This window comes from Cupressus sempervirens, chromosome 5 (genome assembly GCF_028749045.1).
Source record: "Cupressus sempervirens isolate cs-2001-9-10 chromosome 5, ASM2874904v1, whole genome shotgun sequence".
Lineage (NCBI taxonomy): Eukaryota > Viridiplantae > Streptophyta > Pinopsida > Cupressales > Cupressaceae > Cupressus > Cupressus sempervirens.
This window is the reverse complement of record NC_143122.1, coordinates 637,130,050-637,202,138: the sequence shown is the minus strand read 5'-3', so window position 1 is coordinate 637,202,138 and position 72,089 is coordinate 637,130,050. Positions and strand designations below refer to the sequence as shown.

Below are 72,089 nucleotides of genomic sequence, written 5' to 3'. Positions count from 1 at the left end.
ACCAAATGAAATTGCTACAAAACTTGACTGACTCTATCTTGGAAGGAATTAACACCTAGAGGATCTGGAGGAGTTTGCAGGATGATAATATCATGTTTCATTAACTTGTGTAGTGATTATTGCATGTTCCTGTATTCTTGTCTGTTGATTAAGAGTTCAAACATGACTGAGACACCTGTTAGTTAGTTGAGGTCTTTTAGTTTCATAAAGGAATAAGTCACCCTCAATATTAGGGAGGTGCGATGTGTCTCCCTAGTAGAATTTAAGATGTAACTAAGCCCACTCTCTCAGACTGTGTATAAAGTCAAGTTTTGCCAACATTTGGTGGATCAACCAATGCACATGTGATATACTTAAATTCAGCCTTCATTTTTTATTTGCTAAGTTGTTACTACAACTGTCTACTATGTGTTAGTTTGTGGTGATTGATTAGGGAAGTACTGTACATACTTCATAAATTCTTTGGGGTTCGAGGCATCACCCTGAAAAAAAAATTTGGACAATCACTGACGTTGTGGTCGACATATGGCCGACACATGTTGTAACCCTCAAGTGGCATAAAATTACTTGTATAAAAGAGCTTAGGGTTAGGCATTTTCATAAAGAGTGATGCAAAAATTAGTTCTTATAGCGGTATTGAGCTGTAAGGGATTACAAATTGTAATTAGGTTGTAATCATTGGATCGTAATAATATTGGACTTGTTGTTTAGTGGACGTAGCCCAGGGATTGGGTGAACCACGTTAAATCTTGGTGTCTCGTGTTCCTTTCTGTGTGATCTATTATTTTTTGATATTGGTTATATTTGCATGTAATTGTTATTTTTGTCTAAGCTTTAATCCTAACAAGTGGTATCAGAGCAAGGTTGTTTTCTCAGTTACCCTCTGCAAAAAAGTCTCACAATTGAGTGGGAGTCTCACAGTTGAGTGGGAGCGATGTAGACGAGGGTAAGTTGAGGGTTGACAAGTTTAATGGGCAAAATTTTCAATTATGGAAGATGCAAATGGAAGACTATCTTTATTAGAAGCATTTATGGAAGCCGTTGGAAAGAAAAACCAAGAATTAAGGATCTATGTCAAATGACAACTGTGATCTTTTAGATAGAAAGGCACTTGGAAGTATTTGATTATGCTTGGTACCATCGGTGGCATTTAATATTACAAAAGCAAAGATGACAGAAGAGTTGATGTAAACCCTAACGAAACTATATGAAAAGACCTCCACTTCAAACAAGGTATTTCTCATGAAGTGTTTGTTTAATATGAAAAAGGCAGAAGGTGGATCTATTGCAGATCATTTAAATGAGTTTAATACTATTGCTAGTTAGTTATCTTCTGTGGGTATCAATTTTGATGAAGAAATTAGGGCTCTCTTGATTTTGTGTTCTTTGCCTGAAAGCTAGAATGGCTTGGTAGTGGTTGTGAGTAATTTTGTTCCTAGATCTAGTACTCTAAAATATGATGATGTGATCAGTGTTATTTTGAGTGAGGAAACTCATAGGAAATTCTCAAGTGGGTTTACATCAAGAAGTGGTTTGAATGTACAAAGCAAAGGTAGAATGACTAAGAGAGGAAATAATTTTCAAAATCGTGGGAAATCAAGAGGAAAGTCAAAGGGGAGGTCTCAATCGAGAGGATCGAACAATTGCTAGTACTGTGGGAAACTAGAGCATAAAAAGAAAGATTATTGGACTCGAAAGAAAAATTAAGGAGATAAATCAGATGGAGACAAGGAGAAAAATGTGGGAAGTAACAAATCCGAAGAGGATGCTTTGCTTCTATCTTTAGAAAGTGTTGATGATTCATGGGTTTTAGATTTTGGTGCTTCATTTCATGCTACACCTCATAGAGGTTATTTCATTAATTATGTCCAAGGAGATTTTGGGCTTGTTTATTTGGGGGATAATGAACCCTGTTAGATTGTTGGAAAGGGAAAATTTAAAATTAAGTTGTAGAATGAGAATTATTGGCTACTACATGAGGTAAGACATGTTCCAAGGCTGAGTCAAAATTTAATTTCAGGAGGGCAACTCGATGATGAGGGTTGTATAGTTACTTTTAATGATAAAAATTGGAAGGTTTCAAAAGGTTCCCTTATAGTAGCAAGAGGTGTGAAAGTAGGCATCTTATATCTTTGTACAGGTCATATTGTTCCTTCTACTTTAATCATTTCAGAGAAACATGAATATTTAGGAATAGTTGTTGCAGTTGAGCAGGGAGAACAAATAGTTGTTGTAGATTCTGATACAACAATGTGGTACTAGAGACTTGGGCACATGAGTGAGAAATGTATGAAAGTACTTCATTCAAAGAAAGTTTTACTAGGTCTGAAATGTGTTAATATGGATTTCTGTGAAAGTTGTGTGTATGGAAAACAAAAGAGAGTGAGTTTTGTGAAGACTGGGAAGGAAAATAAAAAAGAGAAATTAGAGCTTATGCATACAGATGTATGGGGACCAGCTCAGGTATCTTCCCTTAGTGGCTCTCATTATTATGTTACATTTATTGATGATGCAACTAGAAAAGTATGGATTTATTTCCTTAGACATAAATCTAATGTATTTCAAACGTTTAACAAATGAAAATGCTTGATTGAAGATAAGACTGGTAAGAAATTAAAATGTCTCAGATATGATAATGGTGGTGAGTATTGTAGTCATGAATTTGAAGATTATTGCTCCATTAATGGTATTCGTAGACAGAAAAGTGTTCCAAGGACTCCACAGGAAAATGGAGTGGTTAAACGCATGAATAGGACTATAATGGAGCATGCAAGGAGAATGAGGTTGCATGTTGGGTTTCCCATACACATGTGGGTGGAGGCTATCAATATTGTTGTATATTTGATTAATAGAGGTCCCTCTACTCCTTTGGGTTGTGGTATTCCAAAGGAAGCATGGACTGGTAAGAAGGCGAGTTATTCTTTTCTCAAGACCTTTGGTTGTGAAGCTTTTGCTCATATAGATTTTAAAAATAGAACCAAGCTGGAAGCTAAGTCAAAGAAATGTGTATTTTTTTTGATATGGCATTAATGAATTTGGTTATAGGCTTTGGGATTTTGAAAATCATAAAATTGTAAGAAGCAGGGATGTCATATTCAATGAGAAAGTGTTGTACAAAGATCTATTGCAACAACATGAGAAGAAAGAAGATGATTATGTAGTGCTGGATGATACTTCAAAAGATGATAGTCCAGCAATTCCTCATGATGTGCAACAACCGCAATAGCAAATACCACACAACCCCATGAATGTTAGAAGGTTAATAAGGCTATGTAGACCTCCAGAAAGATTTTCCCCTTCCTTGTATTATGTTTTACTTACTGATGCTGGTGAACCTGAATGTTATGATGAAGCTGTGTAGGTGGATACTAAGATTCAATGGGAGTCTACCATGAATGATGAAATGGACTATTTGCTAAAAAATAAGACATGGGATTTATGCAAGTTGTCTGCAAGTAAAAGGGTTTTACAGAATAAATGGTTTTATAGGTTAAAAGAAGAGGATGGAGGTAAGAAAATATTTAAAGCCCAGTTAGTTGAAAAAGGATTCGCGTAAAAAAAGGGCATTGATTTTGATGAGATATTTTCTCCTATTGTTAAGATGACTTCTATTCGCACTATTTTAAGTATTGTGGCTATTGAAGATTTGCATTTAGAGTAGCTTGATGTTAAAATAGTCTTCCTTCATGGTGATTTAGATGAAAAGATATATATGGCTTAGCCATAGGGATTTGAGGTCAAAGGTAAGGAGAACTTAGTGTGCAAATTGAAGAAAAGTTTATATGACTTGAAGCAAGCACCTTGGCAATGGTATCTGAAATTTGACAATTTTATGCATGAGCATGGATATAGTAGGTGTCATTCATATCATTGTGTTTATTTTAAGAGGTTGGATGATTATAGCTACATTATTTTATGTTTATATGTTGATGATATGCTTGTAGCTAGGTCTAACATGGATCACATTAAGGGGCTGAAATGCCAGTTAGCACATGCATTTTCTATGAAGGATTTGGGGGCAGCAAAACAAATCCTTGGTATGAAGATTTGTAGAGATAGGAAGCACAAGAAATTGACACTATCTCATGCTGATTATGTTGAGAACGTGTTGCAACGTTTCTCTATGGAGAATGCTACAGTTGTCCACACACCTTCACCTGGTCATTTGAAGTTGACTAAGAAGATGTGTTCCAAGACACAAGAAGAGGAGGATAAGATGTCCAAAGTACCCTATGATTTAGTTGTAGGAAGCCTTATGTACATTATGGTATGTACAAGGCCAGATATTGCACATGCAGTGCTAGTTGTTAGCAAGTATATGAGTCATCCAAGAATTGAGCATTGGAATGTAGTAAAATGGATCTAAGATATTTGAGAGGAACATCCAGTAAGTGTTTACATTTTGGGGGCTCTACTACTTATTCATAGGGCTATACTGACTCAGATTTGGCAGGGGATATTGATACCAAGTGGAGTACTATAGGTTATGTATTTACTGTTGGTGGGGCAGTCATGAGCTAGGTTTCTAGGTTATAGAAGGTTAATACTTTATCCACTACAAAGGCAGAGTATGTTACTGCTATAGAGGCAGCCAAGGAGATGATATGGCTTTAATTCTTCTTGGAAGAATTGGGACACCCTCAGAGGGATAATTATTTGTTTATAGATAGCCAAAGTGCCATTCATCTTACAAAGAATTCAGCTCTGCATTCAAAGACAAAACACATTCAATTGCAGTACCATTTCATTTGGTCAATTTTGGATGATGGACAGTTAAAGTTGGACAAGATACATATAGATGACAATCCAGTGGATATGTTTACAAAGGTAGTGACAAGGGAGAAGTTGAATTCCTCTTCAACTTCAGTTGGTCTTCTAGACTGAACATGAATTAAAGAACAATAGTGTCCAGGGTGGTTTGATCCAATGAGAGCCCCATGCGGTAGTGATATTGCTAAAGGATCAGTCTCCAAGTGGGAGATTCTTGTCTAGTGTGGAGTCTAATCAGTCCCCAAGTGGGAGATTGTTAGTTTGTGCTGACTGATCAGGGAAGTATTGTACATACTTCATAAATTCTTTGGGGTTCGGGGCATCGCCCCAAAAAAACATTTGGACCGTGGCCGACATATGGCTAACATATGGCTAACATGTTGTAACCCTAAAGTGGCATAAAATTACTTGTTTAAAAGGGCTTAGGGTTGGGCATTTTCATAAGGTGTGATGCAAAAATTGGTTCTTGCAGTGGTATTGAGTTGTAAGGGATTACAAATTGTAATCAAGTTGTAATCACTAGATCATAATAATAGTGGACTTGTTGTTTGGTGGATGTAGCCCAAGGATTGGGTGAACCATGTTAAATCTTGGTGTCTTTTGTTCTTTTTTGTGTGATCTATTATTTTCTGATATTGGTTATATTTGCATGTAATTGTTATTTCTGTCTGAGGTTTATTCATAACACTATGTACTTTTTTTAGAGGAATAAAGTGAATGATTTGATGATGTGTTAAGGTTACTCATGAGTCTGAGGTTACATCTCAAGAAATGACTACTTGAGGCAATGCAATTCTCTTGTAGTTAGATTCATTTAATTAAGCGATAACATATATTCTCTCCCTCTCCATGTTCTAGATGTAGGGAATGGGACACCCTGATAGATGGGAACTTCATACATCTATAGCCACTTGTAGTGCCATCAATATAGGTATGTGAAATCTCATTTCAAGGTGGTGGTAGACCCACTAAAGACCTAAAGATAAATATCCAAACTAATCATTGACTAGGTTGTCGTTAGTGATTACTTTGGATATTTATCTTCTAGTAAATTATTTTTAAACAAAACATGTTGGTCGAGATTTCCACCAAAGATTTGTCAAAATTCTCATTGTGGGTTTGGCATCTTGGTCGATCAAGGGCTAGCATTGGTCGAACTTTTGACCAATCTTTGGTGGAAATTTTGACCAAAGCATCGACCAGGATGTCGTCATGGGTTTGGTATCCTGGTCAAAGTTTTGACGAAACATGGTTAAAATTTTGACCAATAGTCTCATTAACAAGGGAGGCCATTTTTTACCAAATGCATCGTCAAAATTCTGACACTGACAAGAATTGGTCAAAGTTTTGACGACAAAAATAGCCACAAAGCATTTGGTAGAAAAGTCGACCAAAATGAGTCAAAATGTACTAATGTAAGTGTTTAAATTTAATGCAATTTTATATTATTATACATTGTGTATAATGTACCACACCATCACTATGCATTTTATCCATTGGTTCTAGTACGATGTGAGACAGAGTCATAGTCGCTTGCAAGATCTACATGGTGTCATGTTCTCCTTCACTATGATTATCTATGTTTAATGTGCTTCATCTATTTATAGATTAAGCATCTAGACTTCATGTTTTCTTGTAACTATATAGGTAGCAGGTACATTCATCCCAAGTTACAAGAATTGAGTGTGTGTGACTATATCCCTAGCAATGGCACCAGGAGATAGTGACTTGTATCCATGTATGGGCAATGTATCCATATTATGGTTATATTATTATCCCTTTGATACATGGTAAACATGGACTCCATAATGCATTATGTCATTAGATCAATAAGTGTATTTGTGCTTTTAGAGCTTTGTTGTTATCATGGAAGTCTTAACATAAAAGACTTTTTTTTAAATAATCTAGGTTTTCAAATTATTTAATTAATTTTACCAGCTAATTTCCCATAGTTAGATGCCATATACCTTGGATTGATTAATTTAATCAGACAAAGGGACCAATAGATTATTAAGTGGGTTAATAATCTATTTTATAAGCCACTTCTATAAAAGTGCTTATATTAAGAAAAAAGTAAGTTTTCAATCTTTCTTTTTATGTTTTATTTTGAAGAGTTGAGTTTTACTCAAACCCTCTTGCAGAAATTTGGACTGTTGCTTATGGGTGAGATTGGATTGCCATATTTTTGTGAGGAGAAACTCATTAGATTCATAGCGAGACTCCTCACCTTTGTCATGATTTTCATCACTTTTGGTGCTTCCATTGTTTCTTCTCTTCATTCTAATTTTTGAAAACTTCATATTAAGGTAGGGCTCTCAAGAATTAGTTATCGACTCTGTATTTTTTATTTCCTTTGCTTTCCTTAGGATTGTGAGGTGAGAACTAGTGTTCTCCCATAACTTCCTATATTTCTATGAATTAGTTGGATTAGTGTGAGCACTAATTTATTTCTTGTATGGGAAATTAATTTTTCCTCTTGTTATGCTCCCATATTTTGTATGTGTAGCTAAAACTTGATTTTTAAAATTTTTTTTTGACAGATTGGGAATGATTTTCAAATGGTTTTTTGATTTGATTGAATTCCAAGATAGTTCAATTTTGGATATTTTTATGTTGTCTCATTTTGCGTGCCTCCCATTTTTGAGCTAGCATTTCCTTCTCAAATTTGGATATTGGAAATGGATTATCCTCTATGTTCCCAATCATCTTATGGTTTTACTTTGTGGCTTCTTGGATTCCTATTTGAATCTATACCCCTGACAAAGTGCTTGGTTGAGTGTATTTGTCATTTTCTTGTGGTGTTACACTATTGGATAATATATCCCCTTGCATGGTTTTGTGTTGCATTGAAAAATGTGTTGATGATTTTGCCCACCTGTGAGCATGCTTTAACGAGGTATTGTGAGACATGATCTCTTGGATTGAGGTCAATTGAGTACCTTGAACATTGGGGTTGGGTTTGCATTTCCATGTGACACTTATTATATAATAAGAATGATATGCACAGTGTTGTTATGTGGAGCCTAGTTAGACTTAGAGATTATTTTTCCCCACTTTATTCTGTGTGGTTTCCCTCCAATATTTTCTATGAGGGTTTGGGGGCAACACCCCCATGCTAGGGGTCAAGGGGCAATGCCCCTTGCAGTGTCTTAGGACAACACCCTAGGCAAGGTCAAGGGGCAGTGTCCCTTGCAAGGTCTTGGGGTCACGGTCCCATGCATGCAAGACGAGGTCGAGGGGCAATGTCCTCGAAGCCAAAAATGAATTTACTATTGTAAAAGGTGCTAGGAATTAATTTTCTATTGGTCAGAATATTCTAGCCCTAATTTTGTAAGCGACAAAAAGCTTGTATAAAATGGCTTAGGGTTAGGGATTTTATGATGTATGATAACTTGATTTCCAAGCTTTGGGATCTTATTCTCATGACTCTCGGAAAGATTATAAGTCCTCCTAGGATGATGTTAAGCATCCTACTACTAATGTGGCCTCCTAAGAACCCATGAGTCCTTCTTTATGCGTAGCTCCCATTCAACTCCAACCTTTAGTGGATGATATTTCACCTTATTGGTGCTCTACCCCTTTTACTAACAAACCCTCTAAGGGCATCTCACCTCTTTCTTTGCCTTGTAATGATTTTCTCAAATATTATATTATCTAGAAATATTGTTCTTCCTCCACTTGCCATTCTCTTCCCCAAGTGGTCAATGATGCCCCTAAAACATCTCAATGTGGGTTTCGTGTATAACTTGTAAGACATATTGGTATTTTTTGGCTTTTTTTGATGTTAGTCATCAATTATTGGCATGTTAGTGTAGTCTTATATGGCCTTTCCCTTGGGGTTTTTTACTTTGTTGGGTCAACACCATTGATTGGATGATATATTTATTTTTTTGTTCTTCCTTATTGGGATTAGAGTCCATCCCATCTTAATTAATAAAAAATAACATATCATTTCCTCAATGGAACCATGATGATATTGTAAAAATATTCTCTACTTAATTGCACTGATATTTTGCAGGGGAAGTAAAAATGCTAGCCTATTGATCCCATGTGAACCAACCTAGTTGTCAAGATAGCTTAAGATTAATGGGCATAATATCTAGTTTAGAGGTCACTACTACATGCATTATGGTTTTGTCTAAGTGAGTATCAAACCATTGGAATATTATTCTTTTACCAAGTATATTATTACCATGATTGTTATAAATGGCCATGAAAGCTCACATCAAATCATGCTCCCACTCAAGCTAAGTTTGTGTACTTTGCCTTCATCAAGTATCCTACCAATATTTGCATAACCCCACTTCATTTTCCTCCAAATTTAATAAAATTAAACCAAAGTAAAAGTCATTCATGCACATTAAATGGAACATGCATTTTCCATTGATCACCTTGTTTGCTAAGGAGTCTATAGATTTATTGACCTCTTTGAATATGTAATTTATCATTATTTCTTGACACCATTCTAACAACTCATTGACCACCACATACATTATTTCTAGTCTGCAAGAGTATTTGGTCAAATTTTATTATTACCAATTTCTTGTCCTATGAATTTTTAATTTGGAAATAACCATATGTATATCCTAGTATGAGACCTAAGTGTTATGCATTAAATTTGGCCTAATTATTTATCCATTTCAATAGAGCTTTGGATATTTCTCCTTTGATTTTACTCTTTTAGGGGAGAACGGTGAAGAAGGGTTTCTTGGATCTATTGTCCAATCCAACCACAACAAAAATATAATGATCTTACAATACTTGTTGACACCAACTCATTGTAAACATGAATCCCCACTTTCAAAATTTGAAAGCACCAACCTACCAGGGAGGTTAATCCCTATTAGCTCCAAATCAGAAAAAGACATCAATTTATTATTTAGGAGACACTAAATTTTGTAAAATTCAAATTCTAGATGTTGCTTCTTTGATGGACGATGAACATTCTTCTACAGTTTCACACTTTATAGACTTTTTTTTAATTTTGTATTCAAATGATAAAACATTTTCTCCCTCACATTAATTACAAGGATGTTCCACCTTTTGAAACCGCAATGGGCATCAAAATTAATTACATAAAATATGTGGGTTGGCCCAATAAAATGAAAGCATAATAACATAATTTTGCAAGTCAACCTCTAATCAAAGAAATTATAGAAAATGATCTCTCGAACTTTGACATCAGTTATAATATTTCCAAGAATCTCATTTTGACATCAATGACAATGTTTCCAACAAACTCACTTTAACATCAATCACATCAATGACAACCTTTAAAAAAATGATCACCTAGGAACACAACAAGAACATGATACTCTATCTTTCTACAATGCTCCTCTTTTGGTAACTCTCCCCTTTCAACATCAATGAAAAAGGGATGCCCACTACTCTCACAAATAACTAGCCTTTTTTAACTTCTTCTTTTTGACACCAATGGCTTTAACACAATCTCCTATAATTTTGTTTATGAAATCTTTTATATTATCATTCTCTTGGCATATCACTAAAGAAACTATAGAGTTGAAAGATAATACAATAATTAACTCCCCATATAGTTGTGTTTCTCCAAGCTTCTGCTAAAGATTCAATGTATGCTTCATCCATACAATTCTGACATTACTATTGTGCTTTGTCTCTATTGTATATTTTCATCTACAGCATGAACTTGTGTGCAACAATCAACACTAGTGCTATCATGAAACACTATGTGCCCAAACTACATTTATATATGCTCCTAGAGTGAAATCTTCACATTTAAGATACCACAAACCAAAGTTCAAAGTTCTCTTTAGCTATCTAAATATTATTCCAACTACTTTCACATGACTCTCTTTTGGGGATACTTAAAAACATGGCACCATGCCAACTTGCATAATGTATAGCCTTGACATTGTCATAAATAGTAGGCTACCAATTGTTGACTTATACATCTATGATAACAAAAAATTCCATATGGCTCATTCTTTTGTATCATAACCAAATTTCATATGTCATTATATAACATCTTATTTCCTTGATCTCATTAAGGATGCACAAGGTATTTGATGTTCTAATTGCCTCTATAACTACCTCTCTTGTTCTTTTCTTGTTGACCTAAAAACAATGACTATGAAATGTGAATTTGAATCCTTAATCACACATTTGGTTGACATTAAGAAGATTGTGCTACAAACCTCCAACATATAAGATATTTTGTATTTTATCTTCTCATTATCAAGATTAAGAACTTACTTTTTCTAGTAATCCCTGTATCATTATTTCCAAATTTTATCATGCCTTAGTTTAATTCCATTTCCATGAGAATGTCAATGTACTATTAATTTCCTTCATTTTGAGCATTAAAAGTAGTTTACATGAGCATATAATTAACTTTCTTTTGTTTTAATTTCTCTTTCTTCCTCTTCTAAACAATTATAGATTTTTCATTTTGCTTGCCAAGTTATCCACCTTCTTGTTTGATCTGAGAAGTTCCACAAAACCACTTATACAAATCATGTTATATGGCTGAAGTTGTTGTACTTATAGCTTGACATTGTAATCAAACAATGGAGAAAATGAATTTAATTTCGATCAAAGAATCTAAAAGAACTTATATTTTTGTTCTTCATGTAATTTTTTATTGCAATTTACGTACAATTTGTTACTTTCTAACCAAGATGATTACATAAAAAGTAATAATCAAAGGAGGAACCTAGTCATATGAGGTTGTCTTGGAGGAAATGATCTTCTAAAACACTTGTTATCAAATTTTTGTGGCCCCTTTAAGTGCATTTGTATGAATTATATGACTTTCTATATTTATCCTCCTTGGTGGTTCAATAGCCTTTGGAGTCTGGTATTCTTAGTATTCTTTGGTTATTTTTTCGTAACTAAGACCAATCTAAATAAATAGTGACCTTTGATGATTGACCTGGTGTCATTCATAATTTTAATATGCTTCTCAAACTTTAAGCTATTATCTAGCTCAATAGTGGTTTTCTCCAATTCCTTCATGAAGGAAGCAATTTTAGACTTTAGCTTCTCACAATCTTCTTCCTCTGTTTTTTTAGTTTAGTTCTCACCATCTCTTCTATCCTCTTTGTGTCTTCTAATTGAATCTTGAACTAATGATAATGTTTTATGATTCCTCAAGGCTTTCCAACATTATTTTTCTTTTGAATCACAATCCTCTTTTACAATAGTTTTTAATACACTTCTCAAAGTTTAAGCTTTTATTCAACTAAGTAGTAGTTTTCTCCAATTCCTTCCTGAAGGAAATAATTTTACACTAACTTCTCACAATCTTCTTCCTCTATTTTCAGTTTAGTGCTCACCATCTCTTATATCCTCTTCGTATCTTTTGATTGAATCTTTAACTAATAATAATGTTTAAAATTCCTCAAGGTTTCCTAACATTTTTTTCCTTTTGAATCACAATCCACTTCTTTATATTTCTCCAACTCCAATTTTTGTTTCCATTTTTTTCCGTAAGATTTTAAATCTCACTTGGGGCACAAATGAGTTTTCCTTCAAAATCTACTTCTACAACAATTTCAATCACAATCATCTTCTATATATTTCTCCAACTACAAATTTTGTTTGATGTTTTTTCCTTAAGATTCTAAATCTCACTTGGGGAACAATTAAGTTTTTGTTCAAAACCTACTTCTTTGTCAATTTCAATCACAGTCCTCTTCTATATATTTCTCCAACTACAATTTTTGTTTCAATTTTTTTCCTTAACATTCTAAACCTTACTAGGGCACAAATAAGTTTTTCTTTGTAATCCACTTCTTCATCAATTTCCATGTTTTCTTCACCTATATTTTGTTTCCTTCTCTTAACATAGTTTTTGTTGCCATGAAAAGAGTTTCTTCTTTGTCACTATCTAAAAGATTCTTTACACTCTCCTGAGATGAGCTACTGTCTACTTTGGAATAGATATTTTTATTGTGTTTATGGAGGCTCTTCCTTTTGTATTGTGTCATGCCCAAACTAAGAGGGCAAAACACACACAAAATTGTTTTTTATAAATAATATTAAACATGCTCTACGTTTGATATGACTAAGATAGAAGTTTTAGTACAGGTTCCCTACATTGCATCCTAAGATTTTAAACAAGAGGACGATAACATCGTTAAAATTTTGCAACTTTCGTTATTAGATTAATAGTGATAAATTTATGATGTTGCATTAATTTATAATGATATGCAATCAAAATTACTTAAATAACAATGTACCTGAATTCGGAATTAAAATTACTTGCAATATCGAATCAATCAAACCTACATTAAAACTTATTTTAATAGCCAATTTAATCAATAAATTTAATCTACTTAATGGTTAAAACAATTAGAGTACATTTGAATCAAAACTAACTAAATTGGTATTTACAAAATCAAGCATAACTAAATAACTAAAATTATTAACAATTACGACAAATGTCCTGAATCAAAACATGACATAACCTTAAACTTTATTAAATCAACTAACTATACTTTAATCAATTTAAAGTTTCTTCTTAAACATAAAATACTAACTTAATTTAAAATTTTAACTATATTACATTTAATAATAAACTAACTTTAAACCAAATACTTTAAAATGATACAACTATTCTAACATGATCTTTTACTAATTTTATTAACAATTTAAACAAACAAAAATAAATAACATATACCTAAACTAACATACTAATTCAATACTAAATCTAAAACTCAATAAATTAATAAAATCTAACTATAAAGAATATACATTAACCACTAACTTATTTAAACATTTAACTAAAACCCAAAGTAAATAATAAACTAACTAACATATTTTAACATTAAACTTAACACTTAAAACAATTTAAATCTATTTAAACACTAAAACTAACCTCAATTTAATCTACCCTATCCTAAACTCCCTACACCCCCCCCCCCTACAAAACTACACATCCTACTACCTAGGCCTAGTCCCCCCCCTCTCCCCTGCGCACGCGCTGCCCGAGGTCTGCACTTGGCAGGTCAGGCCTCCCTATATCCCGCGTGAGCGGCGGCGGCACAATCCAGAGGGGGACACATGAGGTGGCGTCCAACGTAGGGATAGCAACCAGGACCCAATGCGTCGACAGCGACCAGGACCCAAGCCGACGCATTGATGACCCTCCCAAGGTGGTTGAGCATCCAACACAAACAGGGGAAGAGGATGGGACGTACGCTGACAGGGGGAAATTTTTCAAAAACAAAGTGCATAAGCCTTAACAAAGTCTCAAACCCATGATGCGCAAAACAAGAAAAAGGGATTTTGGGGATGGGAGGTGGAGACAGGTGACGTCACCCTCCCATCCAGTCTTCTTTGAAATGCTATATATATTTGTTACAAACTATTTTTTTTAATAGGCCTTCCAAATCTGACGCCCAAGGAAGGTGGTTAGAGAATTTAAGAGGTAAAGTTTTATAGGTGAAAATAAGACCTTTATTATATTAGTTTAAAACTATATTTACACCATTTCTAACTATCATTATTATTCTAATTTAATTTTACAAGCTTTAACATATGTTTTAAAAGAGGATATTTAAAAGAATATTCTCTGTTCCAAAACAAGAATTATTACATTCTCTCATACAAACTCCAGCATCCTGTAGGTGGATTATTTGATAATTTGTCTTCTCTCTCTCTCTCTTGAAACTCATTGTATCCCTTCTTTTTTTTTGCAACTATATTACAACAATAGGTGTATGCATTCTCTTATGAATTTCTAATTTATTATTTCCATGAACCTCAAATGGCCATGTATTTCAATGAAACCATATTACATGTAATAACCATCTACATATTCATTTAACCATCTATTAGTATTGATGGATCAACATTGGAACAAAATAATGACTAAACTAGTCTTAAGGCAATTGAGAAAATAGAGAGAGATCAGAATGATAATGCTCTATTCATGTTGATGGGAGTATCAAGACACACCAAGTTCTGTCCTCTATCATATTTTTAAATTTAAGTTTGGATAACTTAACATAATTCTTTCCTACATGTTCTTGCAAATTCACTTTCAACACAACCATCCATAAACTAAATCATACCAAACTCAAAGGAGACACCATACATTTACAATTTGAATCTTGCATAATTGCACATCATTGTTTCATCTCATCTTTGATACACATTCATATAACAACATAGAATACAAAAATTTTAAGAGAAGCAAAGTTTACTCAATCACTTATTTTATTACCAACCTGATTCAAAGGCTCAGCCGGGAAAGAACCAAGAAGAAAACCTGGCTTCGTGGTCATTACAACTAAGTTTAAAATACCATTTACAATAGGATCTCGATCCCAATTTTCAACAATTTAATCAAATTTTCTTCATGATCAAAATCAAGGGATTTATAATGTTTTTCTGCAACTCACTTCTAGAACCATGGAGGAAGCAAAAATCTGATCGGGTGACAACCAAGCAGAACCAAAAGAACATCAAGCATGCATAATCATACATGGTTTACACAATAGGATTCACAATGAATCAAGACTAGGGAGAGGTGGATTCTTCCAACTGGAGAAGTCAAGCACAACACCAATTCAGATGCCCAATCGGGGCCAATAACCAAAAAACTTCTGTTCTTCCATTTAAACTTGCCATACTCATACCAAGTTTGTGCTGACGGGTAGGGGCCCATAACACCCTACCCTTTATCCCTCTTCTCATCCTGAGAAGAGACTCTACACAGGTTGGAGTCCAACTAAACAGACCTCTCCCAAAATTGGTCACTTCTGCCCTCTCCTAGGGTGAGTAATACCAAAACACCCATGCAAGGAAAACTCAAAATTTCAAACATAAACAAGAAAGGAAAACAACCAGAATGACATGGTTTACAAATCTTCCCAACATACCCACAACCATACAACAATGAAACAACAACAAAGTAACATGAACATGAAACAAAACATAAAAACTGAATAAGGGGGATGAGAATTTCCTACCTTCACAAGGAGGTAATGGCAATGAACCAGTTTGAGTAGAGTATCCCTCCTTCCTTCAAGCTTCAAGAAATCTTCTCTAAATGTAGAGATTGGGTAACCCCACAACTAGTCCAAGGAAGGCCTCTAAATAAGCCTCCAACACAACCACCCAAAAGGAGCAATAACTATCTCCACCCACTAGCCACTCTAGAAACTCCTAACTCAACCTACACCATGGTTAAACCCTAAAAGGAGGTGGGGTAAGACAACTCATGACAACCACTTGCAATTTTCGCACAAAGGCAAAAAGGGGACTTTTGAGTGACCTCAAAAGTCAAAAAAAGGGGCTTAGGGGTTGGAAAAGACTCCTAACCCATACCCATACCCTTTGGTTGGAAAAAAAACATGTTAAAAGCCTAAGGAAAGAGGTTTAGAGACAAATAAAATCTAGGAATGAGATAGGTCCATCTAACAACTCTAACTTGCAAAAATAAGCACTAATCTGAATTAGGGATGACTAACCCTAATTAAGAACCTAATAGAAAATTGACACTAACTTGAATCCAAGGGTTAAACAATTAACCCTAAACAACACACCGAGGCACATAACATTTTACGAGTGTCAAGCGACACTGAAAGAACATAATTATGAACATTAACATTTACTGAGCAACGAAGATGCATACATACATCACACAATACAATTACGTGATTTACGAACAACAGGGTTTCCAAAATTAGCACATGGAGATCAATTATGTTCCTCCGTAGGGTTTCTCGGCTAAATATCTGCACACTCATTGCACACATCAGTAGTCTCGTAAAATCACATGTACATAAATGTATACGTATTCAGAATTCACATAAATTAAAACATACATCAATAAAGTTTCTTCATCCTACATAATTCTTAACCATTTGAAATATCTTAAATCAAATCTCAATCCTACATTTACTGATTTCGTCAACATATATATACATGAACATTAAATGACAATCATCAAATATATCTGCAAATGACATCACACAACAGGAAATAATAAAATATGTTCTAAGCATCAGATACTGTCTCGACATCTCGAGTCGTGAATAACAAAATAAGAGTAATGTATCCACTTCTTCATCAATTTCCATGTTTTCTTCACCTATCTTTTGTTTCCTTCTCTTAACATAGTTTTTGTTGCCATGAAAAGAGTTTCTTCTTTGTCACTATCTAAAAGATTCTTTACACTCTCCTGAGATGAGCTACTGTCTACTTTGGAATAGATATTTTTATTGTGTTTATGGAGGCTCTTCCTTTTGTATTGATAATGTTCGCTTTCTTTCTTCTTATTATGATCTCCGTCATTGATATCATAATTTTCCACATGTAGTCACTTAAAAACAAAATTTCGTATTTTACCATAATGAAACATTTAAATGGTAGATTACATCTGTGTTTGCTAGATCCTAAATGGGTTCCTCTATATTTGATTCATTTCTTGATTTGGGATCTTCATTTTTCACTTTCTTTCTTTGAAGGTTAATTCTTGCTTTAATGGCTTCTCATTTTCAATTCTCAATTTATCTGCAGTGGAGATCCAATTTAATTTATCCTTTGTTTCTTAAATAGCGATAAAATTTGAATCCAAACTTAAAGGGAGAGATATTAGCACCTTTAGCACAATAATTGACTCTTCAACTTTTTCACCAAGCCTTCAATGTTGTTGACAATTTCATCCACAAGGAGGCAAATTGTAATATTTTCTTCATCTTTCATTTTTAGGTTCTCGAATAATCTATTGTGATTTTAGAGCTAAGCCTAGTTGAACTTGTCATCAACTTCATTAATGTGACAAAGTTTGTCACATGTCGCTTTTGTTGATCCATATGCATCACTTTGACAAGTTCAGACATAACATTCATGGCTTTCGCATTTTTTCCTAGTAGCCCTATCCCCAACTTGATCTAGTTTGGGGAGTGTTGGAGCTTGATGGCTAGCCTCAATTGATTGCCAAATATCAAACCCTACAACCATCAAATAAATTCAAAACCTTAAAATCTATAATGTATAGCTTGATTCATTGAAGAATGGAGCTCTATTTTGTCGAAACCTCCTCAACTACTCATGTGTGCTCTCTAGATCTACATATCAATAATTGCACTATTTTTTAGGTAACTCTCTCATTTACAAATTGACATCCACACACTTGTATTAGGAGGTTATTTATATAAAAATTAACAAACACAATAATAGTGAGCACACAAGATCTACACAATTAAAAACACAGAAATTCTGAAAATTCTACCATCAAACTTATGAATGCTTATACTAGTTATAGGTATGATAGTTGACCTTGAAAAGGTTCTCCTATCCCTTGGTTTTTTTTAAGGCTTGAATTCAACTTGGTGGTTTTGTAGGGACTTACTCTTGATAACAATTCCTTCTAAAACATGTCTAAATAAAGGATTTTACAAATAGGTTATGTAATTTATGTTTTAAAAAATGTATTGTTGTTTCATGTTCTTTTGGAATACTTCTCAATTTTAGGTGGCGAAAAATAAAATGTATTTCTAGATTTTGTGTAGAAAAATCTCCTATTCCTAAAGATGGCATCTTTAATTTGTTTCTAATTGAAAGATTTATTAAGGTAGCTAAGTATTTGAAGAGAGAATTTTAATGTTTTTGTTGAGACCAAACTTTAACTAAATTGCTAAATATATTTTGTCTAATGATAAATTTCAAAGAACTAGCCTTATCTAAATTTTTCTAATATTTCTGGACATACACTTTAAATAAAATTTTCGAAAATAATAGTATATAGAGAAAATTAATGAAAAATATAAAATCTCAATAATTTTTCTAAATTTTTTTGAGAGCTTATTAAAACCTAAAGAAAAACAATCAAAATTGACTCTAGTTTGTAAGTTTAGTAAAAATAAAAATATTGATTTAAATTGTAACTCCCACATTATTATTTGTTTTGATATATATTAGAAATAAAAACAAAAATTAAAAATAGCAAACATTACTAAATTGTAACTTCCATACTCTTTGTTTGTAAGCTTAACTATATAGTAACATTCTCATTTCATCCTAATTGAGAAGGATATATTATTTACTAATTTTTGTGTTAAGATAAAGCATATCACAAATATGTACTTAGGAATTATCATATTAGGCTCATACAACATACACAGCTTTAATTTACATTATAGTAAGCAATTTAAACTAGACGAGTATCCTAGACTAGATAGCTTAGAACGGAAAGCTAAAGAAATCTACTGAACTTCACATGGCGAGAATCTACAAACGTGTTGTATGGGTCATCAAACTAATGAACACTCGAATCTGCTCCAAATCACATCGCAATTTTATTAATCAATAATAGAAGTTACAATGTTTCGGAATACACTAAATAAACTTTTTAAGGCAAAGCCTTCTTTTATAGATGAAGAAGAGACCACGGGATCCGTCAACCCTTTTCTAATTTTATCCAAGTAATCTGCACCCTAAAATAGACTATAGCAAACTGTTGTATAAATATCTGTTATTCTAAAAAAAAATTAAAAAACATTAAATTTAGACAACCATGAACAGATTTGTCAAGGATATGGCAACCAAGAATAGTATGAACTCTGCAAAAGAGTCCCACGTACCACACGAGTGCCCTTCTGCTAGAAAATGCATTTTGAGGTATCACTATCTAACAGTTAAAAGATGAGCTATCATCAACTATCTGAAACTTGAGAGTTAAGCAAAAAGGAATTTGCCTTTGATATGCATATAAGCACAGGCATCAAATTAAACTCCTCTTTGCATAGTATCTAATATAATTACCCCAGAACAGCTAGGTACGTTAGCACCATTGCCATATGCTACAAGAACAAATGCCTTGGTCCACATAAAAGATTTATTCCTAGAGGACACTTCAACCAAATTCATATGTAAGCCTTCTTTCAGGACTTGTCTCTACATATACAATGTATTCGAACAGTTTAAACATTACACAGAACTTATCATACAGATATTATGTGTTCGAACATTTTAAACATCACACACTAAGGCTTGATTCCTAAACTAAAAGTGTTAAATAATCAAAATTGATTTTTTTGTTTTTAGTTTAATTTTTTCCTTAGTGTGTGATGTTTAAGGGTAGCCCTTTTTGTTTACCAACTTGTCTATATTTTTAAACAATTGGATTTATCCAGCTCAAACTCTATTAAGTGTGTTTTTTTTCCTTGTGTACATTGAAATCCCATTTCACTGCTAATATGCTCTTTTTCAATCTAAAACCCATTGGCCTACATTATTCATTCATGCACACTAATATTTATTTACGTTCTCTGTTCTTATTTACATAGTGCCTAACATGAATAGAGTTCTCCCGGATACTGCAAAGGAAGTGGTTAATCATTTTAAAACGGTTAAAGAGTCAAAAGCACTGCATCTTCAAAATTTGTTCACCGTGTATTCATTAAGTTCATAACAACGCTTGATTCATGCTAATAAGTTAGAGATCGCTATTTCGATTTTGTGACCATTTCAAACCTTTCAGCCTTAGAAAATTAGAAATCAACCAGATGAATAGTTTTATTGAATGACTCTCCTGTATTATTATGATTACATCGAAAATGTTCTGTGATTTCTAAAGCCTTAGGTTCTGTACATGGAATGAGAAATCCACCCAATGAAAATAAGGGAGAAAAAAACAGACTGTTGCTAAAGAGTTGGGTGTAACCCCTACAACGATAAACCTACACAAACTGATGGATTTTGATGAATTCATTAGGGGTTGTTCCCCATTTTATGAAACAAAATCACTAAGGTTGATGAATTTTAACATCCCTAACTGATTTGGTGTAGAACTTCCCAATACTAATCATTATAATATGAATTCTAATTTATTTTTAACTTCATTGCACAATATACCACTCAAGCCCGTATCAACACATTTAGATTTATTCCCTCCAGGGAAAAAGAACTATTCACCATATAACCCTCCTTCAAAAGGCACTTGCTCTTCCTTACAAAGTCGAAATTCAAGCATGCCACCAAGAGTTTACAAAAATGATCTGTTGGTAGCTGTTATTTTGTCACAGAATAGGATATTGAACTATATATGTTGCATATCCTTCTCGTTTTTCACAAGAAAAAGAAAACACTCACAAATGAAAAGAAAGGATTGATGGAACCCTTTTCTAACAATTTGATAAGCATCTCCTTCTCATACAATTTAGCTTGAATTAAAAAGGCAAAAATGCACATCATCTCCATAAATTTCATGACCTGCAAGTCATTTCACATGCTTATCAAGCACTTACCATGACGATGACCTGGGTACAAACCCTCTCGGGCTTGCCTCTTGTGTTAAAATATGTTACACTAATACAAGTCAAGGGAAAAATTTTGTACACCAGAACAAAGAGAAAGGAAGATCCAAATAGGTTAAAAAAACAAATGCAATTGAGTATCACAAGCCTTGAAGCACCTAACACAAAATATGGGGCCTCTAATATTCCTTTCAACGAGATTTTCACCATTGAGAATCTTTCAGTACCAAACTCTGGGAGTATTTTATAATGACAAACATTGTAGAAATATTGATCAAGAGGTTCATCCTCAGGAAGAGAGAGCACCCATTCCCTAACAAAAAAACCAATAACAGCCTGAGGAACAAATATCGCCCCAAATGAGGAAATTTCGACTAAATGGATCAACAGGGAGAGGTTCCATGATCCATTTTGCTCGAGAATAATATTGGCACAGCTGAATAGAGCCAATTATATTGCATTGGAAACCATCCTTTCAAAACATTGACCACACAAACTAATACTAATCTATGTGTTGAGCAGAAATTGGACCAGTGGTAATCCAAGAGGGATTACCGTGATGAGGGCCTATGTGAAAACCCCCACTAAGATTACTCCTTAGTATGCATTTGTGAGATCAAGCAGGCACATCTATTGGTCAAAAGTGGCTATAATTCCTAGCCATGTTTTGACAAAAGGATACTCTCTAGTAAAAATTCAGTGAATCTCAATGCCATACTTCCAATTTTATCAATGGTTATGGCCGATATGACTGGACTAAGCCTTTGTTTTACTGCTTTTGATTTTCATCAATGTCTTCAATAATGTGGTAAGCTAAATCCTTAGTCTAGGGACATACACTTGTGATCGTGTCAGATCAAATTGTATGTAGAACTGTAGGCAATGAAAATAGGTTCCTAATATGAAAGCGTGTTTTGGCTTAATAAAAGATGATAAGGTTCCATAATTAAATTAACTTACATGAAATTCCATCCTTAATATAATCGTGAACAAGCAAAAAAAAAAAAAAAAGGAAACAATCATAAATTAAATTAACCAGAAGCAATTGTAATTAAGTTGCATATGAATTTTAGTTTCTGGATTTGATTGTGTGTAGTTTTTTTGTCATCCTCGCACCACCACCCTGGGCAAAAGGTTGGTATCCTTAAAACCTTGGCCTTGAGAGCGCATAGGATCTATGACAATGATAACCTTGACCAAGAACTTCAACATCTCCATCAAGTTTTCAAGTGGAATGGATATTCTAGCAAACAAATCACTAAAGCCTTCCACTTGGCCAAATCTCTTCATCTTTCGCCACCCAGCAATGCTCCCTCTATCCCTATGACCTCCCCAGTTTTCTCCATCCCCTATGTTGTGGGGATCTCCCACAAGATCTCTAAACTTCTTAACAAAAAGGGCATCAGAGTGGCATTCAAGCCCATATCCACTCTAAGACACTGCATCCCTCCCACTAAGGACCACAGGGACGTCCTTACTAAGGCCGGGGTCTACAAAGTCATGTGCTCTTGCGGAACCCCTTACATTGGAGAAACTGGTCAGTCGTTCAACACTAGAATCAAAGAGCATGTCGCTGACATCAAACATGAACAGATTCTTAAGTCAGCACTTGCTAAGCATTCTTCCTCGACCAAGCATCACATATGCTTAGAGGACACCCAAATCGTGTATAGAGAGGACAATTTCTTCAAGCGCAAGCTCAAAGAGGCCATTGAAATCAATAACAACCCCTCTAACCTCAACCGAGATGAGGGTTGGAGCTTGAGCACATCTTGGCGTCCGTTATTATCTTCCCTTCGCAGCAACAATCTTGTGTCCTGACCGTCTTTCTGTTCTTTCTCCTTCTCTTTGGTTTCTTTTCCCTTTCGAGTATCTCCTTGGTTCTCTTGCCCCACCCCCCACCCCCTCGCATCCCTTCTTACCCCAGGTTGAGGCCCTCGCTCTCTTCTCTGTTTTAGTCTCGTGGTTCTTTTAGGTCACCTCTCTGCGCTTTATTTTCTTGTCTTATTTGTTAGGGCTCATCTCGGTCTTCTCTCCTCTCCCTCATCTCTCCCTGTGTTATTTTTTTTTTTTTAATTATTCATTTTCTCTTGTACATTTATTCCCTTATTTTTTGTATTTTTCTTATTGTTCGTATTCATTTTTTACTATTATTAGTGAGATTCTCTTTTTTATCAATATTATTTATTATTATTATCAGGGCTCGTACATGCATACATACTTATATATATATATGTGTGTGTGTGTGTGTATATATATGTATATACTTATATATATATATATATATATATATATATATATATATATATATATATATATATATATATATATATATATATATGTGTGTGTGTGTGTGTATATATACATATTTATATTTTCTAGTTTTTCCTATTCATTTTCTCTTTCTATTTATTTCCTTATTATTATTTTTTATTTTTAATTATTTTTTCATCATTTACTATTATTATTGGTCTTTTGTCTTACTTATATATTTTTGTTTTAATTATCTTAGTTATTATTATTATTACGTCTTGCGCTTGCACATATATATATATATATATATATTTTATTCATTTCTTATACCCATCTACATAACTGTAGATTGGGGTGTTTACACTCTTTATTCCCTTATTATTTTTGTAAATTTCTTTTCTTGTTCGTATTTTATTTTATTTTTAAGGTTACCAGTTTCTTTTATTTATATATATATAAGTGTATATATATATATATAATATTTTATCTATCTATCTATCTGTGTATATATATATATATATCTTTTCTTATATATATATATACGCAATTCTTTTACATTTTTGTAGTTTACTTATATATTTATATTTATATATATATAATCTTGATACTATAAAGATAATTATTTATTATTTTTATCATATTTGTTTTGACTTTTTAGTTCTCCTTTTTTGGAGTGACTTTCAATCAGTAGACTAGGGTCTTGTCGTGTCACCCCTTGTACTTTGTTTTCTCTCTCCTCAACCTAACTCCCCCCCTCTCTCTTGTTCCTTTTTTAGGGGTCTGCTAGATCTGCATCTTATCATTTTTTGTTCTTCATGTTCTTTGACAAACTGATGATGGATCATGTAGTATGATCCGAAACGTTGATGACAAAAAAACTACACACAATCAAATCCAGAAAATAAAAGTCATATTCATGGATTGGGAAAATCTCATAGATCTGATTAAGTTGCATGTCAACATTCATTAGAATAGTGTAGTTGCAAATGAAGGAAGACAGTCACCATGCTGCAAGTGAATAAGTAAAAGAAATGTTTTGCTGCAAGTCACCAAATTTCAAGCAATAAATGAAAATATAAAATCATGCAATAACTGATAAAAAATAAAAGCTTACAACACAGTGCACAATGAAAAATGTATCAGTCACTGACAGAAAAGTACATGGGCCCCTCCCTCTTCCGTGTTATGATAACTTGAAAGGTGCTTTCCTAAATCAATTGTACTCTGCTTTTATTGCAGCAAAACATATTACAAGTTTAAATCATTCAAATCTCTATCTCCACCTATTATGGTCCAATATTCATATCAATGATCAGATTTTTAATCGAAATTATAAGATTTCCCCCCATTTTTGTCGCTGAGTTTGGCAGATCAATGACAGAAGATATCTTTGGGGAATCAACTACTGATATAACTATCTCCAGGGACTTTTTCTACTAATAGTATGCACGCTAAAGATTGGGTTGTTCAGTAATTTTGTTCAACCACCATCATTGCAAGAAACCTTGCAGCACCTTCCTCAAAAATGAGCATTTCTTGTAATGAACAGATATCACCAATTGTCATCTCCATCCTGGCAAAAGGTTCATATGAGCAAAATGATTCAAAAATGGGCATTTCTTGTAACGAGCAGATACCACCAATTGTCATCTCTATCCTGGCAAAAGGTTCATATGAGCAAAATGATTCAGATTCACATAGAACAAATTCAGACACTTATAATTCATTATTATAAAAACTCTCTATTGTATACTATTTAACCACTTACAATTCATTATTGTAAAAACTCTCTGTTGCATACTATTTAATCACTTAAGCATAATTGAACAATTATAATATTATTAGGTAATTCTAATGGCATAGCTATGAATAACTGGGCATGAAAGGAAAGTAAAAAGATTAAAACACTGGGGAACGAGAGACAGCTTTAAGACTCATCATCACCCAACCACCTCATTGAATTATACATTCTCGTGCAATATAACCAGAGGTCTACCTATCATGGGTATCACACTATCAAGATTTGAAAGTGATGCTTCACCTTGTCGATGGTATCCTTTAATCTGTCCGCACTTTCATGTTGTTAAATAATTGAGCAGGCTGTATGCTAAGGTTAATCTCTTGGCATAAGGGAAGAAGTGTCCGAATAACAAATGGACACCATTTCAATCCAATCAACTCTATGCCTGCCTCTGCTATTGTGTTAAAACAAGGACGCATAGTATCTAGTTCCCGCCGATGTGGAATTTGAGATGACGGTTGTAACCAAAGTGCTAAGTACTGTTATTGCATTAATAATATACTCATGCTACATAATTCATTTGTGAAAGTTCCAAGTAAGAAAATGTTGGATTATAATTGTATATGCAAATAGTAAATTGAGTATAATACATTTTGTCATTCTATATTGTTTCCAGAAATTTAAATGTGATAAAGTATGTTTCATTTATTGATTTAAAGAATCCCATAAATCCTAACCATTACTCATGTAAGGATAATAAGCTAGTACAAAATTTTGAAAATGCAGTGTCACTGATACATGAATGTATATTGATTTCACAATAGTAACAGTAGAATATGAAAGCACATTAAGATCAAATGAAAAATTAAATGAGCAACAATGTTGTTAACACAATATTAATCCTAAGCTTATTTGACTACGTAGAATTCTGAACATTTGTAAAAGTGAAATATTTATAGGTGACATTCATATTTAGTAAGTTGCTTCTACTAGTATATATACATTTAAGTTTTTTGTATATAGCACTAGATAAGGAATTATAGAGCTATGTTGCATGGGTAGCTCGAAAATAAACACTGAACATAAAGTGCCCAAGAGATTTGATTGATGAAGGAAAGATCCCATATTGTTTCTCCATGGTATAGTTTGCTAGTGCCAACAAATGTTGTATGAAAATATGTATTAGCAATTTTGTATTATAATAGATAATATTCTTTAAAAAATGTGCGAACCTTACATTTGGCAAGAAAATGTCTACTTTGAATTCAGCAATTAATGAGCATCAAGAGAAATAATTGTGATTGGAAAACAATCTAGAAATAGATTTCTTTTGATTGGATAATTATAGACTTTAAAGTACAATTTTCATTCATACGCTACTATAATCAATAATATAAAAACAAATGGACAAATTGTGACAAACATAATTGACGTATTTTACAGAAAATAGGACTTAAGTTGTCTTACTTATGCTATGTTGGCCTTTCCATTAGAGGTAAAAGTTAATAACGTATTAAACTAATAATAACTTTGTATGATATTGAATATTGAAAAATGTTACGGGTGCACACTTGTGATACATGTTATGTTTCTGATAAGTTTAATTTAAAAAATGCTATATTATACTCACATATTTCAAAGCTAAAATAGATATCATCTCCATCTCCCCACATTCTAGAGGGAAAGTCGCTATAAATATGGCATGTTGGTTGTCATTGATGTGAAACTTGTTGGAAGGATTAGTTGTTGGTAAAACATTTTTTTGGAGGATGACGCAACAAGATGATGTGAAAATGGGGTACTGACAAAAAAAATTATATTTTTCTTGTTCTAGTATTATGATCAATCAATTACTTATGGTTAGCATGATGCATTACAATAATTACTGAAATGAATATTTTTTAGCATATATCTTACACCTCCAACTCTTTTGTCAAAACTATGTTCTTACAAGTATTTTTATTGTGTTTTGGATATTTTTTTACAAACGTTGTAATCTCTACCTACACTTCGTAATAATCTTACTATATTCTTGTTTTTAAATTTTATGTAGTTGTAGTTTACCTTCACATGATTTCAAGCTGATGTCACTGCTTCCCTAGTGATATGTTTGGTTCAGAAAATGTCTATTGGTCTACTACTAGTAACTTTTCTTCACGGGTTTGTTAGTCTACTGAATGTTGTAAATGTGCTTTTTTACATCATTGATTCCATGTATCCTCCTAAACATATAATTTTTTTAAATATTAAATAACTCTCCATCAATCTAAAACATGCATTACCTATGCACAGATCTGCAAAATGGTGAAGAGTGTGCAAGTATATTATAATCACACACTCAGCTATAAAAGTAAATCATGGAGGACCAATTTGTTACCTAATAAATACAGAACTTCCCAAGACAGTTAACATTCTTTTAAGCTTTAAAGAAAATTTTATACAAAACCTTGTCCAAATGCGTGCAACGTTCATACAGCTTAATCCGCATCTCTAACAAATTTTCCAAGGATGCTTTGATTTTGCATAAACTTCGCTAAGTTTTCAACTGCACTAACTGATTTCGAATTGCTTCGACCTGCTGTGCTGAAAATCTACGCCCTTTGTCATTACCCTCAATTATTTGCTATTACTAACATGAATTCTTTACCTTCTCCATATTGTCTACATTAATTTTAAGACCTCTTTCAATATTCCCTGTTCTCTCTGAAATTTGTCTCGAGATCACCCTAGCTGGATATTGTTTTTTTAACGTCAAAACTCACCTGGAGAAATCTTCACACAGGCCAATAAAGCTCCCCTAACCATCTGATCTGCACCATTTTCACTGGCACATATACTGGAATTATCGATATTTTACTGCATATAATTGAGAAGAGAGACCTTCAAATAGTGCCAATAAAATCTGTCGTAATATATGAGGAAAGGTGGAGCTCTTATTTGATATAGGTGACAATTTTTTAATTTAGAATACCAAACATACAAAGAAATTGTGAAAGAACCCATGAACTGTTTAAGTATGCTTTTATGGAGTCAGTCATTTGTTAATGTGCATGAAATCTAAGGCAAATAAAATTTACTAAATTAAGGTTTCTTTTATGTAAGTTTTATCTGATTGCAATTTTTTCATACATTTATATCTTCACTGGGTAATCAATACATGCTAGGGGAGACTTGCATATGTGCCTTCACAAGCAACACTCAATTTCCCATGCATTCTCCCTTGTCTTGCACATTTTTCATGGTAGATGTATATTCCAGATGCTTAACATAGGTGGACTCTTCCTTCCAGCATACAGATATGTATCAAAATCCATGATGTGATCAAACAAACCCTGTGTTCAATGCTGCGTACTTTGCACCCCACCCAAATCACAATAAAAATTGTAAAAATTCAATTCGCCCTTCAGTACTAGTTTTCTCTTGGCCCTTGGGGTTTCATCTAAGGGCTCAGTCAGCCATGGGATGGCCTTTATCACACTTCCAAAAAATCAGTAGTGGACACTGAAGCTGCCGAGTTCCTCGGACTTGCTACAGCTCAAAGAAAAGGTATCAAATCCAACCAACTTTTAGCCATGCATTTTTTAACAAATTACAAACCTACAATGCTGGAGTTGATCTGAATGGAATTACATCCTTTGTATCACAACTGATAGCTTATTGGATTGACAAATCCATTTTCGATTCACTACTGGAAGGAATTTTTAAATCCGGATTGAATATGACCACAGTGAAGATCAAATGTAACTATTGCATTAATTGAGATTGAGAATAAGATTGGAATGTGAGACCATGGATACCTCATACCACTGACGTTAATCTTCCAGTAGTGCTGAAGGAGGTATATGTTGTGTTTTGTACAGCTACAGCGACTTATGGAGTTGAAAATCATTACATTCTGGGATGGAGATTCAATATGGAAGATAATATTGTTGATATAAATGGATATGTAGGACTGAAATGGATTTACAGATGAAGAATGTAAATATATGTGAGACCAGAGAGTTTAGATTATAAAATTTGCTTTCTATTTCATAAGATTAAGAAACCTGCTCAGTTTTAGTTTTAAAAAGTAGGGGGCTTTTGTGATTCGGGTGGATTGCAGGAGGACTGAACAGGTATAACAATCAGAAATTTGAAATAGCAATCAGCATCGAAAATTGTATAGATAAAATTTTAGTAGTGAATGATGTTAGTAGACGCTATGGTGTTTTTTCTTTTCTTCTCAAACTGTGAACACTTGCAGGTCCATATGAGCTTTTCTTAAAGGGCACAAAATTGAACTCTCTACATTCTTGAATATGGATTCATGGAATGAGTCTCTTAGTTTTTAAGAGTAATGTAGGTTACTCCCTTTTCTGCCCAAAGGGAATAAGCCTGAGGATTTCATGGAATCTCGACCAAGAGAGCATATTCTCAGCATTGGTATCGACCCTGCTAAGAAATGAGGGAACGAGGTGCGTAATGATGTGCTTCACAAGGATGTTATGCTTTAAAATGAACAGAAATTAGAGGCCTTGCAAACTGAGCTCTACGGGGATCTTATTATTGAGGCTAACATGCCAGAAGCTCAAATAAAAACAATACATGTATTGCATCATATGCTGAAATACAAATTTTAACTATGAAACATTGCTCTGAAAACAAACTAAAACACAAAATTAAATGGTTTTCCAATAACAAACATTAGGAAATCTAAAGGATTTAACAACCTTCATCTACACAATATTGTCATTATCTGTAAACGAGGAAACAAAATGACAGTAAAATGATGGGAATGAAAAGTCATGAAGGAGAATTTCACATGAGATCTTTAGCCATGCCTTTTTTAACAAATTACAAACCTACAATGCTGGAGTTGATCTGAATGGAATTACATCCTTTGTATCACAACTGACAGCTTATTGGATTGACAAATCCATTTTCAGAATTTTTGTTTCACTACTGGAAGGAATTTTTGAATCCGGATTGAATATGACCACATTGAAGATCGAATGTAACTATTGCATTAATTGAGATTGAGAATAAGATTGGAATGTGAGACCATGGATACCTCATACCACTGACGTTAATCTTCCAGTAGTGCTGAAGGAGGTATATGTTGTGTTTTGTACAGCTACAGCAACTTATGGAGTTGAAAATCACTACATTCTCGGATGGAGATTCAATATGAAAGATAATATTGTTGATATAAATGGATATGTAGGACTGAAATGGATTTACAGATGAAGAATGTAAATATATGTGAGACTAGAGAGTTTAGATTATAAAATTTGCTTTCTATCTCATAAGATTAAGAAAACTACTCAGTTTTAGTTTTAAAATGTAGGTGGCTTTTGTGATTCGGGTGGATTGCGGAAGGACTGAACAGGTATAACAATCAGAAATTTGAAATAGCAATCAGCATTGAAAATTGTATAGATAAAATTTTAGTAGTCAATGATGCTAGTAGACGCTATGGTGTTTTTTCTTTTCTTCTCAAACTGTGAACACTTGCAGGTCCATATTAACTTTTCTTAAAGGGCACAAAATTGAACTCTCTACATTCTTGAATATGGATTCATGGAATGAGTCTCTTAGTTTTTAAGAGTAATGAAGGTTACTCCCTTTTCTGCCCAAAGGGAATAAGCCTGAGGATTTCATGGAATCTCGACCAAGAGAGCATATTCTCAGCATTGGTATCGACCCTGCTAAGAAATGAGGGAAAGAGGTGCGAAATAATGTGCTTCACAAGGATGCTATGCTTTAAAATGAACAGAAATTAGAGGCCTTGCAAACTGAGCTCTACGGGGATCTTATTATTGAGGCTAACATGCCAGAAGCTCAAATAAAAACAATCTACGTGTATTGCATCATATGCCGTAATACAAATTTTAACTATGGAACATTGCTCTGAAAACAAACTAAAACACGACATTAAACGGTTTTTCAATAACAAACATTAGGTAACCTAAAGGATTTAACAACCTTCATCTACACAATATTGTCATTATCTGTAAACGAGGAAACAAAATGACAGTAAAATGATGGGAATGAAAAGTCGTGAAGGAGAATTTTACATGAGATCACGCATTCTCTTTAGAAGTGGTGGCAGTGCACCCAAGTTCCAAACTTTTCAAATATTGACTCTCTTTTTACATATAAATCTAGTATGGAAAGAACATAACATAAAGGTGAATAACTATAAATCTTGTGCACACTATTTTAGGAATGTTCAAAAACTGAAACTAGAGAAGAAGATAAGAGAACAAAACATGTTGACAGGAAGGAGATCATTTCCTCAAATTTTGGACTCAGTAGAATTTCTCTACAACTTTGCTGAGAAAATACCCTATAAAATGGATGTACAAACTTGTGATAATGTTGCAGATTGTAAGTTGTTATTAAATTAAAAAATCTAATTTCTAACATTCATTCGTTGCACATTGATCTTTAGAAAACAATGCATTCATTTCATCTAGGCCATAAACATTGTCAAGGTTGAGAAATATCCCTCAAATTTCAATCCACGCTTGACTGCAATGATGGAACAAGCCTGATAATGAAAAATATCCCTCAATCTCTGCTGGAAATTGTCAGAATGATGGAACAAGCCAAAATTTGGGATAGATTTCCTCCAATATTGGCATTGCTTTGAACTGTTAATCCAACTATACAACATTAATATTCTAAATGTGCAGTGCACATTGCCCTGCACATTGTCCCACAGATGAGAACAATGCCAAGTTCAAATAGATAATTTCCTTTAAATTGGATCCTCAAAGATTTTGCACAAAGTAAAAATAACATTCAGTAGCATGCAACGAAAGCTATTGTTTCCTGCCTATCGGCAGTGACTAATAATGTCTAAATTAAGTTTTAACTCTCACATGATCGAAAGCAAGGTATCTCTTGGATTCTAATCTTTTTAATTTAGTTCTACCCACCTTTGTTTACATTACAACTCCACTATCAATAATCAAGAAGATTTCTTTCATCGCCTGGTGCAGGAGCACCTAAGCTACAGGAGGTCAATATGAGATATTATGAGATTTTGAGTCCAAAAGGTCATTTATGTTGTATTGAAGTCACTTGAGTCAAATTAAATGCAAATGTAAGGCTATGCAAGCCGAATTGTAAAATGTTGTCATGGTTGCACAAACAAGTTCTGATATGGTCAAAGAGGTCAAACTTGTGTAGAAGAGTCATGAAAGTGTAAAAATTATGCAAAAGGTCAATTTAAGTCCATTTGAAGGGTTCATGAAAAGTTTAAGCCATTTTGTAGAAAAAATGCAATAAAAAGTTGACATTGGCAAGTTTGCAAAAGTTGCACTCAAATGATGGCAAAGGGAAGTTGGACGATCAAGAAATTAGTTGGCCAGTTTGAAACTGACAAAGAACATTATAAAAAGCCAATATTGGTCCTGCTTGAACCAGGTATGAGATTGGAGGGTGATTGAAAATGCATAAACAAAATCACCTCCGACTGTCAAACAACCTGCAGGAACAATGGACAGTGTGTATAGATGGAAAATATTTTGAATAGGTATTGGAAGAGAAGTGAAGAGCATGCAATGGGGAGTGATCTCCAATAGTAAAAGTCTGTAATGTATTCATAATATGATTGATGAAGTTTCTTGTGTTTTTTAATCAGACATTATTAATTTGCTTTATGCAGTCACGTTCTATAACTGTTCATGGCACATTTAAATATTTTAATGGATTGGGAAGATGTAAACGTTTGGAATATGTAGGGGAATGTTTTAACAAGCTTTTATTTCAAGTTTAAACGCTGGCCATGAAAAATGGAAATAGATCTAATGAATTTTGTAAAAACTGGTCTAAACCCCTCCATGACAGAATGGTTGACAAAGATTTGATCATTACTGTATTTAAAAACGTTCAAAAATTGTGAAATTATGAATTTCTAGAGTAGTCAAAGGTCTTTCAAATGTGATTGGTTTGGTATTGATTAGTTAAGGCATGCGATAGAAACTGGATGCCCTAGGCAGACTGATCACACAGGATTCTGGTTTTTCCTATGACAGTCAAAGCCATCTCTGTATGGGGGACATAACTCACAATTTGATTGTTGGATTTCTCTCAATTTTTGATATGTTGGAGAAACCCCAATTCTCCACACACTGACCAGAGCGATTTTCCAAATTATGTCTGGTGTGAAAGTTATTAGACATGGAGTGGAGTACAATCAAAACTGTCTGAATGTTGACAATCATCTTTGCGCTTGAATCATTGTTCTTTTGTGGTGTTTTGGTTCATAAATACATTGAGGAATGATGTATTAAAAGAGTTAATGACCCTTCATGCTTGGAGGAACTTTGAACAAAGAATGAATGACACACTTTTGACTAATATTCTGCAAATAGACAGTGGGAATATCTCTGTTGCATGGGGCAGCAAGCTATTGTTGGTGATCATAACTTTATTGTTTTGTTAAGATCTGATGGGTTGAATACGTACTGATATTGAATGTTTTCAGGATTATTGAAAGTAAGAGGGCTGTTGTGATAGCTGATTGTTGCATATGGATACTGTTTTATGATCGGGTAACATAATTTTTTGTTGTCTGTTCAGTGCCATAGCCAGTGGATTCTCTTTAATTGGAAGGATATAATGTGGTGATCCAAGAGTGATGTGGGATAATGGACTCGTGCAGAAAAGGTAACACTTGATTGGTAACTATCAAAGGTATGAATGGATGATTATGGTAATGTCTTGTGAGCAATGTAGCTAAGATCCTGATGGTAGTGTTGGTTCCCAAAACCGCAGATTGGAAATCCAAGAGCCTGCCACTTCTCCAATAGGATTCCGCAATCAGTTCTGGCCAACGAACAGGAATACTTCTCGATTCCCCTGCACTTCAAGCTCCCCTACACCTAGGCAGGTAGACCTTCGCCTAGAACCTGATCACTTGGTTCATAGTTTTTCTAAAGTGAGTTTAAGCTTTGGAGTTCTCCAGCTGGCAAGGTCCTCGAACTCAATTAAAATGAAAAATAGATGTTGAGTGTTTGAATTGAATGAATTGTATAAGGTTTTAATAATGGATCTGATGGTTGTAGAAGGAATATATATAGATTTTCTGACTTTAATAATAGAAAGACCAGTGCCTTTGCTCATCCGGGCAATAGAGTCAACTTCAGTGAATTTTCACGTACAACTTTATAAAGTTCTTATGCACTTATACTGCCAACAACTAAATAATCAAGATGCAATAAATCAAATATTTATGCAATGTTAAATTAGTCCAGATTGAACTTCAACTCCTCTGGTAGGGAGACAAACTGGACACAGATATGGAAACAATTATATATTTCACAATATCTATGATGATCCCATTTAAGATGCTAAATGACTATGTCCACTTATCTGACATTTAAATTGTATACAGAATTCAATAATTACAAAGGATGATTCATTTGTAGTTTAATTCTCCATGCCATTTAGAAATAAAGAAAGGAATTTTATTTTATTATTAAAATAAAATAATTGAATTTATATTACAAAGTCATATTAAACTCCTTGTCCCTCTGTACAAGTAATATGAAATGCTTCTTCAGAATATGAATGTTCGAATATGTTTTATTTTCTTGTCTAATATGTGTCTCAACGTCTCTCATTTATAGGAGAGTGAAAAGGTGTAAGGTTGCCTCTAAGAAACACACTGCTTCATAACATATAACCAATTATTGTTACATAATGTAAGCTTCCTACTTACTTTAGAGAATATGAAGTCATACTTCTTTAAAATAATAATGGCACCATTTCTATTTTATTAATTTTCTAAATTGACCTTATTACTCGTTTTAGGGTTATTGGGCTATGTTTTTATTTTCATCAAACTCCTTATTTTATGATTTAGTCGTACACATATACTATTGTATTGTAATAGTGTATAATTTTGTTACGTTGGCTTCAGATTAATTCTGCTGGCACATAGATAAGGATACGGCAGAACAAAAACATCTTTCTTCGTTCAACGCTGGTCTTGACTCAATCTTCGATACCTCTGGTTGCCGCTAATATTTATCTCTTTTATGAGGCCCTTCAAAGTTATGAAACTCCTGATCGTATCTAACATCCAATATGGCATTCTAGCACTGGATTTCTATCTTCTTAATGTATATTTTGTCTTCTATTCCATCATGACCATCTATAGGTGTCGTCTGACTGAAACATATATTTTGATTCAAAACTCCTATCCACCCCAGATACTTGTCACTCCTGCCAAGCATGACTTCTTTGTTTGTTTGTTGCCTCTTGGGTACTGCCAGTATTAATGCCTATACGAGTTGGGTGGATGATTTAAAATATGCATCACTGATAGTTGTCTATCAAATACATACTCCCATCACCATATCTTCGTATACATCCTTGTATTTGGCAGATTTAACCTCTATTCCTTATAAACCTGACCGGCATACACGAGTAGTCATTAAAAATGACATTTGATACTATCCTCATCATTTGTCTAATTCATGGTTTCACATGACTATAATTTATGCCATGAAGCTGGAATCATGCGCGTCTCTATTTCAAAAATTGCTGACTATAAAGTCGTGTTATCTTCCTCATATTGCTCGGTGATCACATTTGTTGCCATGTACTGAGAGTTTTCTATGAATTCCTTTAGCAAAACGTCTAACCAAGCCCTATATCTTATGGCCCAAAGACTCCTCACTACTCTCCAAAAGAGCCTTCAATACCCCTACATCTAGTCCATTCATTATAGTTGGATGTCAAAATATGCTAATGGCTTTTACAGAGCTAAGTAGAAAACTGTTGGCACTTCTATCTTCAACAAATTAAGCTATTCACTAGCTGATTCACTTTTATTATCAGAAGGTAAAGAAGCTCTCTAAAGCACTATCAATAACAATATTTGAGATACTGTAAGTGAAGCTTCTATTTTAACAGTCTAAGGCAATTATAGAATCATCCATATGAATGTACAATATGTGTTAAGACAGAGCAAGGTGTGGATTAGTTGTCAATTCCATTGCTTTCCTTGGTCTCAAATTGGCTGATCAGAAGTATATTGAAGTTGAGATGTAGGCAGAGGCATTCTCACACATCCTTCCAATTGGCTTAGGTTCTACATGACAATATCTTACTGTCATAATCACCCTCCATGTCTTCATTCTCAACTCCATTTAAATCAGCTTCAAATGCATCAGCACCTGTCTTGGAACATATATGGATCACATATAATTTTTCTTCTTTTGCTATGGTATTTGGGACTTTACAATGTGCCAAAATTTAAAGTTCCATCAGTGGCTCTTGCCAGGGACATATGCCTATTGCGGGCATAATGAAATTCCAGCAGACCAAACATCCATGCTTTACTTGATGCAAGGTGGGATTGGGTGGCCCCAGGCCCCCCAAAAGTGAACATTGTGTCTTTCCTCTATCGAACACCCAATTCTGATCATGTTGCAACCTACACCTGATTATGGCATGCTTTCCCTTCATCATTTCAGTCTGCTGCCCATATTTCAAACTTATATTAGGTGAACCATACTTATTGCTTCCACTTCATAAATGAAGTCTTTGGTATCTGTCATATGTTTATCTTTTGAGAAGCTATCAGGTGCCCTATGAGTTTTGCTAAATGGAGGATCCTCATAATCATGTGTTTGATCAGTCATACCAACATTTAGATCACAGTTTTGAACATCTCCTTGCACACAATATGCTTTGCTCCCACACTCCGGATATTGCTTATCCTCACAAAAAGGCTTGGAGAATGGGTTATCTTCATCACAGTTACTGCTTTTATATCAAGATCAGATGGAATACTTTGATAATTTAATCATGCTCAAACATACTCTCCTCACTACACCTTTCTGATTCTATCGCTTCTTCACATGTTTGCTGCAACTCTCGCTCATAGGATGAACTGAAATAAATCTCATCAACTGAATGCATATGAGTTTCATCAACTTCAAAATCATCATTAGGCCTGCTATCTTCATCATTGTGCTGATGGATTTGATTGCATATAGAATCTTCTTCAAATAATGGATTTAAGAATATAGTGAATTCAGACATATCCCTTTCTGCTTGCTCTTCAAACAACGGGTTTAAGAACATAGAGAATTCAGTTATGGCTTCGTGAGGGTTTTCATCTGGATAATCAGAAGTTTCATCTACAAGACTAATATCTTTATCAGCAATATATCCTAATACTTCCTCAGGTTCATATGCTGTATGCAGTTCTATTTTATCCACACTATATGATTCCTGCGAATCACTATCTCCTTTATCTAGAACCTCTTGAGAATGCACTGATCCATCAACTTGCTCAACATGATGAATTGAGAAAAAATTTGCACCATTTCTTTCAATATGTTTCTGATATTCCAGATCTAACAAGGCTGAAATTTCCTCCACACTTAGAGAATCATCTTCCTCATTTTCACATTCATTGTCACCTATAGGCATATAAGTATCATCATGGGCTGACTCTCCTTCAGAATATTCAAAAAATTCATCTCCATTTAAATCTGAAACTCCACTTGACTCATTTGTTACTTCAGTCTCGCATTCATCTTCCTCTGCAACTAATTCATTATCCATAAGTTTGAGAAAGTTGAGAAATTGATGATCATATAAGAGACCTAATTCCCACATCCTATTGAGAAGATTAGAGGATGGGGGTCTATATTCTGAAGGTATTTCTTGATAGGCATTAAACATTCTTATAAAGAATTGTGTTGCAGATTCATCTTCTTGTTTTTCAAAGTTCAAAAATGCATCTAGAAAGAGATATATAACTTGAACATTCATCCAATATTTGAAAAAGAAGCTTCAAATTAGGATCATCTGGCGATATTACCAACGCACGAAATTTTCTTATCAGTTCCTTGTGTGGAGGCATGATGTCTGAAGGTACTTCCTGAAAAATATCCAGCATCCTTATGAACAAATGTGTCGATGTCTCGCCTTCATATCTTTCCAAATTGAAAAACGCATCTAGGGGGTGTATGTCTTCTTCTTCCATGGTGTAACATAGATCCACTTCCTGATCATAGTACATATTCTCCACAGTACACGGTCAAATCACTTCCTTCTAAGTCTTCTCCCTTAGCAGAGTTACCAACTGAAATTTTATTGAATAGAGTCGCCACCACTTTCGAGGAATTTATTATCTTTTGGGTTCTCACTTCAAGCAGAGTACACTTCTGAACAAACTGATATAATTGTTTTCTAATTTTGGTCTTACAAAATTTGAAACCTTGGGTAAATGCACAACACTTGTTGCGAGCAACTCTCCCCAGCAGAGTCGCCAATTTGTTGGTTCCCAAAACCGTAGATTGGAAATCCAAGACCCTGCCACTTCTCCGATAGGATTCCGCAATCAATTCTGGCCAACAAACAAGAATACTTCTCAATTCCCCTGCACTTCAAGCTCCGCTACACCTAGGCGGGTACCTTCTCGAACCTGATCACTTGGTTCAAAGTTTTTCTGAAGTGAATTTAAGCTTTGGAGTTCTTTGGCTAGCAAGGTCCTCGAACTCAATTAAAATGAAAACTAGATGCTGAGTGTTTGAATTGAATGAATTGTATACGGTTTTAATAATGGATCTAATGGTTGTAGAAGGAATATATATAGATTTTCTGACTTCAATAATAGAAAGACCAATGCCTCTGCTCATCTGGGCAATAGAGTTAACTTCAGTGAATTTTCACGTACAACTTTATAAAGTTCTTATGCACTTATACTGCCAACAACTAAATAATCAAGATGCAACAGATCAAATATTTATGCAATCTTAAATTGGTCTAGATTGAAGTTTAACTCTTCTAGTAGGGAGACAAATTGAATATGGATACGGAAACAATTATATATTTCACTATATCTATAATGATCACATTTAAGATGTTAAATGACCATGTCCACTTATCCGACATTTAAATTGTATACAAAATTCAATAATTACAATGGACGATTCATCTGCAGTTTAATTCTCCATGCCATTTAGAAATAAACAAAGGACTTTTTATTTTATTATTAAAATAAAATAATTGAATTTATATTACAAAGTCATATCAAACTCCTTATCCCTCTGTACAAGTAATATAAAATGTTTCTTCAAAATATGAATGTTCGAATATGTTTTATTTTCTTGTCTGTCTAATATGTGTCTCAACGTCTCTCATTTATAGAAGAGTGAAAAGGTGTAAGGTTGCCTCTAAGAAACACGCCACTTCATAACATATAACCAATTATTGTTACATAACGTAAGCTTCCTACTTACTTTAGAGAATATGAAGTCATACTTCTTTAAAATAATAATGGCACCATTTCTATTTTATTAATTTTCTAAATTGACCTTATTCCTCTTTTTAGGATTATCGGGCTATGTTTTTATTTTCATCAAACTCCTTATTTTATGATGTAGCCGTACACATATACTATTGTATTATAATAGCGTATAATTTTGTTGCGTTGGCTTCAGATTAATTCCGCTGGCACATAGATAAGGCTGCGGCAAAACACAGACATCTTTCTTCGTTCAACGCTAGTCTTGACTCAATCTTCGATACCTCTGGTTGCCACTAATATTTATCTCTTTTATGAGGCCCTTCGAAGTTATGAAACTCCCAATGGTATCTAACATCCAATATGGCATTCTAGCACTGGATTTCTATCTTCTTAATGTATATTTTGTCTTATATTCCATCGTGACCATCTATAGGTGTCTTGTGACTAAAGCATATATTTTCATTCAAAACTCCTATCTGCCCCAAATACTTGTCACTCCTGCCAAGTATGACTTCTTTGTTTGTTCATTGCATCTTGGGTATTCACAGTATTAATGCCTGTACGAGTCGGGTGGATTTCTAATATGCATCACTGATAGTTGTTTATCAAATACATACTCCCATCACCATATCTTCGTATACATCCTTATATTTGGCGGATTTAACCTTTATTCATTATAAACCTGACCGGCATACACAAGTAGTCATTAAAAATGATATTTGATACTATCCTCATCGTTTGTCTTATCGTTGGAAATTCATGGTTTCACATGACTATAATTTATGCCATGAAGTTAGAATCATGCGTATCTCTATTTCAAAAATTGCTGACTACAAAGTCGTGTTATCTTCCTCATATTGCTCGGTGATCACATTTGTTGCCATGTACTGAGAGTTTTCTATGAATTCCTTTAGCAAAATGTGTAACCAAGCCCTGTACTTATGGCCCAGAGACTCCCCGCTACTCTCCATAAGAGCCTTCAATACCCCTGCATCTAGTCCATTCATTATAGTTGGATGTCAAAATATGCTAAATGGCTTTTACAGAGCTAAGCAGAAAACTGGTGGCACTTCTATCTTCAACAAATTAAGCTATTCACTAGCTGATTCACTTTTATTATCAGAGGGTAAGCAAGCTCTCCGAAGCACTATCAATAACAATGTTTGAGATACTATAAGTGAAACTTCTATTTTAACAGTCTGAGGCAATTATAGAATCATCCATATGAATGTACAATATGTGTTAAGACAGAGCAAGGTGTGGATCAGTTGTCAATTCCATTGCTTTCCTTGGTCTGACTTCGGCTGATCAGAAGTATATTGAAGTTAAGATGCAGGCAGAGGCATTCTCACTCATCCTTCCAATTGGCTTAGGTTCTACATGATAATATCTTACTGTCATAATCACCCTCCATGTCTTCATTCTCAACTCCATTTAAATCAGCTTCAAATACATCAGCATCTGTCCTGGAACATATATAGATCACATATAATTTTTCTTCTTTTGCTGTGGTATTTGGGACTTTACAATGTGCCAAAATTTAAAGTTCCATCAGGTAGGATGAATGTGTTGAGTTGGTGCGTAACCAAGTACTTGAAGATCTTATAAAGGATTAATAAGAACTAATTGATAATGTTTTGGTCAGCCTTGTGAACCCGATTTGATTGTTAAAATGACAAACCTAGAATGAAGATTGTAACATTATTATGCCTCTACTAAGTTGTCTACTTGATGAACTGATGTTTGGATTAGATGGATCCTGAGAGATTGAGTGTTTTCCATGATGCTCTGCATCACCGTCCTTTGCTTATTTACTGTGCATAAAGTGTTTTGTTTAAAGTTTATGTATAAATTGTATACACATGTTAAAACATGTTCGCTTCTAATAAGCAATCTACCAGTTCCACCTCTATGTTATATACCAATTTGTCCTTTCTCCATTGCATGTCTCTAGAGAAATGACATAAATGATCTCAACTGTACATCACCTACATATAGGTTAAGTTTCCACTCCGGTTAATTGATCATGTCCTCCGCAACTTTTAGGCTCAAAGAATGTTAAATGCTTTATGGTCAATAACACATTGCATGACATGGTCAAGATTTAATACTTAATGAAACAAAATCCCACTTCTCTATAAGAATTTTTTACTCATACTGCTTGCTTTTTACAATCCCTAGGAGAAAGAAGAGAATTAAGTTTAGCTGCAATTAAATAATTAGAGAAATCTACCAACAGCAGGGTTTTATCTGGAACTACAATCATATAGGAAAAACTCGTCACCTAGATTCATTGAATTACCTGGAAACCTGTACAACTAATCTACAATAAAAAATTTCAAGGCCAAGTTTGTCAAGCATAATAGTATAGAATTCTTGAATCATCCATTTAATAACTCTTCCAATGACTAGTGGCTTGTTCTGTATTCATAAGAAAACAAATAGCTGAATGATTTGTAAATAGATTGGATAACCAAAAATAGAAATGTACAAATTTGTTGATAGAAAAAAAATGCCTCCAATTATTTTTCAGTTACTGTGTAGTGAGTCCAACACCAATCAATTTTTTTATTTAATGTAATAGATAGGATAGGAGTCTTTACTTTTCTTTTGACCAAGCACAATGCCCATAATTGTATCTGATGCATTGGTATAAATGTGCAAGGATTATGTCCAATTGGGTTCTCATAGGACAGGTATAGAGGCAACCTTTTCTCTTATAACATTGAAGGTATATTGACATTTAGTTGTCTAGTTAAATTCTGCATCATTTGTCAACAAATTAAAGAGAGGTGATACAACTTTATTGAAATATTTAATAAACAATAGGGATATCCTGCATGCCCCAAAAAGCTTCTTACATCTTTTTGCCTTGGTAGGGCTATACGATTTTTATTACTCTTACCTTAGCAAGGTCCAACTCAATATTTTTTTCAAAGATATAGCAACCTGAAGCAACTCATTTCCTTGTAAGCATATGACACCTCTAGTGGCAAAGAGATATTTTTGTATATTTGCATCTTTGGAGAGCTGTTTCAAGGTTAGCTTTAATTTCCTCAAAAATATGACCATAAACAATGAAATCATCCATGTAAATATGCATAGCATCATCAACTAGACTAGCAAAAATATTTAATCTACCATATGGAATGATGTTGGTGTTTTAAAATGTCCAAAGGGAAGAACATTATAGGCAAATGTTTTCCATGGACAAGTGAACGTAGTTCTATCCTGATCTTCTAGAGCAATTCAGACCTGATCATACCCACTGAATCTAAAACCTCTCATCTCTAAATTTCTGCAATCTTCTATATTTTCAGAATTATAATATTTTGTCTGGATGCTATCAAACTGAAACAAATTAGAATATTGACATATACAATATCTCTAGAACAACTACAATCTGTTGAATTCTAGGATCGCTGCAAATGTACTAACAATGCCATTGTATTGATTATCTTCCAAATGCAAACGAAAGCTTATAAATAAGAGAGGAGACATGTCTCTACAGTTAATCATCACTAGTTAACATATTAATATATTAGTAATATAAATAACCATATATATAATATATTATTATATAATATAATATATATTATATTATATATATTATATTACATATATATATATATATATATATATATATATATATATATATATATATATATATATCTTAATGATGACTTATCAACAAAGCATCTCATGGTAAAATCAATTTGATTGAAGCTACAACCTTAACACTCCCTCTTAGTTAAGGAGGATTGATATAGAACACATTATGCTCTTAAGTATATGAAGAGATAACATCTCAGTATGATATTCTTGGAATGGCATATTTAGGGATATCAACATAAATCCATCAACTTAGATGTTATCTTTTAATATGATTCGAGGTATGATTCAACAAGAAATAGTAATTATATAATATTCATCATACGTATATTCTTTTGGTATGTGCACTGGCATCAAATCCTTGATGCCTACCAAAAGAATGTATTATATCCTAGAAGGATATGAGTTATCTGATTTCCGGCACTCCAGGTCAACAATTTAAAATAGTATATTAGAGAACAAGAAATCACAATGTCATGGCCTCTATCATGACAAGTATCATGATCTCTAGTACTCCGGGACAACAACTTAATGAAGTCTGATCATGACACGTTTGTTATCATAACTTCCAGCACTTTGGGGCAACAATCAATGAAGTCTGTCATGATAACAGGTCTACCATTTATAAGATCGCCACCTTACAATGGTTAACTTTTGTATGATACGTTCGTTATCATGACTTCCAGCACTTTGGGACAACAACTTAATGAAGTCTATCATGATAACAGGTCTACCATTTATAAGATCATCACCTTACAATGGGTAGCCTCTGTTTATATATGTCAATGAAAAATTGTCACCTTTCCTTACATATCATATGTGAAATAGTAACCACCATGAACCAAGTCAGAGGGTGGTGCAAAGGCTTTTGGCTCAATTCTCTCTCACAGAGAAGAATGCATTACAAGGAATTTCACTTAGAACTTCTCCTCATATAGAAGATATCATTCACAAAGAATTGCACCTCAAAATTCTCCCTCTGAACAATGATCCTGGGAAGTCAAGTCCAATAGTTACTCCCTTAGAGGCTCTCTTCTCCCAAGGATTCTTGTCAGACTCACTCTGAATCTAATATCAATCTTCTGATTTTCTAGTGATAAGTCAATACTTCCTCATGATGCACTCAAGATTAGGCCCATCAAAATCATAGAGTCACACACATGTATTTCTAGACTCCTTTTGATTATTAATCTTCTAAGCTCCTATGTTGCCTTCGAAGAAGTGTCATACTCCCTCTTAGTGTAGAAGGATACTCATAATCTCAATCATCAAAGATATTTGCTTCAAGGGTTTCACTTTTTCTAGCCTGATCACAACTTCTTTTAAGCTACTGTCATAACTTGCCTAATGTGTCATTCTTCTTTTCCTGCAAGATCAACTTCACATACAAGGGAAAAGATCAAAGCAAATAACTCTTATAGTATGTGTAGAATTACAAATAAGAGAGAGAATACAATAAGCAAGTAAATATAATACTCAAGGATAATCAATACTTATCTGCACATTAATGTTCTTGATACAAGTTGCTCCAATGAAGGTCCATATGTATCAAATAAGATGATGTCTATGTATAAACATTTGTCAACCAATGGGAATGAAACATGGGTTATTATTCCCCCCCATAATGAAAAATTCCCACTCATTCCACTAACATTGTTGGGAGATACTATCTATTTAGTGATACTTAATTCTCATGAGCGATCATTTTGTTCTATGCAATTCGTATCTTGAGGAATGTAATGAAGTTATGCTTCCATGAATGATACTTGTAGTTTCCTTGTACAATATTTATCACCTTTCATTTTGATATGTAGTAGGGTTTGCCTTGGTTTTAAGGAGATCATATATGTTTTACTCATTGGAACACATGTTTCCACTATTTGCTCCCTCTCTTTTAAGGTTGCCTCTAATGAAATGTTAGGCTCCCTCTGAATCTCAATCTCCTTCTTCCTGAACTAAACTTCTTAAAGGAAAAGATTAAGGTATATAGCTCTTGGTTGTATAAATATGAATGTTAGTAATTTAACTCATGCCCATTACTAACATGATTATAACATCTCTTTTTATTTTTCAAAAATAAAACTAAGATAACACAATACTTAATTTCTATATATATGACTTTCCCTCATATAACATATTCCCCTGTAAATTCAATATTCATATTTATACTTAGATTTCATTTCATTTATATTTCAATAACAATGCTAGTACCTCACATTAATAACTTATATTGTTTAACAATTTATACGTAACAAAATATAATATTAAGTTATTAAATATCATTAAGATATTCTCCTTATAAATTCTCATTTATATAACTATCTATGCAAGAAAAGTAAGTAACACGAAATATTTCAATCATACCTTTTGGTTACCTTAAGCATGGTTTGTAACCTGATGTATTCAATTAAATACATTACCTTAATAGGTAAGTGGATCACCTTCATACTTGGGAACCACTTAGTAGGAGTTATAAATATCGCGCATACAGGTGGATACCTTTGTTTAAATATATTCCAGCTATGATTTTGTACACTGTCGGGTCGAACCAATCTTGCTCTTTCACTTGTTTTCCCGAGCCATCTTTGGTGTTAACATGGGTTTGTTTCTCCTTTAGCCACGTATTTATTAAGTGGTCGGTGACATCATCTTTTACACATGATTTTGGTACCGATCCTTCACTACTTGCACAGAGTTCTATCTTTTCTTGCACGTCACTATTTTGGGCGAAATAAGCCCCATTGGCATTTTCTATTCCCGCCAACACATTGCAGTGTTTTGTAGATGGAATACAGGTCTCACTGAATGACGTTAATAATTGACCCATTTTAATGATTTGCTCTTTGATAATCAACATTCTCTCTCCTTGCCTTCTATTCATTGTGTAATTTATTTTAATATACTATATTTGACGGATCTCCATACAAATGTCATTGTGGAATATGTGTTGACTTATTTGGGGTTGGGTGTCAACTTCATCTCCCTTTGAATTCCCTTGTATATGTTGTCAAAAATCTCTGATAATGAATTGATAAAATTAAATTTATGTTCCATTTGTTGTTATCATCTATTGAAATGTTGTATGTGCAGCAGGCGTGGGTAGGTTCATATCCAAATGGTCAACAACAGCAATAAGTTTAGTCTATGGTCCAACACACCAAACGGATCCCATGATTTCAGGAATTTCAAGGAACCTTCTCTCCTTATCCACTTGGATCCCCAGGCACGGGACCTCTAACATTGCAATTTCCATCAAGTAGTAGGTAACTTATGTTCCTGAAAGGCCTTGTCAATTAGAATGTGAATTCTACATCAAGACGGGTGACTGTGAATTTGGCATGACCTGTAGATATCATCATCCTATGTACAGAAGTGTTCCTTCACCAAACCGCATTCTCGATCCGCTTTAACCATTCATGTTGTTTCTGGTGCTCTTTATCACATGTATTTGAACAGTTTAATACATTTGCAATTGGTTCTGATACCATGTTGAATTCTAGGATCGCTTCAAATGTACTAACAATGCCATTGTATTGATTGTGTTCCAAATGCAAATGAAGGCTTATAAAAAAGAGAGGAGACATGTCTCTACAGTTAATCATCACTAGTTAACATATTAATATATTAGTAATATAAATAACCATATATATAATATATTATTATATACTATAATATAATATATATTATATTACTTATATAATATATATTATAAATATAAGATATTTATCTTAATGATGACTTATCAACAAAGTATCTCATGGTAAAATCAATCCGACTGAAGCTACAACCTTAACACAATCAAAATAGATGAACAATTAAATAACCATAATTTACTTCTTTCCTCAGAAGTTCCAAAATAATTCCAATTACCGATCTTGAATGTGTATCTCAGAGTTGCATAAGACAGTCATTAACTAGTTGTCTATCCCTCTAATCAAGGAGATCACAATAAAATGTCAATCCGAAACCCTTATTGCTTTATTGTTGAAATCTGCCCAGAACTACCGCAAATATACTTATTCTTCTAATTTACTGTACTTATCAGAAATGTTCATTTCTTAGTTCCAAGTGAATTGAATATAATAATCCATAGTACTGATAACAACATACATACTTGTATGTTTGACTAATCGCATAGTATGTAATTGCCCCTCTAAATACCCATAGACATAGTTTGACCCTTCAAGTTTTATTTATGGTGAATATTGATCCCAATTGGTCTTCCTCCTTTTTCTGACTTCTCCCGTGTGATCGGGATTTAATAATGATAATTGATTCTTAGTATTCCCATGATAGAAACTGCTATTCAAGTCAGATTATAATTTTACAATCCTCTGAAATGCCTACTATGTAAGCACTCTTACGCATACCTTGATCAGTACCAAAAAACTGTGTTGTATAAATATTTTCTTATTGTTTCCCCATATTCCATGCTCGTATATGTGCCCAGCAATAGTGCAATGCAGAGGCAACTTTCTGAAAGTTATCTACTCTCCTCTTTCCAACGTGGATCTGTTTATTGTTCCTAAACTTCCATTGTGGTCTCTTATCACTCTTATGTTGTTTATATCACCAGTGGTTATGTGATATTACCCATAAATGGAAAAATTGCAGACTACTCGCCGAGTAATTAAAACTCGCAACTTTTTCAGCTCACCGAATTTTCCAGAGAAAAACTCTCAGGTTAAGGAGGGTAAGTTTTTAGAAAAACAGGCCAAAAACTTGCCAAAAAATCAGTGAGTTTTAAGTAAACTATTGCAAGTATTTTAAAAAAGAAAACTCCCACCAGCATTTCTTTCAGCATCTAAAAGCAAATAAAGGTCATTTTTGAAGCTCGTTTCTTATTTGCAGGAGGATTTAGTCATTTCTTCAGCTCTGGGGTAGGAGGATTTATACAAATATAACATTTTAAAAATTTCTTATACTTTTAAGTTAAATTTGTATAAATATTGTCCGGATGTTTGAGATAGGTTTCAGCTTCATAGGAGTTAAAATGCAGTTTCTAGATTTTGGGGGTTTTCAAAAATTCCAAGCTTAGTCAAGTTTCAAGATTCAGCGTGCCTTCGGCAATGTTATCTGAAACTCCCACCACCTATCCTGGCTATATGAGGTCAAAGTGAAGTTGGAGCGAGGATATTCTAATGATTCTAACTCGTTCTCTCACAAATCACTTGGTTTCAATTCTATAATCTTGAGTCCTGACAAACCACTTGCTCACACTAAAGATAAGCATTACTTTCCAGCAGGACAAAATCGCTCAAACTCACTCTTGGACTATTTTGCTATGATGTATTTACTTCTAGTTTTATAGGGACTATTTACTATATTGTGTTTAATTCTAGTTTTATAGAGACTAACTACAATAATGAATTTACTTTTAGTTTTATAGAAACTATTTACTATTTTGCTTCCCACAATTAGCATTTCGCATGAGAATGCGATTTTATACCCACTTTGCATTTATATACATCTAAACTCTGCTTGTTTCTTTTGTGTTCTCATTAATTAACTCATTGGATGCATCTTCTCATTAAATTCTACCAAAACTTTGTATTTTTAATTAGATTTAAGTTGCTTTTACGTTCCCAAGTTTTTTGGGGGCTTGGCAAGCTTTTGTCGAGTGAGAGTTTTCCATCTATGATATTACCTTTCTAAACCTTATTCCTCCTTCGTTCCTAGCCTATTGCTATCCTCCCAGTTTGACAGTCCACACTAACTTATATTGCATTAACAAATGTCACAGGTCGTGTCTCTTTCCTAAATGTGAGATGCAACTTAAACTAATTTAGCCTGCGTGGTTGAACCGTCGACGTAACAAGTATTAATCGCTTGATTAGTATTATGAACATTGTTATTGATTCTTACTGCATAGATTAATGTTACATGTATTTATCAATATTCATTTTAGTAGTTAATATCACATGGATATTATAAATTTATAATAATATTAATGGAGATATTAATATTAATGATTAATATTTTATTGATAATTCTATAGAATTAGTATTAATTTTCATCAATTAATATTAATTAATATCATTATTACTAGTGTGTTATAGATTAATCTTAATTTGATTAATATTGATATCGAAACATACAATTAATTCATGAAAAATCAAAAGAATGAACTTATGTATTTATTATTGAAATAGAATATATGTATTTACTATTTAGGAATATATTTACTATTGTACATACATCAATTAGGGCTCATGACATATTATAGTAAACACTTTCATGGCACCGATCTTTCTATTTTTTTATGAGTTTGTTCTCTTTGGCCTCAAAGAATACTACTATTTATATTATGTGCTTACATTACAAAAATCCTTTTGGATATTTTTTGGTTTGTTATTTTTGTTCCTTGGAGAACACTATTATTTATGGTAAGTGCTTGGATGGCACCAATCTTTCTGGTTTCTTTTGGGTTTGTTCCCTTCAGTCCTTAAAGAACACTACTATTCATAGTAAGTGGTGGTTGCATGGCACCAACCTTTCTAGTTTTTTTTGGGTTTGTTCTCTTTGGTTTGCACTTTTCAAAGCATGTTGCTATTCATAGTATGAGCTCATGTCGACATCTATTATCATATGTCTACTTTAGTTGGTTCTAGAATGTTCGATTCTCTATTCACGGTACCTTGGTGAACTTTCAATATGTGAGTTTTTTTTTTCTCTAAAGTGTTTCAAAAGTGACTTTAAGTATGTTAAGGGTTAAGATTGTCTAGAAGAATCCAGAGAAGAGGCTTCCTAGAGCCTTCCATTGTACAGTCCAGATTAGATGTAGAACATTCTAGGATATAGAATACTCTAGAAAAGGAGTTTCTAGATTATTGCCAATAGTAATTTCTATATCTAAATTCTTTCCTTCATAAAAACCAGTAAGCAAAGATCTATCTCCAATCATTTGAAATGATGCACTCGAATCTAAAATCCATTCTTTAATAGAATCTGAAGCAAAGTACCAAGAGCATGGAATGAGAAGATTGACAGGTATTTTCAGCTTCATGGGTTTAAAAAATGTAAATCAGATCCAAATCTTTATGTGAAGAACGTAAAAGATGACATCATCATTGTTGCAGTTTATGTAGATGATTTACTCATTGCTGGAACAAATATTAGTTTAATCAATGATTTGAAATCGGATCTCAAAGGGGCATTCTATATGACTGATTTGGGTGAACTAACTTATTTTCTTGGCTTGCAAATTAGTACGCTTCACGATGGGCAAATTAGTACGCTTCACGATGGGTTGTTCATCTCTCAAACAAAATATGTTTTGGATCTTTTAGAGAAACTTAAAATGCTTGATTGCAAGCCAATCCCTACTCCTTTCCAATCCTAAGTCAAGCTTACTAAGGAATGCACCTCCAAGAAAGTAGATCTTACTCTATGTCGACAACTTGTTGGTAGCTTGGTTTATCTAAGTCAAGCTAAACCAGACATTTGTTTTGCAGTCAATATGGTATCTCGATTTATGCAGGAACCTAAAGAAAGTCATTGGATGGCTGCCAAGAGAATTTTGGAATATGTTCATGGAACAATGTACTATGGCATACATTACAATTATAAGTTCCCAATTTCTTTGCTTGGCTTTACAAATTCAGACTGGGGTGGTGATATTGATGATAGAAAATCTACTAGAGACTATATTTTTCAGCTTGGCTCAAATCCAATCACATGGAGCAACAAAAAACAAGCCACTACATCACTATCTTCATGTGAAGCAGAATATAGAGCAGCAAAAGAAGTGGGAAAAGAAGTAGTTTGGCTTCGACATCTTTTATGTGAGCTTGGCTTTGAACAAAGTTCAGCTACTACTTTGTATTGTGATAATCAAAGTGCTATACAAGTTGCAAGCAATCTTGTTTTTCATGCTAAAACAAAGCACATTGAAATTGATGTTCACTATATCAAGGATCTTGTTCAAGAAAATATTGCTAATCTTCAATTTTGTCCAAGTGAAGATCAAACAGTAGATATATTTACTAAGAGTATGCTTGAGGCTAAATTTCTCAAGCTATGGAGTATGCTCGGTATGATTGAGATGAACATTAAGGGGGGATAGTCATATAATGTTCCCCTCTTCCCCTCTCTTTTGTATTTTTTTTTTTTTATAGCCAATCTTAAGGGGGGATGTTAAGGGTTAAGATTGTCTAGAAGAATCCAGAGAAGAGGCTTCCTAGAGCCTTCCATTGTACAGTCCAGATTAGATGTAGAACATTCTAGGATATAATACACTCTAGAAAAGGAGTTTCTAGATTTTGGCACTACATGTATAAATATGTGATGTGCACACACAAGCTGTGCATTGTTAGAAGACATTTGAAGACCTGATGTATGTAAGCAAGCTAGATTAATATATTGTTGTTTATCAGTTTTATATCTCGGTTTTGCCCTGCTTTCTACATTACAGCAGTTATTACTTTGGTTTTTTATGTTGTTTATGACCTGTTTTAACAAAGTATCAAAAACATTTAAAAGTATTCTAACGAGTAAGAAGATCTTGGGTGGTTATCTTTATAACCAAATCTATTTCCACAAAATATACGTGAGTTGACATGAGCTCATACAATAAAGGCATCAAGTATAGGAATCAAGCATACTTCACACAAAATGGCTCGCATTTAACAATCGTCATGGCCAACATTCAACAAGCCAGAGGAAAAAGATAGATTGAGGTACATTAACTCAAACAAATCCCACTAGATGTTTAACATGGCATGGCAAAGATACACTAAAGTTAAGGGCACTTGCTATTTGTCACTTTCATGGGTTGTCAGTTCTCTACTGCAAAGGGAAATAACTTTCTTCATTTCATCAAGAGAAATACATTGACCTCTATACAAGTAAAGAAGTTGATGGTCCTGCAAGGTGCTTTGCAACTTCAAGATTGCCAACTGCATGCTGGGATGTTAATCCAAAAGACACCACCGAAATTGATGAAGAGGAAACACAAGAGGGAACGGTTGGAGATCCATTAGTTGAGGCAATCCTTCGTGGTGTCATGGCTTAAAATCAAACTCATATTTTAATACAATGTTAGCAAGTGCCAATTAGGGACAGCCTCATACTTTCTATCTATTAATGTTTTAGATTATAAACAAAAATAAGCACATCAAAAAAGAAACAATAAGACACAATATTTATCTTGGGAAAACCCTCCCAACTTTAGGGGAATAACCCAACCACACCAAAAAAACCTTTTAATAAATAATAAAGGTTTGAGTATAATACATCCAACCGACTACTACAAACTCTTCAACTTATTACATATATCAGAACTGACTCCATAGACTATCTATATTTTATTATTTACTATATAGAATAACTCAACATAGCAAGCATCACCTCGCAAAAAGCAATAATATATTATATATACAATGTCGAGGCTCTTAAAAAATGTAACATCTCAAAACTTGAACAAAGAGAATCTTTATATTATAACCGGAAGTCTCTTCATTTTCCAAATGCGCCTCTTCATATTTCCAAACGCATGTCTCTTCACATTTCCAAACATGAGTATATGAAAGAGCACCATCGTAAGTAATCAGGATATCTCTTGCAGCTACAAACATCAACACTCCCTCTTAGCAAAGGAGGTATATTTTCAAGTATTCATGTCATGAAATCTCTCAATATGACACTCAATGACTACACCCATTTGTGAATAAATAAAAAACTTATCATGGAGTCTCTCAACGTGACAGCATCATGGAGTCACTCCACATGATTTTCACCACGGCTACTCCCATGCGTGAAAACACAAACTCTCATCACACATTCACTCAACATGATGTCTTCATGGCATTTCTCAACATGGTGTCCACTATGGCTACTCTCATGAGTGGAAAGAGAAACAAGGGATTTCACCTCAAATTTCTCCATCTCAGAGAAAAATGCATTACAAGGGCTTTCACCTCAATTTTCTCCCTCTCAAAGAAAAACGCGTTACAAGGGCTTTCAACTCAATTTATCCTCCTCAAAGAAAAATGCAATACAAGGGCTTTCACCTCAAATTTCCCCCTCTCAAAGTAAAATGCATTACAAGGGCTTTCACCTCAAATTTCTCCCTCTCAAAGAAAAATGTATTAAGCTCATAATAAGTACAACTGAATGTTGAGACTCCTCAGCAAGGACAGCATTCTCACAGCTTTGATAATCATAATATATTACAATTGGCTCCAATATTTGACCAAATAATGAAATTTTGAGGTCACATTGCTTATCAAGTTTGTTGATCCTCTGCTAAGGACTTTGTACTCTCCCTTTGCCATACAAGCTCCCTCTCAATATTATTTCTTCCTTTCAAAGAAACTGAATGCAAAGACAGTATGCATAAAGCTCTTACTTCCTTGAAATCCTTATGTAATCTCTCGTCATCTTGTTGCTTCCTGATCTGTCCTGGAAGCATTTTAGAGAGATTAGTAATAGGCTCAACCTATATCCCGAAGAGAAATATACAGAATAATGCTAGAAGGATACACGATTCACTATTCCCTATATTATTGCATGAATTAACTACATAAAATTCATGATCAATTTTCAAAGGTATAATCATAAAATACTTATCTCTTTATTGTTGATCAATTTAGCAATGCCCTTTCAGGTTTCGATTTTCATATGAAAGATTCTTCAAATTCTCAAACCTTTCAGATTATGAAAGCGGACTCTTCATATATATGAACTGATCAATAAGGAGACTCTCTGCAGCCTTAAGTTGCATGGTCATAATCTTTGCTACTGGATTGTAATGGCTCTGTAGGTGAGCCCATTACAGTCTGCCAGGGAGGCTTTTCCTTTCCCTTGCTCTCGGTACAATCTACTTCATAATCCCCTGTCCAAGCTACATCCATTTCATTCAGTTCAATTCCACCATTGGAAGCAACAGTCTCTACAGAAGCAGCAGCAGCCAACAAGAGCCCTGCTCTCCTTACCCAGATGCAATTCTCCATGGTCGACTGTTCTTTCCTCCGATAAAATTTTGCCAAAAAGCACCTAATTGTTACCACCCCAGCATGCACTGCAAGATATAGTGGCTAAACATGTGTATTTCCAAGAAGCAACACAAATGTGATGGCTATATAGCTAATTGATCTGGTCCAGTAGGCACCACAGTATCAAGGTACTTTGGACAAAACAATTAACCTTTATCTCTAAACCACGGAATATAATGATTCAGGAGCTTGCTGCTATCTATCCATTCTCACAACAGGATGGCACAATTTGGCAAAAAAAGTATTTCACTGTCTCTCAAATGCACACTGCAGGACATTATAGATTAACATAACCAAAGAGTCGATTTGTGTGTACACATGAATAAATAAAGATTCGGCACTTAAGCTGTTAACCCCCCATTTAGCACCACAGATGGGATAAACACTAAACAGTTATCTCCCCAGAGCACACTTAACTGTTGTTTTTGCAGCTTGCATATATTTTAAAGCAATTAATCATTATTAATGTTGTTAACTGATATCTTACTAACAGGCACCACACAACTACAACTACCAAGAGCATCTAATTGTTACCCAACTGTTATCTCCCCGATATTCACCACAAAATAAGACATTTCAAGGCCAATGTTGCTAAAACAGAATCCCCATCACTTTTCAAGCAATTTAACATTAAGTCCAGAGACAACACCCTGATGCAGTTGCGTTTTACAAAAATGACACAAACTAATTTAACAGAAACCCAAATTCTGCTCACAAAAAACCCCACCACTAATTCTCCAGAAGTACTACACAAAGAATGAGGTCAGGTTCACTTACTTCGAACTGGGAAGAACAAAGACCGTTTATCATCATACCCAAATTAGACCAGACATTGAACTGATTGCTTTAATTTTCTGTTATCCAACCCACTCTGCTACAGTGCTAACGTTTTAGACCAAGAGAAAAAATAAGCAGCAAAAAACCAGGAAAGGAACAATAAGACATTATATTTATCCTGGGAAAAACCTCCAACTTGAGGGGAAAAACCAAGCCCCATCAAAAATTATCTCTTTTATTAAATAATAGAAATTTGAGTACAATACTCCCAAGTCCCAACTGAATACTGCAAGCTCTTCAACTTATTACATATATCAGAATTGACTACATAGACCATCTATATTTGTTGTATAGAATAACCCACCTCAGCAAGCATCAGCTCACACAAAGCAATGATATATTATTAATACAATGTCGAGGCTCTTCAAAAACACAACATCTCAAGACTTGAACCGAGAGACTCTACATATTATAACCAGAAGCCTCTTCATTTTTCAAATGTGTGTCTCTTCATATTTCCAAACACAAGTATATCAAAGATCACCATCACAGGTAATCAGGATATCCCCTGCAACTACCAACATCATCACTATGCTTTTATGTCAGTCATTTTCACATTTGTAGTTCAAATTTGCAGCTTTTAGATATTTTGTTGTGTTACTGTTTCGTAGTTTTGCAACATATGAAGTTGCACATTGACAATGAATTATGAAAACAATTAGATTTCAAGTTTTGAAATTCGATATGTTTTATTAAGTTGTTTGACTCTCATGTTAACTTCAATGTTGTATAATATAATGTATATGTCAATAAAATGAATGCCCTATCAATGCTATCATATGAATGTTTAAAATTCCTATCTTTTATATAATCATCCTCTTTGCCCTCCCCTGCCATCCCCAAAAAAGGCCTCAAAAAACACATCCTGGAAACATGCGGCCCACCCCTGCTGCCCCTCTGCTGGAAACTTGGGGAATAAAATATAAAAGATTCAAAAATCAGACAGCAATTAACAACCAGATCAGTCAGTTCATTGGGGACAGAAACCCAGGGCAATTTCTCATGCAGACTTCAGCAGGACCGTGCACATCATAATCAGGCCTACCAGGGCATCACTTTCGAGACTACAGAACTTTATAAGATCCTCACGGAGCCAATATCAGATCGAGGTGGGAAAGGAAACCCTCAAGGAATACTAGCTTCAGGAATTCGTACCAGACTAGTATGTTCAGATTTGGGGCAGATTTCAGATTGTATGCATGCAATTGGTTGAATAAAATATTAGAGATTAAAAATTCTTTATTGCTGTAGAATGTCTGGATTTGTTTTTGTGTGCATTCCATTGGCGTAAAGAAAGTAATTAAACACGTTAATTTAAACAATCCACACTAGGATAACTTAATTTGTCCCTGCAATGAAACCCTGCTTACAATCCCTCGAGAAAATTGTTTTCATTTCCCTTGAACATTGTTCAAATTTAGCTCAAACAGTAAACTCGACCTCGACCTCACCGTGTATCAACGCCCACAAGAAAGCCATCCAAAGGGTGTGTAAGTAAACGCTTTTCTTATTTTAACTTTCTAAATGCGCCTTTAAACATGACATAAGGTGAAAACCCTCACAGTAACCCTAGGGATTGCACAATTAAGTCGCACACAAACAAAAAGGAGTGTATATTCACAAATAACCAGCCTTTAGAAGGTAAATACAAGCGCGGCAATGATTCATCTAAATGTAGCCCATAGCCTCATCCAGGATCTTATAAAGAAAATAATCAAATGCGTAAAGCGGAAGAAGAAAAGGTGATCGATTTTACCTGTGTGACTACGAATCGTCGTCTGAAGGGGGCTTTTTAGGCTTGCGGTAAGATTCCTCAATTTGCTTCGCCATTAAAAGACCAGTATTGATGACCTTCCGTATGTTTGGTACGTTGTAATTCTGCGCCACATAAACCCCAGCTATTGTGCCAACTATGAAGGAAAAACTACTCCGAATTATACCCATCGCAGCTGCAATCAAAACTCGCCTTAAATCCTCCTCACTCTCTTCCAAAATCTAGGCAATTTCAAGACAAAATCGGAAGAATTCAACACCCCGAATAAGAAGAAAGAAGAACATATCAATAAAAACACGAAGTGAGGGTAATTTAGTGTGCGAAAAGAAGAATTCTGTGGAGCACTCCCTCCTGCATGAGACTAGCCTTGTAGGAGGAGGAACTGGAGTCATTGCGCTGATAGAAAATTAAAAGAATTATTTTATTATGAATTGAGAAAAATTGTATATATGAATGAGTTTTATAATTAATTGTAGGAATATTTTGGAACATTTTAATTATGTATTTTAAAAGGTTGCATTCAAGTTTGTATATTTCAAACTGTTATGGTCATTTGTTTTTTTAATATGGTCAATAAGTAAAGTCAATTTTTTTTGTGTGGGGGGAGGGTGATAGTATTTTAATTTGTATTTACTGTTTTTTTTAAGTTTTTTTTAAATTGTTGTAAAGAAGTAAGAAGAAAATAATTTAGTAAACATTAGAATATCATTGTAAAGAAGTAAGAAGAAAATAATTTAGTAAAAATTAGAATATCAATCAATTTTGTTAGGAGGATCTTAATCATTAAGTTATAGAAATCAAGTAATATTGATCTTTATATAAAAAATTAGCAAGTATCATGCAACTTTCTCAAAGAATTTATAAAGTTGAAATAAATGTTATGATAGAAAGAAAAGTTTAAAAACATGTTCATGAGATCACAAATCTCTATCATCTAGATTCCATGTTGAATCAAAATAGAACTATACCAGCGCTTGCATCTTTGAAGGGTGCAAGGGTTAATTCAATAGTCTTGTATACGCTTGATGTTGTTCTAGAATAGTAATTCACATATTCTCTTTGCCTACATCATTACCCCATCTAAGTTATATCTTTGTAATTTACAAAAATGGACACTTTTTTCTCCTTCCATGTCTTTATTTTATCTTATCCTTTTTATCATTCTCTCCTACGTAGATACATCATATTCCTATGCATATCCTCTCTCTTCTTCATATTTCTCTCGTTTCCACTCCTCGTTTGTCTCTACTTTCATATCTCTCACTGGTACATACATACTCTCTCTCAATCATACACACACTCTCTTAATCCATTTTTTACATATGTTAGAATCATGGCATTCCATGAGACCTAATCTATTTAATCTACTCACAATAAAATTAATAATCTAAAGCTAGTGTTTCACAACATATTGTGTCCCAAAATAAGGAACAACTTAAAGAAATATCCCACAAATATGTCCTAGGATTATTTCATTACGTTTAACACTTAAGATAAATAAGCACAACTCATTATGATTTACCATAATAGACATCACTAGATATGTTTCTTTTATTTTGAAATCTTATAATCGCCAACTATTTCAGTAATCCTATCTAGTTAACATTAAACCCTTACTTTGCATAATACATAATGGGTGGACATATGACGAGCTATAATTTATTTCACCACTTAATCAAACTGCCAATCACAACAACAAGACATTATCCCATACCAAATAGACCTAAGTTACAATATGTCACCCTTGTCATACCCTAACAATCAACCCATTTCTAACATTCATTTTGCCTTTAAAACATAAGAAGATGGCAATCAAATAGTAAGACTTCCTAATTGAATATATCACCCTCATCACTATTGGAAACTACAATTGGAATAATTGTTATATTGTCATTGATGTCAAACCTTATTGGTAAGACAATTTTCTATCTGATTTAAGTGTCATACCTAGATGATTGATCAAGAAGATTTGAGAAGTTGGTCATAACAATAGCACCTAGAGGAAATTTTGAGTTATGGAAATAAAACTACAATGGACACTTGATTATTTAGACTTTGACAAGATAAAGTGATTGTTTAATCATGTTACACGTGAAGAAGATAGTTGTACTGAAGCCTTTAAGAAGTGATCAAAGATTGTCCAAATGCATAGGCTTGATTGAGCAACAGAGCAGAAGATTAAGGAACTTGCAATGTTTGTCAAGTGATGCTAGTTCGACCGAGTGCTAGTATGTGCCAAGCTGAAATAGTGTCAACTGAGCATCAATATTGATCAAGCGTCAGTATATGTGTCAAACAAGAATATTATTAGTGACCGAGTAACCCAGTGATGATCAAGTGTCAAAACACATTGTTGGTCGAGGGACAACATTTAATAGTTTGTGAGAAAATTGTGATTTCCAACTGACAGAGTTGATTTCTTGGAATATGTAAAGTGTGTTGAAGATAAGGATAGATGACTTGGAATATTTAAATCAAGCAAAATCGTGTTTATGCATTTCCATGCAAGGATTCAAGGAGAAGTTTGGAGAATTTTCTAGAAGGGAATAGAGGAGATGAAATGTTGGAAGGATTCGATGAATCTAACTTAACCCTAAGATCTATGATGATGTTTAAGGGGCAAAAGATTAGAATTACCTATTTAAGGAGGTACAAGGGCTAACTATAGTTGTTGTTGAGGTTAGTAGAACTTGTGAAGACCTTATCAAAAACTTGTGAAGAAGTGTACATTGAATAGCCTGAAGGATTTGTGGATCTAGACAAGAAGAACATAGTATGTAAATTGAACAAATCCCTTTATAGATTGAAGCAAGCCCCAAGAGCATGGTATGAAAGATTACATAACTATTTGGTAAACATTGGTTTTGAAAGGACAAATGATAACAATAATCTATACTTGAAGAGTGGTAAGAACAATGAAGTATTGTTATCAGAAATATTTGTTGATGATAATATATTTGGAGGAAAAGAAGCATTATGCAAATCATTTGTTGATGAAATGAAGAAGGAATTTGAAATGTCTATGTTTGGTGAAATTAAATTCTTTGTTGGGTTACAAGTATGTCAAATGAAGCTTGGAATTTTTATTACTCAATCCAAATACATCAAGGAGATACTAAAGACTTTTGGTATGGAAGACTCAAAGCCAATGAGTATACCTATGTCTACAAGACATAAGCTATCCAAGACTGATGATTCTGCTGAAGTGAACCAGACCTTATACAGATCCATGATTGGAAAACTACAATATGTTGTTCATAGCAGACTAGATATTTCTTTAGAAGTTGGGATAGTTGCTATATTTTTAGCAAATCCTAAAGAGAATCACATGATGGTTGTAAAAAGGATAATGAGATATTTGAAAGGTACATAAGACTATGGATTGTATTATAAGAAGAGTGATAGGCTTGAACTGAAGGTTTTCACCAACTCAGATTGGGCAGAAAATATTGATGACAAAAAAAAGCACTAGTGGAGGTGCATTCTTTCTAGGAAATAGATTGGTTCATGGACAAGCAAGAAGCAAAATTGTATTTTCCAATCAAAAGTTGAAGTCGAGTATGTGATAGTTGTAGTGAACTATTCAAATATAATATGGATTAAGCAATTACTGAAAGGTGTGAAAGAAGAAATTACAGATCTAGTGGTTATCTATTGTGATAACACAAGTGCTATTAGCATTTCAAAGAATCTAGTGATGCACACTAAGACAAAACACATTCCAATTAAGTATCACTACTTGAGAGAATTAGTTCAAGACAAAGAAGTGAAGCCAAAATATGTGAATACCAAGGAATAGGTTGCTAACATATTCACAAAACCCTTACCTAAAGATGATCATGAATATCTTAGAGTTAAATTAGGGGTGATTCCCCTAAACAAAGCTACTTAAGGAGACAAGGTGCATTGCATCAAATGTGCTAATTAGAATATCTTACACATTGATGCAATACAACTCTACTTTAGGAAATGCCTAAGGTAGATAGTCAAAGAACAACATATCATATTAGTCATAGACAGATGACTGAAATCAACTAGACATGCAAAATCTACATAATTCAGATGTATGAATAGTTTGCAACTCAAATAGCGTGTCTTTGGCATTGTTGTCAGAGAGGGAGAATATATACATAAGATGTTGAGTCAATAATAGATACTATAAAGAGGAAGAATATACAAAGATTATTGTCAAAGAGGGAGATACTCAATGAATTTAGGGAGAGTTATACATAATCTACAAAAAGGAGATCTATCATTTCAAAGGGAGAAGATCAGAAAAGAAGAATCAAAATGACAATAACAAAATCTTTTGGATTGTATGGTAACTAAGCCATTACTAGTATTGAGATGTTTGAGATGTTGACATCAATGCTAAAGAGGGAGATTGTTGGAAACTTACAATTGGTATAATTGTTGTTTTGTTATTGATGTCAAATTTATTGATAAGACATATTGCTACCTAATCTAAATGTCATATCTATTTTGATTGATGAAGAGGATTTGAGAAACTACTCATAACAATAGCACCTAGAGGAAAGGTTGAGTTATGAAGAGGTAGTTACAATGGATATTTGATTAGATAGACTTTGATAAAGCAAAGTGATTGTTTATATCAAGAAAGCTAAGCCAAGCCTAGCAATAAAGTAAAAGGCTAAGGAATGTCGAGTAATGCTATTGTCAATCAAGCTACAATTAGTGCCGAGCAAATCTAGTGTTGATTGAGCATTAGTATCAATTGAGCAAGATAGTAGATGTCGAGCCAGAAATCTTTACAACAACTGAGTAATTCAATGATGTCTAAGTACCATAATTTAAAGATTGTCGAGTAATAGTATGAGAATGAATTCAAGGGAATTGTGAAAACAAGCCAACATAGTTAATTTCTTGGGAGATGTAAACCATGTTGAAGATAATATTGATGAGTTCAATCTTTAAATTCAAGGTGAGAATTAGGTAAAGACCTAATAGATGGATTCTAGAGAAGTTTCTAGAGGATGATCAAGAAGATGGACAGATACAATGAATCGTATTGAATCTAGTCATAAACCCTAAGATCTAAGGTGATTGTGAAAAATGGTAAAGCAAGAATTTCCTATTTAAAGAGATACAAAGCCAAACAAATCATGTTTTATGTGCGTGCATGTGTGAGTGATGCATACAAGAAAGAAATATAGACATAAGTGGATCAGAGGTACACAAGAGTGAACACAAGAGGGTGTTAGTGAATATGAAGCTCAAGAAGGAAGCTCTCATAAATGTTGTTGATATTGATCTACGATGATTGTGAAAAATGGTAAAGCAAGAATTGCCTATTTAAAGAGATACAAAGCCAAACAAATCATGTTGTATGTGCGTGCATGTGTGAGTGATGCATACAAGAAAGAAATATAGACAGAAGTGGATCAGAGGTACACAAGAGTGAACACAAGAGGGTGTTAGTGAATATGAAGCTCAAGAAGGAAGCTCTCATAAATGTTGCTGATATTGATAAGTGAATGACTTAAGAGTTGGTGAAGTGAGTGTTGGAAATATAAGAGGAGTAACTAAGAGGGGAGGGGTAAATCAATTACCACAAAAATAAATCCCAAATCCCTTAGATGTCAATAGAACTCAAAACTGATCTTTATTGTAACTCAGTAAACACACAGGAAAAATGTTGTAACTCGGTAAACACTAAAATAACTTAGCAAAGATTATCATGAAAATATTAAGATATTATCTGTGATTGATCTTACTTTAACTTAGTTGCAAACATATAAAAGAAATAGCATGAACACAATTGACACCAAGATTTTAACGTGGCAACCCAATTTGGGAAAAACCACCAATTGCAACTAGTTACTGATTTTCACTCTTTTGAAGTGAGCCCTGTTAGGAGCCAACCCTGTTAAAGGTTACAAAACACACTATTAGGTGTGACCCCATTAGAGGATTTAATCACCCTATTAAGAGTGGCCTTGTTAGAGGTCTTTAGACAATTCAATAGAAATGCAACCTTGTTAGAGGATTTACAAAATAATTGTTAAGCCAAATTTGTTAAGAGATTTAGATCACTGCTACAATGGTTAGAGAGTAACAATGAGATGACCTAATTTCTAATGCAACTAAATGGCTAATTATAGATCTCAATTCTAGCTTGTATGCTTGATCCTTCTTGATCGAATGTATCTTTACATCTCAACAAAGATATTTTTCTTATCCTTCTAATTTGCTTTCTCTAAGCATCATCAAATCTTCTATTATTTTCCACCACATTCAATCCTCAACTTGACCTTATATGTACATCTTACACATTGTCAGGTCGACTTAAATATAACTTAGAATAATTAATATTCATCTTCTCAGTCAGCTAGAACCAACAAACAATTCAATTGAACTCAATATGTCAAAACAAGAAAATCCTTCGTTAGCCGACTCTGCTTGGTAGATACTAACTCAAAGTGATTTTTTTGTGTTAACCAAGTGAACTCAGTTAACACTGCATATTCACAAAGTTCCTTTGGTAACTGAGCGAGCTCAATTAACACTGGTTTCATCCAACATATCCTTCATTAACCAAGTGAGCTCGATTGACACTCAACTTTTGTACACTTTACATTGTCACTCGAGTGAACTTAGTAGACACTGTCTTCTGAACTAAGCAAACTCTAGAATGCTCAGCAGACACTGGAAACTAACTTCAATGCCTAAGTGAGCTCAACATTCACTGACTAGCAATGATATGACATTTTGTGTAACATCAAAGAAAACACACAATTAATCAATTGTTTCCAACAATCTCCCTCTTTGGCATCGATGGCAACACAACATGTCATAATGAAATGGAAGTGTTAGAGAAAGAATAAAGTAAGGAACATATCCTTAGTTTCATTCTGATTCTCATCCATGAAAACTCCCTCTATCAATGTGAACTCCCTCTGCCTTCAGTTCCTTCCTCTATCAGTAAAACTTTGCCTTTGATATCAGACCAAGTTTATTTTCTTTGATATCTCCCTCTTTGTCATCTCTTGAAGTGATAGAATTTTTGTGAGATATGACAGAAAACTTTTCCCTCTTTGACATCTCATGCCAAAGACAATGTTTAGTAAATATCAATGTACCTCATGTATTGATTCATTTGCAATATGCCCTTGTCAATACTGGATCAACTGACTGCTCTTCAACATGCTCTGGTTGATCCATCACTAAATTTTATTTAGTGAGCTTTGGATAGGGGAATGACCCCTAACTTACCTCTTACATACATAAATGCATCCTTAGGTAATGGCTTAGTGAATATGTCTGCAATTTGTTCTTTGGTATTCACATATTCCAATCTTACCTCTTTATCTTGTACCAATTCTCTCAGAAAATGATATTTTATAGCAATGTGTTTTGTTTTGGTATGCATCATTGGATTCTTTGATATGTTAATTGCACTAATGTTGTCATAGTATATAACCATTGGATCCTTGATCTCTATCTTCATACCTACCAACAGTTGTTTGAACCAAACAATATTAGAACAATTAACTATTGCTGCCACATATTTTGCCTCTGCTATGGACTGAGAAATACAATTGTGTTTCTTGCTTGTCCAAGACACTAGTCTTTTATCAAGAAAGAATGCTCCTCCACTAGTGCTATTTTTGTCATCAACACTTCCTGCCCAATCAGCATCTGTGAATGCTTTCAAATCCAAATTGCCTTCTTTTTTGTAACATAAGCCATAGTCTTTAGTACCATTTAGATATCCCATGATTCTTTTGATTTCCATCATGTGATTTTCTTTGGGATTTGTTGAGAATCTTGCCACCATACTAACTACTAATACAATATTAGGCCTTATATGCACTACATACTGCAATTTTCCAATCATTGATCTGTATGTGGTTTGATCTACCTTCTTGGAATCATCATTTTTAGAAAGCCTATGTCTAGTATACATAGGAGTTCTAATTGGTTTGAATCTTCCATTCCAAACTTCTTTAGTATCTCCTTGATATATTTAGATTGAGTAATGTAGATGCCATCTTTCTTCTGCTAGATCTACAATCCAACAAAGAATTTTATCTCTCCAAACATAGACATCTCATATTCTTTACTCATTTCTTCTAAAAATGTCTTGCACGAGTCATCATTTCCTATAAATAAAGTGTTATCCACAAATATTTCTGCCAACACAATCTTCTTATCTGGTCCTTCTTTGATATACATTCTGTTATTATCATTTGTTCTTTGAAAACCAATCTTTATCAAGTAGTTATGAAGTCTTTCATACGAAGCTCTAGGAGCTCGCTTGAGACCATTTAATGCTTTGTGTAATTTGTAGACCATATCTCTTTTGCTAGGATCTACAAAACCTTCAAGTTGTTCTATGTAGACTTCCTCATCAAGAATTCCATTTAAGAATGCATATTTTACATCTATTTGATAAATTTTAAATCCTTTGTGAGTTGCATATGCTAGTAAAGTCCTAACATCTTCTAATCTTGCAACAGGAGCAAAAGTTTCACCATAATCAATACCTTCTTGAAAATAACATTTACATACTAACCTTGCTTTATTTCTTAAAAATTTTCCATCTTCATTTAGCTTATTTTTGAATACCCACTTTGTGCCAATTACATTTTTATCCTCGGGTCTAGGAACAAGAGTCCAAGTTTTGTTCTTCTCAATATGTTCTATTTCCTCATTCATTGCTTCAATCCAACTTTCATTATCCAAAGCATCTTTAACATTTCTAGGTTCAATTCAACAAACAAACATGTACCTTTCAAATTGTTTCTTGTCATTGTTCCATCTAACTTGTCTCCAATGATCTGATCAGGTGCATGATGCCTTTTGACATATCTTGCTAACACAGGTACTTTGGATTTGGAGTGTGTTATATTGACTTCTACATGATCTTCTATATTAAGCTTGGGTCCCACTGTCTGTGACTTAGGTCCATCAGACTCGGTTTGTTCTAGCAATAGCTTAGTAGCTTCTGATTGTGATTCAGGTACTTCAAACTGTGACTCAGGTTGCACTGATTGTAACTTGGTAGCTTTTGGAGATTTTGGGGACTTGGGAGGTGAGGCCTCTTAACTTCTAGATAGATTTGGCAAAGTACCAGGTTCATAGTAAAAAAATCTTCTATAATGCTTAGGTTCTTTGTTGCTCTCTTCTTCACTCTTTTTTGCAAATTCATCAATTCTCACATGTGCACTTTCTATGATCTTATGAGTAGTCAGATTCAAACACTTGTATGCTTTACTTCTATAGGAGTATCCTAGGAATATGTCTTCATCACCTTTGACATCAAATTTACCTTTCCTAGATTCTTTCAAGATATAACATTTGTTACCAAATACTTTCAAGTAACTTACATTAGGTTTGTAGCCATAACATAGTTCATAAGGAGTTTGATTTGAATCTTTCTTCAACTATACTTTGTTAAAGGTATGCATTGTTGTACTGATTGCTTCCTTTCAGTATTTGATTGCAACATTCTTTTCTATCATCTATGTTCTTACACAATTCATGATGGATTTGTTTCTTTTTTCAACCATACCTTTCTATTGAGGTGTACCAGGGTCTGATACATGTCTCTTAATTCCAATTTCAATGTAGAATTCATTGAACTCATTAGAAATGAATTCACCACCTCTGTCTGATCTCAAACATTTAAGCTTCTTTCCAGTTTCTTTTTCTACTCTTGCCAAATAGCACTTAAATTTTTGAAAAGCTTGAGATTTTTCTTTTAGATACATTATAGTCATCATTCTAGAATAATCATCAACAAAAAGAATGAAAAACTTATCTCCACTGTAACTCTCTATTCCAATAGGTCCACATAATTATGTATGTACAAGCTCTAAGACTTCTTCAGAATGATAGTTTTTGCTTTCGAAACTAGTTTTTCCCATCTTACCAATTTGACAATTTTTGCGTAGACCCATATCAGGTTTCCTTAAGCTAGGAATACCTCTTACTCTTTTGTTTTTGCTTATCTTGACCAGATTATCAAAGTTTACATGACATAATAGTTTGTTCCATAACCAACTTTCTTCTACTTGAGAAATAAAACATGAACTTTTATTGAGATCTAGATAGGATAAATTACCTTTTGTTTGTTTGCCAGATCCAACCAGATTTCCTTTTCCATCCAGCAGTTTGGCCTTCCCATTCATGAATTCTACCTTGAATCCAATGTTATTCAACCGTGCCACACTTAGTAGATTATGCTTTAGTCCTTCAACCCAGTAAGAATTTTCACATCTAAGTTCATTAGTTAATGAGATACAACCTTTTCCCTTTATGCAACAAGGTCCATTGTTTCCAAATCTCACACTACCACCATCATAATGTTCCATGTGTTCAAACTTTATTTTTTCTCCAGTCATATGATGTGAGCAACCACTATCAATAATCCATGTATCATTTTTGCTAACATGAGAGATAAGTGTCATTTTATCTCCTTCATCATCAGATTCATCTTTTACAACAATATATATAATTATATCTTCATTGTTATCAGAATCTTTAGCCATAAAACAAGATTTCTTACCTTTGTCCTTGTAGTTTTTGAATTCCTTCTTGCCTTTAAACTTATTGCTTTTCTTTTCATCCTTGTTTTCTCCATTTGGGCACCTTGCAACAATGTGACCAACTTCTTCACAAGAAAAATAGATTAGAGGAATCTTACCTTTGTACTTTCCTTTGCCTTTGGAATATTTCTTTGCAAGTAGGGCATTAACAACTTCAAGATCACTATCTGAACTTTCTTCTTCTTCTTCACTTTTTGATTGATTGGCTTTTGATTTCTTACCCTTTTTCTTAAGTGAAAGCTTGGCTTCAAATGTAGACTCAATACCTTTGGAACTAGGGACATAGTTATCTAACTCAAAAGCTGTCAATCTTCCAACTAGAGCATCCAAAGTTATATTACTATTTGGATCATATCTCATTTCTTGAATAGTAAACACTCTAATTGCATAGATAGGAAGAAGGGCTCTGAGTACCTTGTTTACAACTTTTTTGTCATCAATGTCTCCTCCAGATGCTTTGATTGCGCTCACACTTGCTTTAATTTGCTCAACATATTTTGCAATGTTTTCATCTTCTCTCATCTTCATCTGATCAAACTGTCTTCTTAGACTTCTAGCTTTAGCTCTTCTTACATTATCATCTCCTCCATAGATGGCTTTTAGTTTGATCCACATATCATAAGTTGTAGTGCAACTTTTGACTTCATCAAATTCAACATAATTAAGAGTAGAAGCAATGTCAATCATCATGATGTTGTGATTTTTCTTTTCAACAATATCTTCGACTGATAATGTTCTAGTAGGAGTCTTGTATTCACTTTTAAGATATTTACAACCTGAATCATTGATAGTTTCCAAATGTAACCTCATAAGTCCTTTCCATGCTGCAAAGTTGTCTCGGTTCAACTCAAGAATCTCTCTTCTATAAGACATCTCGATCTTTAGCTTTAGTTTTAAAAACCTTCTCTGTAAGCACCAATAGCTCTGATACCAATTGTTGGAAATATAAGAAGAGTAACTAAGAGGGGAGGGGTGAATTAGTTACCACAAAAATAAATCCATGATCCCTTAGATGTCAATACAACTCAAAACTGATCTCTGTCATAACTTGGTAAACACACAGGAAAAATGTTGTAACTTGGTAAACACTGAAATAACTCAATAAAAGCTTATCATGAAAATCTTAAGATACTATCTATGATTGATCTTATTTTAACTTGGTCACAAACATATAAAAGAAATAACATGAACATAATTGACACCAAGATTTTAACATGGAAACCCAATTTGGGAAAAACCACCAATTGCAACTAGTTATTGATTTTCACTCTTCTGAAGTGGCCCTATTAGGAGCCAACCCTGTTAATGGTTACAAAACATACTGTTAGGTGTGACCCTGTTAGAGGATTTAATCACCCTGTTAGGAGTGACCTTGTTAGAGGTCTTTAGACAATTCAATAGGAATGCCACCTTGTTAGAGGATTTACAAAATAGTTATTAAGCCAACTCTGCTAAGAGATTTAAATCACTGCTACAATGGTTAGAGAGTAACAATGAGATGACCTGATTTTTGATGTAACTAAATTTTTGATTACATATCTCAATTTTGGCTTGTGTACTTGATCCTTCTTGATCGAATGTATCTTTACATCTCAACAAGGATATTATTCTTATCCTTCTAATTTACTTTCTATAAGCATCATCAAATCTTCTATTATGTTCCACCACATTCAATCCTCAACTTGACCTTATATGTATATCTTACACATTATCAAGTTGGCTTGAATATAACTTGGAATAATTAATATTCATCTTCTCAATCAGCTAGAACCAACAAACAATTCAATTGAACTCAATTTGCCGAAATAAGAAAATTCTTTTTTAACTGACCCTGCTCAGTAGATACTAACTCAAAGCGATTTTTTTGTGTTAACCAAGTGAACTCAGTTAACAATGTATATTCACAAAGTTCCTTTGGTAGCCGAGTGAGGTTGGTTAACACTGGTTCGATCCAACATTTCTTTTATTAACCGAGTAAGCTCAGTTAACACTCAACTTCTGTATACTTTACATTGTCGCCCAAGTGAACTCGGTAGACACTGTCTTCTGAACTAGGAAAACTCTAGAATGCTCGACAGACACTGGAAACTAACTTCAATGCCTGAGTGAGCTTGACATAACCTGACTAGCAATGATATGACATTTTGTGTAACATCAAAGACAATACACAATTAATCAATTGTTTCCAAAAATTAAGCATACGTTGATTGGCATACGCTTGAAGGTTGGTTGCCAAGAGAATTAGAACCAGAGATGACAATGGAGAACTTATCAACAAATTAGCACAAGAACCAAATAGAGATCTAAACCTACAAAAGTGATTTGTTATCACACATATCAAAAGTTATTGTTTTCTTTCTAGTCATTGTAAATAGTTTGTATTGAAACCCTTTTAATAAAGGTTGACTTAACAATCATTTGAAGACTTAATAGTTTGTGTAAATCCTTTAACTAGGTGACATTCTAAATGTAACGATCAAATTCCTCTAACAAGACCACTCCTAATAGGGTGATTAAATCCTTTAACAAGGTCACATTTAATAGTGTGTTTTGTAAACCTTTAACAAGGTTGGCTCCTAACAGAGCTCATTTCGAAAGAGTGAAAAATTGGTGATATGTTTTTCCCAAATAATGTTTTTACTTAAAGTCCTAGTGTCAAACTTTGTTGAATCCTTTATGTGTTTTTATATTTGATAATATTTTCATCAAGCAAAGCAAGTCATGTTTAAGATAGTATGTTTATAGTAGAGACCGAGCAACAACAAGATAAGCTAAATAGTGAGTGTTTGTGTTTTAATGTTCAAATAGTACATATGGACCTTGAGTAATTGATTCACCTCCCCCCCCCCCCCTCCTCCCCCCAACCCTCCCCACACCCTCCCCTCTCAGCTATTCTAAAGTTCTCTAACAAGGCCACTCTTAAAAGGGCAATTAAATCCTTTAACAATGTCACATTTAACAATTTGTTATGTAACCTTTAATAGGGTTGGCTCCTCTTAAAGCTCACTTCATAAGAGTGAAATATTGTTGACATGTTACTGGTGGTTTTTTCCAAATTGGGTATCCACATTAAATCCTAGTGTCAAACTTGTGTGGATGTTATTTGTGGTGATTTATTGTTAATGTTTTACATTCTGCAAATATGTTATTATTAGGATAGTGGACTACTAGTTTATGTTACTAAAAGTCTGCAATAGAGACTGAGCTAATGAATGTTAAGATCTAAAGTATTTGAAGTGTTTATTGGTTGAATTGGTACATCTAGACCTTGGATAATTGATTCACCCCCCTCCCCCCACCCCCCTCCTCCCTGACTAAAATTCTAACACATCACATCCTAAAAATTGACCTATTTATAGAAAATTTTGCTCTTCAAACAAAATAAGATAACAATCAAGTAGTGAGTTTTCTAATAATATATTACACCTAGAATAAAAAGAAGCCACTCATAAAATTAAAATGTAAATATAACTCTATAACCACTCTTAAAAAGATATTTTAGATAGAAAAAATTCTTGATGTTGTTTGTGTATCTAATTATGCAATAATTTATTCTTTTAAAGCATTTTGTCTAATAGTTAACAACTTTTCTATGTTGCCCATATTTTTCAAACATATTTAACAAAACATTTACAAGTAAAACTCTCTTTTGTATGATTTGATGGATATGGTTTTACAACAACTAGATATACTTATTTGAATCTTTCTAAAGTTGTACTATCAAAATCATTGTCTACAATTTTTTTTTTTCAATCAATATTTAATGTCAAAAAGTAATTAAATATTTCTCCATTATGTTATTATTTTGATCCTTTTAAATTTTCTATTTTATTTATATTTTTTATTTTTAAAATATTCTTAACAATTATCTTCTAGATATTGAGATTAAAAAATCTAATTTCTAATTTTGTTAGGAAGAAATATAAATCTATTTCAATCTTTGTAAAAAATAATTTAAGAATTGTAATTTCTTGAATATATGTTGTACCAAAACTAGAAAGAAAGAAAAATTATACTTAGTTTGAAAATTTAACCCTCCTTGAAAAGTGACATGCATAGGCTCCATTTGAAATAATGTTATACCACCACTCATGTGAAGCTGACATTAAATGAATTATTTTTTCCATGACATGGAATGGATATCACAACATAATAAGGCCACTGCAGTGTCCATTTTAACTCAAAACAATTGTAAAATGTAATTATTATGACCTCACGTTTCCATGAAATATTAATAAAATAGGAATAAATATTAATGATTTATTTTATTTAATATTGTTTGTACAACTAAAACAATATGAGCAACAAAGAACACTAAATATTTAATACCATGTTGATGGGTCAATTATTGTATATACATGCTCATTGCAATGTCTAACGCGAAAGAGCAGAGTAATTTAGTGTGAAGAATCGATGAATTATCGGGTATTAAAAGTCGTAGTAGCCATGGTTTTGGTAATAAATAACTAAGCCAATGTTTGCAAGTAGAGAAGTTGTGTTTAGTTTGATTATTAGTATTGTATTTCTCATCTTTTTATTACTTAAATACATGTAGATGAATTCCATCCAAAGTGGGAAGCCATGGGCAACTCCATGTGCCACCTGTACGATTCAGAGGAGGAGGTGTGGAGAGAAATGCATATCTGCTTGCTACTTCCCACCTAACAAAATGAAGACATACATTTAAATTAATTAGATTATATATTTTATAAAATATATAAATATAAGGCTTTATAACATTATTTTCTAAAGTGATATTCTAAGAACCTAGTGTTGTCATTATTAACACTTGACAAATTCCTTCCTAACATTGTGCCTCTTTGCTCAAGCTCCCACTAAAATATAATCCTTTCTTTAGAGAGAACTCTTTATTTTACTAAAAATAGTCATACAATATTTTATTAAAATTACAATAATAAGTGGAAATATTATGTATAGTTCATTTAAACAAATAAGAAAATTTACAAAACAAATGTATTTCTTATTATGTTAGCATAATGTTTCAGATAATGTTGCATGATTCACCT

The 72,089-nt window shown here is 33.7% G+C and overlaps 1 protein-coding gene across 3 annotated transcripts; it reads right to left on the bottom strand.

The window, feature by feature from the left end:
- Nucleotides 1-24,334: 24,334 nt before the first annotated feature.
- On the bottom strand, nucleotides 24,335-56,906 carry LOC149557513 (uncharacterized). 3 transcript variants are annotated; one of them, XM_089832171.1, is made up of 2 exons: nucleotides 56,474-56,906; nucleotides 24,335-24,843 (listed from the first exon to the last, which is right to left on the bottom strand). In XM_089832171.1, exon 1 carries the CDS (start codon nucleotides 56,659-56,661, stop codon nucleotides 56,482-56,484), a length of 180 nt encoding a protein of 59 aa, XP_089688297.1. In that variant the 5' UTR covers nucleotides 56,662-56,906; the 3' UTR covers nucleotides 24,335-24,843; nucleotides 56,474-56,481. The 3 variants fall into 3 exon arrangements, with proteins under 3 accessions (XP_089688297.1, XP_089688295.1, XP_089688298.1); XM_089832169.1 differs by having other exon boundaries at nucleotides 24,335-24,927; nucleotides 56,474-56,903; XM_089832172.1 differs by lacking the exon at nucleotides 24,335-24,843 and adding an exon at nucleotides 27,405-27,867.
- Nucleotides 56,907-72,089: the final 15,183 nt, after the last annotated feature.

What these genes read in the sequence shown, in the direction of transcription:
- LOC149557513 (XM_089832171.1), bottom strand. Translation starts at nt 56,661, where the DNA reads ATGGGTATAATTCGGAGTAGTTTTTCCTTCATAGTTGGCACAATAGCT.